The sequence below is a fragment of the Bos indicus x Bos taurus genome, chromosome 7 (assembly GCF_003369695.1).
Source record: "Bos indicus x Bos taurus breed Angus x Brahman F1 hybrid chromosome 7, Bos_hybrid_MaternalHap_v2.0, whole genome shotgun sequence".
Lineage (NCBI taxonomy): Eukaryota > Metazoa > Chordata > Mammalia > Artiodactyla > Bovidae > Bos > Bos indicus x Bos taurus.
This window is the reverse complement of record NC_040082.1, coordinates 103,636,790-103,707,677: the sequence shown is the minus strand read 5'-3', so window position 1 is coordinate 103,707,677 and position 70,888 is coordinate 103,636,790. Positions and strand designations below refer to the sequence as shown.

The 70,888-nt window shown below is 50.5% G+C and overlaps 1 protein-coding gene and 1 non-coding gene across 2 annotated transcripts; one reads left to right on the top strand and one right to left on the bottom strand.

Annotated features, from left to right (window-relative positions):
- Window positions 1–27,277: 27,277 nt before the first annotated feature.
- On the top strand, window positions 27,278–27,403 carry LOC113896747. Its single transcript, XR_003512117.1, has one exon. It is a non-coding gene; the product is annotated as a U6atac minor spliceosomal RNA (small nuclear RNA).
- Window positions 27,404–39,418: 12,015 nt separating this feature from the next.
- On the bottom strand, window positions 39,419–69,143 carry AP1M1 (adaptor related protein complex 1 subunit mu 1). Its single transcript, XM_027548096.1, has 12 exons — window positions 68,919–69,143; window positions 63,216–63,372; window positions 60,560–60,627; window positions 58,893–59,023; window positions 57,438–57,585; window positions 47,807–47,933; window positions 46,943–47,085; window positions 46,429–46,500; window positions 45,665–45,823; window positions 41,098–41,223; window positions 40,421–40,496; window positions 39,419–40,251 (listed from the first exon to the last, which is right to left on the bottom strand). The coding sequence occupies exons 1-12, from the start codon at window positions 68,958–68,960 to the stop codon at window positions 40,229–40,231; spliced, it is 1,272 nt and encodes a 423-aa protein (XP_027403897.1). The 5' UTR covers window positions 68,961–69,143; the 3' UTR covers window positions 39,419–40,228.
- Between the last annotated feature and the right edge of the window lie 1,745 nt (window positions 69,144–70,888).

Below are 70,888 nucleotides of genomic sequence, written 5' to 3'. Positions count from 1 at the left end.
CCATGCGGATTTTCCAATTCTGTCTTTCTTCCTTTCCTTTATTTATTTGGTTGCACTGGGTCTTGGTCGCACCAGGAGGGATCTTTGGCTGCAGCGCGTGTATTCTCTAGTTGTGGCTCGCAGGCTCCAGAGCTTGCTGGCTCAGCAGTCGCCAGCAATTAAGGGCTAAATTGCTCCCTGGCACATGGGATCTTACTTCCCCAACCAAAGCCTGAACCCACATCTCCTGCTTTGCAAGGCGGATCCTTAACCACTGGACCACCAGGGAAGTCCCCGAAGCTTCCATTTCTTGACGGCGTCACTGGTCCAGCTCCCTCCAGCCTGTCCCTGCTTGGCACGTCTCCCTCCAGCCCATGTCAAGTGGTGTCGCTTTATCTTCACATCACCCACATGGGGTGAGTGCTACTCACTGTGCCCAGTTCACAGATGAGAAAACCAAGGCTCAGAGACTGCAAGCTCTGGGTCCTGTTACAGAGCGGGGGCTGGGATTTGAACCTTCACCTCCCCAGCTTTAGCTCTGCAAAGTCCCCACTGCCCTTGAGATAAGGCCCAGCCTATTAACTTCAATTTGTCAAGTGGTCCTCCCCTCTAAGCTTTTGCCCATGTGGGTCCTTTTTCCTGGAGCATCCTCCCCACTTTCTGCAACTAACCCTCACTCTTTCCCCCGAGACCCCTTCCAGCATCCCTTCCCCCAGGAAACCCTCTGGAGGCCCTGGTATAGCCGTTCCCTGCCCCCTCCCCAGCCCTGAGCCCTTGGCTGTGAGACCAGGAGGCATCCGGCTGAAAATCTGAAAAATAAGTCCTGTAAACAAGTCACTGGCAGCATTAAAGGTTCTCATAGGCCGGAATCGCGATGGGGGGGCCTGATAACCCAGCTGTTTTGTGCTAGCTGCCCTGTGATGACATGGGCCAACTCTTCTCAGAAGTACGCATATGGAGAGGCCCCCAAACCGCCCTCCCCCACCCGGCGCTGATAGCAGATAACAGCGCCCGAGCTGTGGTTTTCGCAGCAGTCAGACTTGTGGTGCTAGGTCGACCGAGCCGAGTGAGATCAAAACAGTATCTGGGCCCAGCCGTGGTCAGAAGTGAAGGGCCGCGCGTGGGGCACTCAGGGATACGAGGGGGAGGCAGGGGGCCCCCAGCGTCTGATGAAAGCAGTGGGTTGGTATTATGCACAGTGGGGCTTTTTCCATCCATTTCATACTGAAGAAATTGAGGTCCGGGACTTCCCTGGTCAGGCCTGGTGGTTAAGAATCCACCCGCAAATGCGGGGGAAAGGGGTTCTATCCCTGAAGATTCCGCATGCTGCAGGGCAACTAAGCCCACGCGCCGAAATTACTAAACCAATTCTCCAGGGTCCACAAGCCACAGCTACTGAAGCCGGTGCAAAGAGAGCCTGTGCTCTGCAACAAGAGAAGCCATTGCAGTGAGGAGCTTGTACATAGTAATGAAGAATAGCTCCGCTTGCTGCAACTAGAGAAAGTCTGCACGCGGCAACGAAGACCTAGTGCAGTCAAAACTAAATAAACAAGTAAAAATGAAGTTATTAACAACAAAAGAGAAATTGAGGTCTGGTTGGTCCACAAGCCACATTCCTTGGGTCTGTCTTGGCCAAGTGGGCATCCAGATGGGTCTCAAACACTCTTGGTTCAAAGATAGGGTTCAGGAGTAGTGGAATGAGCTGCCATCAGGCCCGGAGCTATCCAGGGGGACTGTGGATTGTCATAGGGGTTGGCAGGAAGTGCCAGTAGCTTAGGAGACTATGTCTAGAATGGTGGCTTCTTTTCTGTCACATGGTCATGTCTCTGCAAAGGGGCGCTTCAGTCTTCCTGGGTTCAGGTTTGAGGCTGGCAGTTGCCAGCCAAGGACTTGGGACCTGGAGAGGCCAACTCAGCTGAACCCTGCTGGAAACAGAGCCTTGGCTCCAGAATGCATCCAAGCTATTCCACACAGTTTCGCACTGTTTCAGCTTTCTCAGGAAAACAGGCTCAAATTCCCTGCACCCTGGGGTCTCCAAGGATAGGCCTGAAAGCTCCCAAGCTCCAAAGGCAGGGCTGGGTCTGCAGTACATCCACCCATTTTGAGCAAATATTTTCAGAACAACCAGAGCATGCAGGCCCTGTCCCAGGTATATCCACAGGCACGTTTGGGAAAAAATCCAGACCCTGTGATCTGATCCCTAATGTCCTTTGACCCCATCTTCTCTCATTCCTAACTCACTAGCCTCTCTCCTGTGCTGTGATCACACTGGGTTCAGTCTGCCTCTGGGCTTTACATTAGCTGTTCCTTCTGCCAAGAATGCTGTTCCCATGGATAACTCCCTCTGGTTCACTCCCTCACTTCCTGCAGGTCTGAGCTCAAACAAGGCCTTCCTTGACCTTCTCAGCAGAAATAACCTCCCTAGTCCTGCCCACCTCCTTGCCCTGATTCGTTTTTCTGTATTACAGAGATTTTTCCTGATGTTATGTTCCTAAAGGAAATAGACCCTGAATATTCACTGCAAGGACTAATGCTGAAGCTGAAGCTCCAGTCTTTGGCCACCTGATGTGAACAGTCGACTCATTGGAAAAGACCCTGATGCTGGGAAAGATTGAAGGCAGGAGGAGAAGAGGGTGACAGAGGATGAGATGGTTGGATGGCATCACCGACTCAATGCACATGAATTTGAGCAAACTCTGGGAGATAGTGAAGGAGAAGGAAGCCTGGTGTGCTGCAGTCCATGGGGTTGCAAAGAGTTGGACATGACTTGGTGGCTGAACAACAATGTTGATGTCGTGTTTCTTGTTATACATTTTTTTTTTCTTCATGGCCAGGAATCATGGCTTTCTTGCTCGCTGTGGTACCCTAGCCGGGCATGCAGCAACTGCATAGTAAATAGCTGTGAACAAGTCTGGGGGAGAATGGATATATGTGTATATATGACCGAGTCCCTTCCCTGTTCACTCAAAACTCTCACGCCATTGTTTGTTCATTGGCTATACCCCAACACAAAATAAAAAGTAAAAAATAAAATAAAATAAATCACTGTGAACAGATGGATAAAGTCAAGCGGAGGTGTGAGGTGGGGCTGGTTTGGGTTTGGGGAGGTCTGTGGGGGACCTCTCTGACCTGACATTGGAAAGGAGGCTTGAAGAGTTTGCTCCTGGGGAAGTCGGCCCAGGTGTGACCCAGGACAGGCACAGAGCCACCGGGAACCACCAGGCGAAGGGGTTGCCGGAGTCCCCACGCTTTGCTCAGGCCCCGAGTTCTGAGATTATCTCTTTCTCTGTTCCCCACCCTTGTCCATGGGATCTGAGGGTTGATGTGTGTTCGGGTCCGGCTAACTCTTTAAATAAACTTTTTATTTTGGAATAATTTCAGGCTTCCCGGCAAGTCACACAGGAAGTGCAGGGAGCGCTGCAGCCCTCCCCTCACCCTCCTCTTTCGACATTTGACATTTTCACAGTATCTTCGCCAAATTGAAGGGACGTTCATGTTTACGTTACTATTAATGAAATGCCACGTTTTATTTGAACATCACCAGCTTTTCCACTGGCATCCAGCTTTGGTTCCGGGATCCCACACTGAATTTAGTCACTGCGCTGTTTTAAAAATATGGACACTAGGGCTTCCCTGGTGGTCCAGTGGTTGGGAACCCGCCTGCCAATACAGGGGACATGGGTTCGATTCCTGGTCTGGGAAGATCCCACATGCCACGGGACAACTAAGCCTGTGAGTCACAGCTACTGAGCCTGCATACCTAGAGCTCGTCCCCCGTAATAAGAGAAGCCACCACAATGAGAATCTCACGCACCTCAGTCCTGCTCACTGCAACTAGAGAAAGCCCTGTTGCAGCAACAAAGACCCAGCCCAGACAAAAATAAAGTTTTTAAAAAATTAAATAAAGGAATTTTCTTTTCTCCTCTCAAATAAATAAATAAAATTAAAATACGGATTCCACGTATTGGAAGGGCTTCCCTGGTAGCTCTGATGGTGAAGAATCTGCCTGTAATGTAGGAGACCAAGGTTCGATCCCTGGGTCAGGAAGATCCCCTGGAGAGGGGAATGGCAACCCACTCCAGTATTCTTGCTTGGAGAATTCCATGTACAGAGAAGCCTGGCAGGCGGCAGGCCACAGCCCACGGGGGTTGCAAAGAGTCAGACAAATCCGAGTGACAAACACACACATATATTGGAAACCCAGCTGGGAAGCTGGAGAAGGTTTAAATGAAGGGCTGGGTGGTGTCTGTGGACTTCTGTGAGGCTGTCCCTGAGCAGGAGGTCCCTAAGGTCAAAGGCATGCTTCGAGGAAGCCAGGGAAAAATTGAGGCTCCATCTGGGAAAGAATCTGCTAATTCTGGGAGCTGTCAGGGGTGAGGGTCCCACCAGGCTGCTCTGTAGGTAGTAAGTGCCCTGTCATGGGGGCATGTAAGGAAGTTCTGTTTGGGCTTCTGTTGTTCAGTCATCAGGTCATGTCTGACTCATTGAGACCCCATAGACAGCAGCACACGAGGCTTCCCTGTCCTTCACCATCTCCCGGAGTTTTCCCAAGTTCATGTCCATTGCATCAGTGATGACATCCAGCCATCTCATTGTCTGTCACCCTCCTCTCCTTTTGCCTTCAGTCTTTCCCAGCATCAGGGTCTTTTCCAATGAGTCAGCTGTTTGCATCAGGTGGCCAAAGTATTGGAGCGTCAGCTTCAGCATCAGTCCCTCCAATGAGTATTCAGGATCAATTTCCTTTAGGATTGACTGCTTTGATCTCCTTGCCATCCAAGGGTTCCTAAGGAGATCTTACGGAGTACTCTGGCAAGCACAGGGAAGCTGGATGGGATGAGCAGATGTCCAATTCCCACTTGAGAAGAATTCCCTGGAGCATTTCCATCTTGTTCTCCTTGTAATACACCCACGTTCCTCTTTGCCTTCAAGTCTGAGGAGCTGAGTTTTCATGTAGGGCAAGCGGGTCCCTCTCTCTGAGCCTCAGCTTCCCCATCTATAAAACAGAGACTTCTCACACACTGGGATGACTATCTTCAAAAAGATGAAAACGATCAAGGGTTGGCGAGGATGTAGAGAAATTGGAACATACAGAGAGTAAATTTTTTTTTTTTTTATTTAATCTTTGGACTTCCCAGTGCAGGGATCTTAATTCCCTGACCAGGGATTGTACCTGTGCCCCCTGCATTGGGAGTGCCGAGTCGTAACCACTGGACTGCCAGGGAAGTCCCCACACTGCGGATCAGAATGTAAACTGGCTTAGTAGCTTGGAGAAAAATCTGGTTGTTCTGCAGAGTTAAACATCGAGTTGCCATATGACCCAGCAATTCCACTTCTCGGTACAGACCCAGGAGAAGTGAAAACACATGTCCCCACAAACACTTGCACACACACACATCCACAGCAGCAACAGTCACAGTCTCCGAAAAGCAGAAACAACTAAATGCCCATTGATAGGTGAAGGGATAAACAGAATGCGGTCCCTCCATACAACAGAATATTATTCACCACATGCGTTTATGCTCACTGACTTGAGTGGTGTCTCTCTGTGACCCCGTGGACTGCAGCCCACCAGGCTCCTCTGCCCGTGGGATTCTCCAGGCAAGACCACTGGAGTGGGTGGCCATGCCCTCCTCCAGGGACTCTTCCCGACCCAGGGATCAAACCCACGTCTCCTGCAGTTCCTGCATCACAGGCGGATTGTTTACTGCCGAGCCATGGGGAAAACCCATTATTCAGCCATAAAAAGGAATGAAGCTCTGATACATATTACAATGTGGATGAACCTCAAAAATATGCTGAGTGGAAGAAGCCAAGCCCCAGATGCCACATACTGTGCAATTCCATTTATAAGAAATATCCAAACAGGCAAATCCGTGGAGACGGAAGGCAGATGTGTGGTTGACAGGGGTTGGGGGTGGGGCCATAAGGAGTGATTGGTAAGGGGGGCAGGAGTTCTCTGTGGGGTGATAATGTTCTGTAATTAGATAGGGGTGATGATTGCATAACACTGTGAGTATGCTAAAAAACCACTGGATTGTATACTTTAAAATGGTTAAAATGGTGCATTTTATGTTATGTAAATTTTGTCTCAATTTAAAAAAATCAGAGCTAGCCTCTAAGACCATCCCTAAAGCAGGGGGCTGGTGGCGGGGGGTGGCCACAGGTACTGTCCCTTCCCCCTTTTTTGACTCAGTGACCAGGATAGATTTGGGGTGTCTAATGACACCCCACCCGCCATGCCCAGGTGGCAGCTACTCAGGCTAGAATGGTAAAGGGGGAAGTGGGGCTTTTCGTGGTTCCAGGGCCCCTGGATTTGCATCGGCCACTTTTACATAAAAATCTTTCCAGGCTGTGCCCAGTGGGCCCTGAAGCCGGCCATGGGGTCCTCGGGCTGTGCACAAGGGGTGACCTCGTTAGTTTAGTTGCTAAGTCATGTCCAGCTCTTTTGCGACCCCATGGACTGTAGCCCGCCAGGCTCCTCTGTCCATGGGATTTCCCAGGCAAGAATACTGGAGTGGGTTGCTGTTTCCTTCTCTGAGGTGTCTTCCCAACCCAGGGATCGAACCCACAGTCTCCTTCATTGGCAGGCGGCTTCTTTACCACTGAGCCACCAGGGAAGCCCTCGCTGGAAGCTTCTGCAATACCCGGTGTGACCCGCTGGTTCCTGTTTTGGGGGAATGTTATCACTACTGTCTTCTTAGAAAGAGCTCAAAGTGGGGGAGCCTGCCAACCCCCACCAACTCCGGGCACCACCTTTGTCCTCTCTTTCCCTGGGGTGGGGTGCAGATTGCAGCTCTATCCTGGGGTCAGCATGGGATCAAGGCCAAGGGTTGGGGTGGGGGAAGGTGACAGGGCCCATTTACAGAGCACTTCCTATGTCCCTGGCTTTCTCTGTGCTGTGGGTCATCTCCTGGGACCCCCAAACGATGTGTTAGCCCCAGGCCCACAGTTCAGCTGAGAACATGGGGTTCATAGAGGTGTGATGGCCAGACCAAAGCCAGGCTAGGGTTTGAGGTGCTGGCCTGTTGCCAAGCCAAGGCTGATAAAGCCCCTGTTGAGATAAGCTGGGGAGACAGCCTGCCACCGTTTATTCAGGCAACAAATATTTACTAAGTTCCTCCTGGTGCCAGGGTCTGGGGCTGGGAGCCAGAAATTTGATGGGGAGCAAGCCAGAATGGTCTTACTCTCCAGATGACTGATGGCCTATAGCCAGGGGACAGATGAGAGAGAAACAAATGAGCAAGGTGATTCTACAGAGTATGGTGGGGTGGTAGTGGGGTCTGAGAGCTGCAACGAGGGCCTGCTCGGGGTAAACGGGCTGGCGGGGTCTTGATGGTGACCCCCTGACAAGGTACCTGACAAGGCATCTCTTTCGTCGCTCTCTTTCCTGCTTTGGTTTCACCCCCACGGGTCTGAATTTGCATCATTGGGACATTTCTTCTTTTTAAAACTTCTGCCTCCTGCCTTCTCTTGGTGCAGGCTGAGGTGGGGGGCGGTGCAGCTCCTACCACACGGTTCCCCATGAGCAGAGGAATTCCTCCTCAGCTTCAGGCTTCTCAGAAAAGCCACCTCCGCGGTCCCCGGCTTGTGAAATGACCCCTGGGCTGGCCAGGAAGACCCTGCTGGACTCGCTGCCTACCGAGCGCCCCCTGCACCTGAGGCTGGAAAGGACACCTCCTCGCCAGCCCCATTTTACAGAGGAGACCCCGAGGCCAGCGAGCTTAGACCAGGACTCGAATTCAGGGAGCCTCACCTCTTGGGTGCAGTGAGCCTGCCTACCCTCCACAAGGGCATCAGACTAGAAAGAAAGAGCCCCTGGAAGGGTCAAGGAGGCTCACATTGCATCTCCACCAGCAACATGGAGCCAAGTAGCCTGGCCTCACTGGGTCTCAGTATCCCCCTCTGGCACATGGACTGGGGACCACTTCTGCTTGCGGCTTTAGCGGCCTTTGTATGTGTCCACTCCATATCGTCAGCCTCCACTTTAACCTCTTGTTGGCATTGCATTGGTTTCAGAGTCATGTCCATGCTCTTGCTGGTGGCTTTGGAGGTTCTTCGTGGCCAGTCCCTGCCCCCACCCCAGACCTGGGTCTCTGCCAGATCCTCAAACACATCAGAATCCCCTAGGACCCCAGCACTCGCTCTTCCTGCATCCACCCATGTCTCCAAACCTCATCTAGTTGTTGTCTACTTACCTGTCAGTCTCAGCCTGATGCCAAACTCTTTCCTTCTTTTTAAATGTTTCGTTCAAGTATAGCATATAGACATCTACAGCTCAATAACTTTTCCTCAAGTGAACACACCAGTGTAACTAGCACCCAGATTAAGAAACAGAACATTCCCAGCCCTAATCCTTCCTGCCAAACCCTGGTGGGCTCAAAATTTTTGAATTGATGGTTAATGATTACATAATAGCCCTGCTGTCTGTGATGTAGCTGCCAGATAAGCTGCTGGGTCCATGGGTTGCATTAATAGAGTTATAGACTCCAGAACAAGGGAGGTGATTTCTCTCCTCATTTTGGGTTGATCAGAGCAGGCAGACGGTGGCCCCTGCCGCTTTGAAATGGGGCACAGAGACAGAGGGTTCAGTGAAGACCACCATGGTATGTGTGCTTGTGTGTGCCCTGGGAGAAGGCATTGGAGGCTTTAATGCATTTAACTTAGAGAAGGACAGGCCCAGGTCCTTGTCACCGGCTTTAGGTGGCTCAATGGCAGAGCAAGGCAGAGCAGGGGCAGAGGGTCCCCTCTGAGCAACGTGTGGATTTTTGGGCTCCTTTAATGGTAGTGATCATCCCGTTAGGAGAGGGATGGAAGCCTGATTCCCCAGGACAGCAAGCTGAGCAGGAGCTCATTACTGCAGGCTCGCCAAGACAGGGGTAGTCTAGCCTCTTACATCACACCAGGCCTGGCAGAGAGAAGGGCGTGGAGGAGGTCTGCAGGAGACGTGTGGCCATTCTGGGACCTTTCTTGGGAGGGAGACAGAAGCCCAGAACCTACCCGAACTCACGGGGCCCAAACTGGCTTTCCAGGCACGGGCTGGCCTTGGGGCTCTGGTTTTGGGTGGAGTTCAGGTCAGGTTATATCTGGCATGGCGGTTCCCTCTCGCTGGCTGCAGCTGCCCGGGGCGGGGGGCCACTGGGCACGCTCCACCACCCGCACAGTCAGGCCGCCGCAGGTGCTGGGCCGGCCGCTTTACATAGCCATGCTTGGCCTCCCCCGCCTGGCTTGCCGGCCTGCCCCCTCCACTCTCACCAGGAAAGGGCCCCGGGGTCTCAGAGCAGGAGCCGACTCTGAGCACCAGTGAGCTCTTGAGTATTTTTATTTCACTTCTGCGTTTCACTTTTACTGGTCGTGAGTGACATGTACATTTTAGTCAGGCTCCAAGCAGTAGCTGCTGCGTCTGGGCTGGTTCCCTTGTGTGTCGATCAGGGGTGGGGATGGGGGCGGGCACACAGACCCGGGTTTGAATTCTATCCTTGACATCGGCGGGCTGTGTGGCCTCTGGAGCGATCCTTAGCCCCTCTGAGCCTCCTGAGAGGGGTGTGGGGTGCAGGAGGGGACCTTGGGCCTGGGTTCTGATGCCACCCTGCTTCTGGCCTGCCGTGCAGCCTCAGGCAAGTCCCTTCTCCACTCTGGACCTCAGTTCTCTTCTCTGTAAGATGGGAATAACTGCGACCACGTCCTTGGAATGTTGCTTCTCTGACCCAGCGGTTGTTTGGGGTCTGGTTGGGTGGTTGTCCGGGGGAGGTGAGGAGTCCTGGAGACTTTGAACCAACGGTGTGTCGAACTTGAGAAGCGTGAGCTTGTATGAGGCTAGTTTAAAGTGCAGATTCCTGAGCTCCCCCCTCACCAAAATCACATATATTGACCTCCCCACTTCCAGCCTCTTTGGAAGCAGAGGTGCTGTCTCCTGGGCTGCAGTCCTCATTTTGTCCCCAATAAAACTTAACTAGCAACTCAAAAAATAAAATGCAGATTCCCAGGCACTTCCGGGGGTGTGGAGGGAGCAGGGGAGGGTTGGCCCTCAGGTGTCAGCAGATGCCATGTCAGGCCGACAAACTTCAGGAAGCGCTCTAGAACCCGTGAGTGTGGTTGGAGTCCGGTGAGTGTTTCCTGAGGGGCTTCCCTGGTGGCTCAGCCGGTGAAGAATCTGCCTGTGACACAGGAGATGCACATTCGATCCCCGGGTCGGGAAGAGCCCCTGGAGGAGGGCATGGCAACCCACTCCAGTACTCTTGCCTGGAGAATCCCATGGACAGAGGGGCCTGGTGGGCTGGAGTCCGTAGGGTAGCAAAGAACTGGACACGACTAAAGCAACGGAGCACGCACTGTTTCCTGGGACAGGACCGGGGAGGGTTATGGGGACGGAAACACCAAGGCCCGGAGAGGTGAAGCTGTTTGCCCTGGGTCGCTCAGCCAGCCAGTGGTGCACTGAGATTGAATGGGGCGGGGGAGTCGCACACGGGCCCCGGCCGCTCCAGCGAGCCTGGCGCTCTGGTTCACCCCGCTCTGAGCATCTTGCCCAGGGGCCACAGGGCTGCCGAAGAACGTGAAGCTTCGCGCTTCCCCCGGGAACAACTGGCAGCCCAGTCAGGGTTTATATAGCGGCTCCCAAAATATCAGGCCGTGGATAGGCTGAGGCGGCTGAGGGTGCGGCAGGCCAATGCCGTGGCTTCCTGTCCTGCCAAGATGTTTCCTGCTGATAGCTGGGCCCAGTGGCCTTATCTGTGACCCTGGGGCCACCAGGAGGACACCCCCCCCCAACAAGGGGACAGACTGTTCTAGGTCCCAGGGAAGGGGCTGCAGGGACCCAGGAGGGGGTCAGGGCGAGCAGCCCTCTGAGCGTGGTGGGTAGTTAGGTCCACTCTCAAGTTTTGAGATGGAGTGGAGCCCGACTGCCCCAAGTGAAACTGCAGCTCTGCGGCTACAGTGACTGTGTGACCCTCAGGAGCTGAGTCCCACTCAGAGTCACCCTCATCCATCAAATGGGGATAGTGGTGGCTTCATTTTCACTTAACATTCCCCACCCTGGCCTTCCCAGCCTGGGCATCAAGGAGCCTCCAGTCTGGGGGAGATGCCTCCTGCACACACAGCCCTACAGGCTCAGAGCTCAGCTAGAAGGAGGCTGGAAGAATCCAGGTGTCTGTCTAGGGTGACTGCCTGGAGGAATGGTGTCATAGCTAGGGTTTAGCGGATATGTAGGAGTTCATCAGGCAGAAGGCATGGAAGGGATGACCAGGCTGAGGGAACAGTGTATGTGAAGGCTTGGAGTCAAGTGACACTCTCCCTATTTCACAGAGAAGGAAGCTGAAATTCCAAGAGGGGGTGATTCCATGGCTCTGAAACCTGATTCTTCCTCCTAGATCTGCCGACCAAGACCTGAGCTCCTGGGAGAGGACTTATTCCGTCTCGGTCGAGACCCTGGGATCTGGGGGATTTTTTTTTTTAATTTCCAAATAGATTTTATTGCAACCAAAATAATAGCATTAGTTCATTCACATAATAAACTATATATATATATATAGATATATGTATGCACATTTTAAATTATAGGCAATAAAAGGAATAATATTTTCTAGGAAACAAAGTTCATTTTGGCAGCAGGTGTAAAATTAAAGTTGCCTCTAGTCATAACTCAACATCCTCAATTTTGTAAAAGTGTGACACATTTTCTTGCCTTGCTGTGTCCTGCTCAGTCACTGTGTCTACCGCTTTATCAGACTGATACACTGTGATTAAACATTACTCATTTCACTCTGATTCTCAAAACAGTCTTTCACCTCTGACTCTCGCCGGCTCCACCGTGGTCCTCTGAGCCCTGGGGCCTGAGTCTGGGGGCTCTGATGGGAGAAGCAGGGAGGGACCGGGGTCAATGATGCATCTCCAGGTTCCAGCTGAGGCCTGAGACAGGGTAGCTGGCTTTGCCGCTGTTTTGGCCTCTGGCTTCAGGGACGTGGTCCACACCTCCCTGCCCTCGGAGGCAGGGACCAAGATGTCACAGAACAGCAGGGTCCTAGGACTGTTTCTCCAGGAGGACCCAGCCCCTGCCTGCTGGGCCCATATCTCCCATACTGGCTCAAGTTTAGAGCTTTTGTGCAGAACACAAGGAGGGTCAATGGGGTGAGAGGTGAGGGAACCGCTGGCTTTCATCTCCTCTTTCATTTTTAAGAGACGTGAGTGAAATATGGAACTTCGTTCATAAATCAGTGCTACCTCTGTGGGGCCTCAGCTATTTGGGGCTCCTGGTTGGAGGACTCAAACAAACGTGTGTGTGCACTCAATCATATCCAACTGTTTGCGACCCCAAGGACTGCAGCCCGCCAGGCTCCTCTGTCCACGGAATTCTCCAGGCAGGAATACTAGAGTGGGTTGCCATTTCCTCCTTCAGGGGATCTTCCTGACCCAGGGATCGAACCCCAGTCTCTTGCATCTCCTGCATTAGCAGGTGGATTCTGTACCACTGCGCCACCTGGGAAGCCCCACTCAAACAAATACATGTACATGAATATTCACAACAGCATTTTCACAGTAGCCAGAAAGTGGAAACAAACCAAATACCTGTTGATGGGTGAAAGGTAAACAAAATGTGGTCCATCATATGAGGAAATATTACTCAGCCATAAAAATGAATGGAGCCTGATAAACACGATACAGTGTGGATCAACCTCAAGTTCATCACCCAGAGCAAAAGAAGCCAGACTCAGAAGGTCACACAGTGCGTAATTCCATTTATATGAAATGTCCAGAAGAGGCAGATTCATCAAGACAGGAAGCTGCCTAGTGGCTCCAGGGGCTGAGGGAGGGGTTACGAGAAGGGACTGCTTATGAGAACAGGGTTCCCTTTTGGGGTGATGAAAACGATCTACAATTAGATACTGCTGGTGCTTGCACAATTTTGTAAATGCAGAGTGCCCCTGAATTGTTTGTTCACTTTAAGATGGTTTGTTTCATGTCATGTGAATTTCAGCTTATTTACAAAAAAAAAAAAGATTTTTTAGCTGTGTGGCAGTGTCCTAGGGCTGGGGGAGGTGTTTAAAATTTCAAATGGTGAAGCCTTGTGCTATGATCTGATTTTCTTGGCTGAGGACGGGATGTGCCCTTAGGCAGTCAGTGCTCCATAGGAAGACCTGCTTCTAGAGCTGGGGCGAGGTGGCCCCACCCTGCTGTAATGAAATGCCTGCAAGCTTTAGCTCTGCCTGCCTGCTGGACCTTGCGCCACACACGCCCCGCCCCCCACCAGCTCCCAGTCCCCCCACAGAACCCTCCTAAGGGCCATTGTGAGCCCACTTCCCAGATGATGAGTTGAGGCTCAGATTCCCTTGGTCACCCAGACAGAAGGCAAGCAGCCGAGTCCCGGCTGCACTCAGGTCCGGCTGGCTCCAGCACGGTGTGCTTGGTATACCTCCCCAGCCCTCGCTTTCGGATCTAGGACCCCTCCCTCCCCCAGGCGGCGGGGCGGCGGGGGCTGCAATGTGACCACGCGCCCCCACCCACCCACTCACGTGGCTGGACTCCTGCTGCCCTGGGCCTTCTGGGAAGCCGTGCCAGGTGTAACCTGTTTCTCTTGGAAGGGAGCAGAGCCTGCAGTGGGATGGGAAATGCGCTCAGCATCTGATTGCAGGCGGGGTGGGGGAGGGGCTCTGCGGGAACTGCTCGGGGGAGCAGCTGGGAGCAGTCTGAGCTTCGCGGGAGGAGGGCCAGGGCAGCCCCTGCTGGGTGATCGCTAGGCACATCACTCCTGCTCTCCAACCTCAATTTTCTGCCATGAAACGGGCTTTATGAGAGCTACTGCCTCTCAGAGCAAATCTGAGGGATTACTGTTGTTGTTTAGTAGCTAGTTCACGTCCGACTCTTTGCAACCCCATGGAGCCCGCCAGCCTCCTCGGTCCATAGCATTTCCCAGGCAAGAATTTTGGATCCCCTTCTCCAGGGGATCTTCCTGATCCTGAGATCAAACCCGTGTCTCCTGCATTGGCAAGTGGATTCTTTACCACTGAGCCACCTGGGAAGCCCAGTGTGAGGGATGGATGAGACAATTAGGGGTTCAGGCAAGGGGGAGCCCTGCTTGGCAGGTGGAAGTTGGGACAGGAAGGACTGTTTGGATCCTAGATGGGACACGCGAGAAACACTCTGGGCTTCAGACGGTAAAGAATCTGCCTGAGATGCAGGAGACCTGGGTTCAATCCCTGGGTCAGGAAGATCCCCTAGAGAAGGGAATGGCAACCCACTCCAGTATTCTTGCCTGGAGAATCCCACGGACAGAGGAATCTGGTGGGCTATAGTCCATGGGGTCGCAAAGAGCTGCACACCACTGAGCAATTCACACTTTCCCCGGGGGTCTAGTGGTTAAAACTGCACTTCCACTGCAGGGGCCAGGGGTTCGATCTCTGGTCAGAGGAAGTTCCGCATGCCTCACGGTGCAGCCAAAAAGAAAAAAAAAAAGCAAACAGTATATTTTGGCAGTTCCTCAAAAAATTGAAAATAGAATTGCAACAGATGAATTGATAAACCCAATGTGGCATATATGTTTGATGAGCTATTATTCAGCCTTTAAAAGGAAGGAAATTCTGACACCTGCTGCAGGTGGAATGAACCAGGAGGATGTTACACTGGGTGGAAGAAGCCGGTCGTGGAAGGACAGATACTGTGTGATCCCACTTATGCGAGAGCCCGAAGGTAGTCACATTCGTAGAGACAGGAAGTCGAATGGGAGTTGCCAGGGAAGGAGGGAAATGAGGGGGGTTAGCATTTAATGGGGACAGAGTTTCAGTTTTGCAAGATGAAAAATTCTGGAGATGGACAGTGGTGATGGTTGCACAACAGTGTGAATGTACTTAATGTCATGACCTGTGCTCTTTAAAACGGCTAAGATGGTAGGACGGCCCCGGGGGTCCAGTGACTGTGCTCCCCATGCGGAGGCCCGGGCTTGGGCCCTGGTCAGGGAACTAGATCTCATGCGCCGCAACTAAGAGTTCCCACGCTCCTAAACCAAACGATTCTGCATGCCACAGTGAAAAATCGGAGATGCCACATGCCGCAACGAAAACCTGGCAAGCTGAGCAAATAAATAAGTGCACGTGTGCACGCGCTAGTCGCTCAGTCGTGTCTGACTCTCTGTGGCCTCATGGAACGTACCTCCTCTGTCCGTGGGATTTTCCAGTCAAGAATACCAGAGTGGGTTGCCATGCCCTCCTTCAGGGGAATCTTCCCAACCCAGGAATCGCACCCTCATCTCTTGCGTCTCCTGCATTGGCAGGTGGATTCTTTACCACTAGTGCCACCTGGGAAATTTTTACAAATTGGCTAAGCTGGTGAATTTTATGTGTCTTATCACGATTTTAAGAAAGAAGGAAAGAGCCCAATGATCCCTCCTCTTGGAGCTGCTCTGGGCTCAGACTGCACTAGAGGAAGTTACCAGGTTTGTCTCTCTGATTAGAAGACCCCCAAACCATCTGCCTGCCAAGCTCCAGCTCATCCTACAAAACCCAGCTCGAACACCCCCTCCTCCAGGCAGCCCTCTCGGATCTCCCTAGTAGATCCTGCTTTGCCACTGGGCCTCCCAGCCCTTTCCTTGTTCTGGCTCATCCCTGACCTCTCTGAGATTGGGTGTGTGTGTCTGGCTAGTCAAGGGATGAGGCTGAACTGGTGAGGAGTTGGGGAGTGGGGAATCTTGCTTTGAGTATGGGGCAACGGCATGGGAGAGAGGCTTGGGAACCAAGACCATTTGTTCAGTAGGCATTGACCGCCCCTCCCACACCTGCCCTGTGCCCTGAGGAGCTCCCACTGTGGGGGACAGAGCAGGACGCACAGCGTGTGGTCAGGATGGGGCTGGGGCTGAGCGGCAGTGGGGCCCTTTGGCTCTGCCTCAGTGACTCCAGCACCTGGCCTGGCCCTGCCAGGGGGAGCTGGAGGCCCTGGCCGGGAGATAGAGGGGCAGAAAGGATTGTCGCTTAAAGGCTGGGTTGGAGAGGGTGAATGCGTGCCTGTGTCCTGTAGGTGTGAGCTGTGTGTGTGTCCTTCTGTGTATCTGTGTTGCAGGTGTGTCTCTCTGTGTCTGTCATGTGTATATCTGTGCTTTTCATGTGTCGCTGGGTGTGATGCACCCGTGTGTGTGATGCACCCGTGTGTGTGATGCACCCGTGTGTGTGTGTGTGCAAATGCACACGTGCATATGTGGCAATTTTGAGGAAGTGAATCCCCCGCTCAGATGTGTTTGCTGCCCAGAGACTACGGGAAGTCTCTCCACGGCGTCATCCCCCCCACACCCTCCCCATCCCACAGTCCTGTGTCCCCAGGCCTTCTTGGCTCTCGGGCCACACTCCAAATCCGACCTCTTCTCTCCATCACCCAGCACTCCTGGCCTCCCCACCTCCCTTCTGCCTGGGTTCACCGCTCTCCCATCAGCCACCAGGGGAAGCTGTGAAAACCTCAACCTCTCTGGGGCTCCCCATCCCATTCTCTGGGGGCTCCTGGTCTTTGTTCTCCCTGCCACACCCAGCCTTGGCCTCTCCACTGAGTTCCCCCGGGGATGTCTCCCCACCCCCTGTCAGGCTGAGGCGTCCCTGCCCTCACACAGCCCCCCACATGCTGTGAGCATGGAGATAACTGTTGTCCCCACCCCCTACTTCATGCTTTCCAGAGTAGAGGTTTTTTGGTCTGGTACAGTTGCCTCTCTGCATTGAGAATGAGATCTGGTACACAGCAGGTGCTCAATAAATGCCCAAATGAATGAATGAATGAATGAGTGTGGGAGGAGGGGCTGGAGAGGTCAGAGGAGCCAGATCCAGCAGGTATGCACCTGAGGGCTTAGGCAAGGGACCGATGCTGAGAAGCTATCTGAACACCTAAGGGGGCCACAGGTGGTCTTAGAAGCATCACTTTGGTGTGGGTTGGACAAGAGGCAAGTGCCAGGTATGGGAGGTTGTGTCAGGAGCTGGGCTCATCCGGTGGAGATGGTAGAGATGCAGGGGCTTAGGCTAGATGGGGATGGGAGGCGAGGGGAGGAGCGGGAGAGCTGAGACTAGTGAGGTGAAAAGGGCAGGAGAGTCAGTGATACACACTCCTTGAGTTCCCGTTTGTGCCTTGAATTGGCTGGGCAATTGCTCACTCAGGCCGAGGAGGCAAAGTAGAATGCTGAGTCCTTCTGGGGAATCCCTTGACTCTGTGGCCATTTCCTGCGAGGAGGGAGGACCTGGAGACTTTGTTTCCAGATCAAGCTGAGATAGAGGATCCCCTGAGGGAATGGAGAAGAAACAGGGGTAGACAAAACACAGAAGGAGATGGTGGCCTGGAAGCCAAGGACAGAGGCCCCCCAACCTTCAAAGATGTGGGTGTGGTCTGCACTCCTGTAGTTCCCAGAGGGGAGCTTGGCATAGAATCCAGTGGGCAGGGACTTCCCTGGTGGTCCGATGGCTGAGACTCTGGGCTCCCAATGCAGGGAGCCTGGGTTTGATCCCTGGTCAGGGAACTCGATCCCACATGCCACAAGTAAAGATCGTGCATGCTACAGTGAAGATCAAAGATCCCATGTGTCTCAACCAAGACCCGGAGCAGCCAAATAAGTAAGTATATTAAAAAAAAAAAAATTCTGGAGGGCACAGAGTCCCAGTGCAGTGGAGTTGGGACATGCATGGACCACAGCCCCACCTGCAGGCATGAAATGGAGAAGACTGGCCCCTAAGTGGTGAAGACGTGGAGCAGATGGAACTCTCACTCACTGCTGTGGGAGGTAAAATGGTCCAGCCACTTTGCAAGATGGTGTGGCAGTGTCCACGGAGCGTAGGTCTCCCCCTCCTCTATAACCGAGACGTCACGCCCTTCGGTATTTACCCGCAAGAGATGAAGACATGCAGCAGCCACAAGACCTGGGCACACGTGCTCGGAGCAGCTCTGAACACAAATCAAACGCCCAGTGACAGGACTGAGCCAACAAACCGCTGAGTTGTTTGTATCCCACAGTTGTGCTGTGGGATAGTTTACAGCAAAGCAAAAAGATAGGGGGATGTGGGTGAGTCTTGAAGTTATGATGATGAGCAAAAGTGGACAGATCCCAAACAGAACACATGGTGTGAGTCTGTGCATCTGAAGTTCAAGAATAGGCAAAATGAACCAATGGTGTTGGCCAACAGGATAGTTTCTTCTGGGAGATACTGCCCAGGGGATGGAGGGCTGTTATGTGTCGATTTGAACAGCCACAGAGTTAAAAATGCATCAGGCTGTACACCTCAGATCTGAGTATTTGGCACGAATTTCTGTGTATCTCTCAATCCAAAGGTAAATATATACAGTCACTAAAAACTCAAGATGGTAAAGAATCTGCCTGCAATGCAGGAGACCCAGTTTCAATCCCTGGGTCAGGGAGATCCCCTGGAGGAGGAAACAGCAACCCACTCCAGTATTCTTGCCTGGAGAATTCCATGGACACAGGAGCCTGGCAGGCTGTAGTCCATGGGGTCGCAGAGTCAGACATGACTAAGCACACAAGGCAAAAACAATTTGGACAACACGTGAAATGCATGTGATTCGCTGGTAGGGAGGCTGGGCAGTGATTACTGGAAAGAACTTGCTGGAAATTTCCAAGCATGGTATTCCCAGTTTGGCCATGACCTTTTAGTCTTATTAAAAAATACCAGTTAAACGCCTCAAAAAAACATGGAACTACCTTATAATCCAGAAGTTTCAGTCCTAAGTACATAACCAAAATAACTGAAGGCAAGGATGCAAACAGACATTTTCACACCCGTGTTTTTAACAACACAATTCCCCTGAGCCGAAAGGGGGAAACAACTCAAGTATCCGTTGACAGATGAGTCAATCCACTCAACGGAATATTATTCTGCCATAGAAAGGGAAGCAGTGACACACACTTCCATGTGGACGTGTCTTGAAAACAGCATGCTGAGTGAAAGCAGCCAGACACAAAAGAGCACACAGAGTGCGATTCCGTCTACGGGAAATGAAGAGAACAGGCAAAAGCACAGAGGTGGGAAGCAGGCTGGTGGCTGCCAGGGCCTGAGGGCGGAGGATGGGAGTGGCTGCTCACAGGGACAGGTTTCCATGTGGGGTGGAGAAAGGTCTGGGATCCGACGGAGGTTGTGGTTGCACAAAGTTGCTTGCCTCTCATTCTTTGTTTCCTCTAGGTCCTTGTTAGCTGTGTTAGTGTCCTTCCTTACCGTTTATGATATTCTTTAAGGTCTATTTTGTCTGATACGATAATTGCTATCCAGGCTCTTTTGAGTTCCATTTGCAAGGCGTATCTTTTTCCATCCCCTCCCTTTCAGTCTGTATGGATCTCTGGTCTGAAGCGGGTCTCCTGTAGACAGCATGTATATGGGTCGTGTTTTTGTATCCAGTCAGCCAGTCTGTGTCTTTTGGTTGAAGCGTTTAACCCGTTTACATTTAAAGTAATTATTGATATATGTGTTCCTACTGGCATTTTCTTAATTGCTTTGGGTTTATTTCTGTAGGTCTTTTCCTTCTCTTATGTTTTCTGCCTACAGGAGTCCCTTCAGCATTTGTTGTAAAGCTGGCTTGGTGGTGCTGAATCCTCTTAACCTTTGCTTGTCTGTAAAGCTTTTCATTTCTCCATCAATTTTGAATGAAATCCTTGCCAGGTAGAGTAATCTTGGTTGTAGATTTTTCCCTTTCAGCACTTTGAATATATCCTGCCGTTCCCTTCTGGCCTGCAGAGATTCTGCTGAAAGCTCAGCTGTTACTCATCCAGGGTTTCCCTTTCAGGTTACTTGTTTCTGCATAGTATTCTGGATGTGCCAGATGCCATGGGATTGCCCACTTCAAAAGGGTTTTGCGAATGGTGATAGGTTATGTGAATTTCACCTCAGCTGAAAACACAGCACCGCCTGCCACTGCGGAGACTCAGGTTCAGTCCCTGGGTAGGGAAGGTCCCCTGCATGAGGAAACGGCAGCCCACTCCAGTATTCTTGCTTGGAAAATGCCAGGGACAGAGGAGCTTGGTGGGCTACAGTCCATGGGGTCGCAAAGAGTCAGACATGACTGAGCACACAGCACACACACACAGTGAACTGGTAACACCAGGGTCTTACCCCTCCTCAAAGGATCTCGACCCCTCGGAAAGGGCAACGAGTCATTCCTACTTGGTGGACAGCAACCTAGAACTCGCTTTCTTCTAACAAAATGGCATGTAGAAGCTCCATGTGGTCATGGACACAGGCCCAGAGAGGGTCGGGAGTCTGCTTGAGGTCACACAGCAAGGCTCGGCTGTGGACTGGGGCTCCCGGGTGAGCTTGAATGAGGCACAGTCCCAGTTCCCCATCTGTTGAATGGCTGGAAGAAAGCGGGCAAGGGGTCCCCTGCCTGCATGCCCCCAGGGGGAAGCTGGGTATAGGGGACATGTGCAGTCCTGGTGCCCTCGGGACTGCTCCAGCCTGTCTTTGGGCCTCAGTTTCCCCGTGTGTACAGCGGGGCTGTGAGGTTCAGGCAGGTACTGGGCCACCTACATGAGCTAAGTTCCCCTGAGTTTGGCAGAGTCAGCCTGAGCCCTTGGTGGCCCTGACTTGATCCTTCTAGCCAGGACAGGCCGCTCGGTGGGTACCACAGGCACTACCTGAGATCAGAGTCCCCAGCGACTCTGCCCACCCTCCACCCATCAGGGGCTGAGAGGGCACAACCAGGCAATCTGGGAGCAGTCAGAACCTGAGACCTTTCTAGGACGAACCCAAGCCTCGGTTTCTACATCTGTCCTGCTCAGGCTGAATGAGAATCCCCATACAGGATAACAGGTGTTTGGGGGCAGCTCTGTGCTCAGGGAGGGCCTGATCCTTCCCATCCCCAGGTCTGTACCGCTCACCTATCTCTGTGGCCTTGGACCTGCCCTATTCGAAGGTAGCCAAGCATTTACTTATGACCTGTGGGTGCCTCCTGGTGGTCACGACTGGCAGAGCCTGTGGGAGTGTCCACAGGCTTGAAACTCAGCTCAGCACTGCCCTGGACCCTGGGGACACAGCAAGGATAAGCCACACAGGGGATCCTTCCCTTCGGGGGCTTCTAGGCAGACTGGGGACACAGGAAATGTGGGACAAAGAACTTTTGTTTGTAGGAACAAGCTGGCGTGGCTGGGGGAACTTGAGATTTGAGTTAAGCAGTGTCAGGAAAGAGGCGGCTGAAAGATGGGTACACAAGGCAGAGAGAACAGCGAGTGCACGGGCTCCGAGGTGGAGACAGCCTGGGGCAGAGATGCGGGGATGGGAAGAACACAAAGCGGGAGAGGAGTGCAAGAGTGGAAATCTAGACGGAGCGGGGCCAGACACTCAGGCCAAGAGGGACAGTCTTACTCTGGGGGCACTGGGGAGCCAAGGCAGGATTTTGAGCAAGGGTGGGACATGATCTCAATTACAGTCTGTATTGAGAGTGATCTTAGGGGATATCGTTGGTGGTGCAGTGGATAAGAATCCGCCTGCCAGTGCAGAGGGTGTGGGTTCAATCCCTGGTCTGGGAAGATTCCACATGTCAAGGAGGAATGTAGCCCCTGAGCCACAACTACCGAGCCTGCTCTCTGCCTAACTAGAGAAAACCTGTGAGCAGTGAGGAAGACCCAGCACAACCAAAAGTAAATACTTTTTTTTTTTTTAAAGAGTGGTCCTAGGCTTGTCACAAAAACACTGGTGATAGTTTAACATGTATGCATCACTGACCAGAGGAAATAAAACTTGACAATTGCAATCGAGGTTCATGGTCCCCAGCTCAGCCCTGGACATTCCTCTCCCTGCCCCAGAAGGTGCTGTTATCTAGAATTTGGAGTTAGTCTTTTCTTGTGTGTGTGTGTGTGTGTGTGTGTGTGTGTGTTAGTGCTCAGTTGTGTATGACTCCTTGCGACCCCGTGGACTGTAGTCTGCCATGCTCCTCTGTCCATGGGATTTCCCAGGCAAGAATACTGAAGTAGGTTGCCATTCCCATTCCATTCCCTTCTCCAGGGGCTCTTCCTGACCCAGAGATCCAACCCGGGTCTCCAGAATTGTAGGCAGATTCTTTACCATCTGAGCCAAGGAAGCCCCAGTCTTTCCCTTATGTGATTTTGCATTTTATTATATACTATGGACGTGAGTCTGAGTGAACTCCGGGAGTTGGTGATGGACAGGGAGGCCTGGCATGCTGTGATTCATGGGGTCGCAAAGAGTGGGACACGACTGAGCGACTGAACTGAACTGAACTGATGTGACCATAAGGGCTTCCCAGGTGGTACTAGTGCTGAAGAATCTGCCTACCAATGCAGGAGACGTGGGTTCCTTCCTCGGGTTGGGAAGATCCCCTGGAGGAGGAAATGGCAACCCACTCCAGTATTCTGGCCTGGAGAATCCCATGAACAGAAGAGCCTAGCAGGCTACAGTCCACGGGGTCGCAGAGAGCCGAACGTGACTGAGCACGTGAACCAGTGAACCATGTGGCTATTAATGTTGTAGTGCTGTTCTAGGCGATTTTAAACTTTGTATGAATGGGGCGGGGTGGGGGGGGGGCGGACACATCCTCCTGCGGTTTGCTCATCTCATCAACAACGTTGCCAGATTTCTAGTTGTTAGTATTTTCCGTTGGTTTTTAAGTGTTGAAAAGCTGAGGGACAGCACGTGTGCACCAAGTGTTTAAAGTGCGTGTCTTCAGTGCACGTGAGCTGCATGCCCACGAGCGGCACCCAGCGGACTATGTAGAAATCGATCTCCCATCATTCCAGAAGGCCCCGTCCGGGCAGCAGCCTCCTGGCCCCAGCAGCTGCTGCTTTCGCGTGTGGGGTGACTCTGTGATGTTATGGGCGGGCTCTCGTGGCTTTCTCACTGCTGTAACTCTTCCGTCGCGTGGCTCATCCACTCCTTGTGTTTCTAGTCTGAAGCTCTCGTGTGTCAGGCTGCTGTGAACTTTGGAGGCCCTGTCTTTTCATGATATGTGTGCTCAGTTGTCTGGGGTGAGTGCCCAGGGGTGGAATGGCAGAATCCCAGGCTGGGCAAACGGTCAACTTTGGTAAGACTACTGGGTGGAGCTGAGAGATGTGTTAGCATTCCCAGCCCTGGGCCGTTCACTGAGTGAGCAGAATATTCGCATGGATGAATTGACAACTGCTCTGCCATCATCCCACCTGTTCCCATTTGGTTGTTTTCCACTGTTAGCTCTTACAGAGCCGTGGTGAGTGTTCTTAGACCTTTTGCGCTTGTGTGAGGGGTATAGGGGGGCCTGCGATGGAATTTGGGCCTGGGCCAGGGGAAAACAATGGCATCGTTACTTTAAGTTAATTAAAATTAATGAAAATTTGGCTTCCCAGATGGCTCAGTGGTAAAGAATCAGCTTGCCAAGCAGGAGACGTGGGTTATATCCCTGGCTCAGGATGATACCTGGAGGAGGAAATGGCAACCTGCTCCAGTATTCTTGCCTGAAAAATCCCATGGACAGAGGAGCCTCGAGGGCTATAGTGCATGTGGTCGCAAAGAGTCAGACACCACTGCACTCAGTGACTGAGCACGCAATTAAAATTCAGCATTTCTGAGCCAGGGCTATGAAATCTCAACGGGCTGGGGGTATTGATTCCTGGCCCTTCTTCCCTGCTGTGAGCTCCTGCCAGAGAAGGCCATTACTACACCTTTCCTTCTGTGATTCAAGAAGCAAAGAACCTCCAAGGACCTCCAAGACGAGCACTTTCTGCTGTGCGTGTTTAGATGCTCAGTCGTGTCTGACTCTTTGTGACCCCATGGACTGCAGCTTGCCAGGCTCCTCTGTTCTTGGGGATTCTTCAGGCAAGAATTACTGGAGTGGGTTGCCGTGCCCTCCTCCAGGGGAGCTTCCTGACCCAGGGATGGAACTCATATCTCTTCTGTGTGGAGACTCATCTCTTATGCCTGTGCTGGCAGGTGGATTCTTTACCACTAGCGCCACCTGGGAAGCACTTTCTGATGCTTGATGGTGAATGGGACTCCTTTGTGAAGGGGAAGTAGCTTCTGACTATTTCTACACCTGTTCCTGTTAGAAATGTCTGCTATATTTAAGCATTCCTTTCCCAAATTTACTGATGTGGTTCAGTTTGGTGGTGGGATGAGTTATGTGGCTCAATTAGACTCTGTGGAAAGATATTTTCCTAAGAGTAAATCCTGCTTGGTCATGTTGTAATATTGACCACCACTCAATTCTGATTGCTAATATTCTGTTTTCTGAATGTTGAACATTAAGCCAACTTTTTCACTCTCCTCTTTCACTTTCAACAAGAGGCTTTTTAGTTCCTCTTCACTTTCTGCCATAAGAGTTGTGTCATCTGCATATCTGAGGTTATTGATATTTTTCCCAGCAATCTTGATTTCAGCTTGTGCTTCTTCCAGCCCTGCGTTTCCCATGATGTACTCTGCATAGAAGTTAAATAAGCAGGGTGACAATATACAGCCTTGATGTACTCCTTTTCCTATGTGGAACCAGTCTGTTGTTCCATGTCCAGTTCTAACTGTTGCTTCCTGACCTGCATACAGATTTCTCAAGAGGCAGGTCAGGTGGTCTTGTATTCCCATCTCTTTCAGAATTTTCCACAGTTTATTGTGATCCACACAGTCAAAGGCTTTGGCATAGTCAACAAAGCAGAAATAGATGTTTTTCTGGAACTCTCTTTCTTTTTCAATGATTCAGCAGATGTTGGTAATTTGATCTCTGGTTCCTCTGCCTTTTATAAAACCAGCTTGAATGTCTGGAAGTTCATGGTTCACGTATTGCTGAAGACTAGCCTGGAAAATTTTAAGCATTACTTTACTAGCATGGAAGATGAATGCAATTGTGTGGTAGTTTGAGCATTCTTTGGCATTGCCTTTCTTTGGGATTGGAATGAAAACGGACCATTTCCAGTCCTGTGGCCACTGCTGAGTTTTCCAAATTTGCTGGCATATTGAGTGCAGCACTTTCACAGCATCATCTTTTAGGATTTGAAATAGCTCAACTGGAATTCCATCACCTCCACTAGCTTTGTTTGTAGTGATGCTTCCTAAGGCCCACTTGACTTCACATTCCACGATATCTGGCTCTAGGTGAGTGATCACACCATCGTGATTATCTGGGTTGTGAAGATCTTTTTTGTCAGTTCTTCTGTGTATTCTTGCCACCTCTTCTTAATATCTTCTGCTTCTGTTAGGTCCATACTTCCGGGAGCCACCACGGGAGATCCCACCCATGACAAAGGTCATGCGGAGAAGACCTGACAGGCAAAAGCGGATCAGGACTCGAGGGATTCCCTGGACCTGCTAGAACATCTGCCCTGAAACCAAAATCTGTCTGTCTACTGTCTACTATATTATGCCTTTCAACCACTCTTCTGATATTAGCAGGGGGCTATCCCCGACCACCTTTCTCTGGAGAAAATCAACTTAGGGCTCTAAGTTGATAAGTCTCCAGGGCATAAAAGGAATATTTCTATTCTAACCCCTCTGTTGGCATTCTAGCTTGCTTGACAGGTTTTTCCTTACTCTTACAACTAACGCACATGATTGTTCACAACTCCCCAACCATGAAAGGCACGGGAAGCCTAAGCATTCTAAAAGTCCTAATGGGCATAGAGCCCTTTAAGGGGTGAAAAATTATTAAAATAGCACTGGTAAAGGGCTTCATTATTGGGCCAATGCTTGCTGCCAAGTTCCCATATCCCTTATCCATTGTGCACCTGGGAGTGCGTTAGTTAATGTAGTTGGAATGTAAGAAAAACAAGTAGTGGCCTTGGAATTAACCACATCAAGCCTTTGAGCTAATAAGTTCTTTCTTTGTTGTGACCCACTGCACCTTTGCTCCGTGAGAATGTAACTCTGTTTAGTACTTTCTGAGACTGATACAGATTAAAAATATAAAGAAAAAACACTTCAAGGGAAAACAAGTTTTCTGGTTGATCAACCTTTATCAAAAAAGGGTCATAAAATGTCAACAGGCCTCCAGGCCAAAATATAATAAATAACATAAGACCCTTGTTTATGGAAAGGCATACAGAAAAAAATTCTGGTTTTGATAAGGATAAAACTGCTGGAGTGTTTGGGCTGACTCTACATGACCTTACATCTTTCATTTCCCTTTATGTACAAGTCAGGGTATAAAAGCTCCTTTTGAAAATAAAGTTATGGGCCTCGCTCACCGAAGCTTGGCCTCCCCATGTCATTCATTCACCAACGCCGTTCATCTTGAGGGTATCCCTGGACTCTGCTGAAGCTGGTCCCCAGCACCATACCATTTCTGTCCTTTATTGTGCCCATCTTTGCATGAAATGTTCCCTTGGTATCTCTAAATTTTCTTGAAGAGATCTCTAGTCTTTCCCATTCTATTGTTTTCCTCTATTTCTTTGCATTGATCGCTGAGGAAGGCTTTCTTATCTCTCCTTGCTATTCTTTGGAACTCTGCGTTCATGGGAAATAGATGGGGAAACAGTGGAAACAGTGTCAGACTTTATTTTGGGGGGCTCCAAAATCACTGCAGATGGTGACTGCAGCCGTGAAATTAAAAGACACTTACTCCTTGGAAGGAAACTTATGACCAACCTAGATAGCATATTAAAAAGCAAAGATATTACTTTGCCAACAAAGGTCCGTCTAGTCAAGGCTACGGTTTTTCCAGTGGTCATATATGGATATGAGAGTTGGACTGTGAAGAAAGCTGAGTGCCAAAGAATTGATGCTTTTGAACTGTGGTGTTGGAGAAGACTCTTGTGAGTCCCTTGGACTGAAAGGAGATCCAACCAGTCCATCCTAAAGGAGACCAGTCCTGGGTGTTCACTGGAAGGACTGATGCTGAGGCTGAAACTCCAGTACTTTGGCCACCTCATGCGAACAGTTTACTCATTGGAAAAGACTCTGATGCTGGGAGGGATTGGGGGCTGGAGGAGAAGGGAATGACAGAGGATGAGATGGCTGGATGGCATCACCGACTCAATGCACATGAGTTTGGGCGAACTCCGGGAGTTGGTGATGGACAGGGAGGCCTGGAGTGCTGCGATTCATGGTGTCGTAAAGAGTCGGACACGACTGAGTGACTGAACTGAACTGAATTGAATATTCTGTTTGGAAGCCCTAAACTAAGGCTCATCTACAGTTGCCTTTTTTTCCCTATCTTTAACTTGTTTTAGTATTCAAGTGCTGGATCCTTCAAAGAATGAATTCGGGAGCTTTCCACCATTTTGATTGCCTGGAATTAGAGTCATCTGATTTTAATGCATTAAATTGGGGGTATTATAATATTATACTTGTAATGTTCCTTTAAAAAAATGTACAATTTAACAGAATTATGAGGCAAACATCTGTGTCATGACCACCCACTTGAGACATAGAATATGGTGTTGTATGAAAGGAGAGAAGGTTAGCACTCCCTTTAACAAGGATGGAAGAGGCCCTTGGGCCTGACAACAGCCATATCGTTAAGGCATTGCCTCCTACTTCATGGCATCTAACCACTTTTTTATTGGACCTAATTAAACTTAAAAGTTTTTGCACAGCAAAAGAGAAGGAAATGGCAACCTACTCCAGTACTTTTGTCTGGAAAATCCCATGGAGGAGGAGCCTGGTGGGCTGCCGTCTATGGGGTCACACAGAGTCGGACACAACTGACGAGACTTAACAGCAAACTTAAAAGTTTTTGCACAGCAAAGGAAACCATAAACAAGATGAAAAGACAGCCCCCAGAAAGGGAGAAAATAACTGCAAATGAAACAACTGACAAAGGATTAATTTCCAAAATATATAAGCAGCTCATGCAGTTCAATATCAGAAAAACAAACAACCCAATCAAAGTGGGTAGAAGATCTAAACAGATTTTTCTCCAAAGAAGACATACAGATGGCTAATAAGCACATGAAAAAATGCTCAGCATCACTTATTATTCAATTCAGTTCAGTTCAGTTCAGTCACTTAGTCGTGTCCGACTCTTTACGACCCCATGAATCACAGCACGCCAGGCCTCCCTGTCCATCACCATCTCCCGGAGTTCACTCAGACTCATGTCCATCGAGTCAGTGATGCCATCCAGCCATCTCATCCTCTGTCGTCCCCTTCTCCTCCTGCCCCCAATCCCTCCCAGCATCAGAGTCTTTTCCAATGAGTCAACTCTTCGCATGAGGTGGCCAAAGTACTGGAGTTTCAGCTTTAGCATCTTTCCTTCCAAAGAAATCCCAGGGCTGATCTCCTTCAGAATGGACTAGTTGGATCTCCTTGCAGTCCAAGGGACTCTCAAGAGTCTTCTCCAACACCACAGTTCAAAAGCATCAATTCTTCGGTGCTCAGCTTTCTTCACAGTCCAACTCTCACATCCATACATGACCACTGGAAAAACCATAGCCTTGATTAGACGGACCTTTGTTGGCAAAGTAATGTCTCTGCTTTTGAATATGCTATCTAGGTTTGTCATAACTTTCCTTCCAAGGAGTAAGTGTCTTTTAATTTCATGGCTGCAATCACCATCTGCAGTGATTTTGGAGCCCCAAAAATAAAGTCTGACACTGTTTCCACTGTTTCCCCATCTATTTCCCATGAAGTGATGGGACCAGATGCCATGATCTTAGTTTTGTGAATGTTGAGCTTTAAGCCAACTTTTTCACTCTCCTCTTTCACTTTCATCAAGAGGCTTTTTAGTTCCTCTTCACTTTCTGCCATAAGGGTGGTGTCATCTGCATATCTGAGGTTATTGATATTTCTCCTGGCAATCTTGATTCCAGCTTGTGCTTCTTCCAGTCCAGCGTTTCTTATGATGTACTCTACATATAAGTTAAATAAGCAGGGTGACGATATACAGCCTTGACGTACTCCTTTCCCTATTTGGAACCAGTCTGTTGTTCCATGTCCATTTCTAACTGTTGCTTCCTGACCTGCATACAGATTTCTCAAGAAGCAGGTCAGGTGGTCTGGTATTCCCATCTCTTTCAGAATTTTCCACAGTTTATTGTGATCCACACAGTCAAAGGCTTTGGCATAGTAAATGCAAATCAAAACTACAATCAGGTATCACCTCAAACCAGTCAGAATAGCCATCATCAAAAATCTATAAACAATACATGCTGGAGAGGATGTGGGGAAAAGGGAACCCTCTTGCACTGTTGGTAGGAATGTAAGTTGATACAGCCACTATAGAGAATAGTATGGAGATTTCTTTAAAAACTAAAACGACCACATGATCCAACAATCCCACAACTGAGCAAACTCCAAGAAAACCACCACTGAAAAAGACACATGCCCAGTGTTCATTGCAGCACTACTTACTGGAGCCAGGACGTGAAGCAACCTAGATGTCTGTCTACGGATGAACGGATAAAGAAGTCATGGTGCATACACACGATGGAATATTACTCAGCCATAAAAAGGAATGAATTTGAGTCAGTTTGAGTGAGGTGGATGAACCCAGAGCCTGTTATTACGGAGTGAAGTAAATCAGAAAGAGAAAAAATAAATATTGTATATTAATGCATATATATGGAATCTAGAAAAAATAGTACTGATGAACCTATTTGTAGGGTAGGAATAGAGACTCAGATGGAGAAGAGATTATTACACAGTGGGGGCAGGAGAGGGTGGGACAAACTGAGAGAGTAGCATTGACATATATATATTACCATATGTAAAATAGAGAGCTAATGGGAAGTTGCTGTATAATACAGGGAGCTCAACCTGGGGCTCTGTGACAACCTGGAGGTGTGGAAGGTGGCAGGGAGATCCAAGAGGGAGGGGACATATGTATACCTATGGCTGATTCATGTTGATGTATGGCAGAAACCAACACAACGTTGTAAAGCAATTATCCTCCAATTAAAATAAATTTAAAAAAAGAAATAGAATACGGCCAGCATCCCAACCCACACCCTCTGGTCCTTCTCCTCTCCTCCCCACTCCCCCAGGTAGCTGTGCTCTGACTTGATCTTCATCTCACTCTTTAGAGGTTTTCCTTGACCCTAGAAACATCCCTGAAGAATATAGTTTAGGTTAAGCCTGTTTTTAAACTTCATCCCAAAAGAATCACACTGTCTATGTTGTTTTGTGTCTGAATCACTGCTCACTGAGTCGGTCTTGAGTGAGTGAGTGAAGTCGCTCAGTCGTGTCCGACTCTTTGCGACCCCGTGGACTATAACCTACCAGGCTCCTCCCCCCATGGGATTCTCCAGGCAAGAGTACTGGAGTGCATTGCCATTTCCTTCTTCAGGGGATCTTCCTGACCCAGGGATTGAACCCAGGTCTCCCACATTCCAGGCAGACACTTTAACCTCTGAGCCACCGGGGAAGCCCGAGTAGGTCTTAGTGCCCAGCTAAGAAAGCCATCCCATCTTATTCTTTTTCAAGATTCCTCTTCTTGGCCCTTTGATCTTCTATGTACATTTAATTAGTTAATTTTTGGATGCACTGGGTTTTCTCCAGTTGCCGCAAATGGGGGCTCCTCACTAGTTGCAACAAGTGGGAGCTTCTCATAGCAGTGACTTCTCTCGTTGTGGAGCACGGGCTTTACAGTGTGTGGGCTTCAGTAGCTGTGGCCCATGGACTTAGTTGCTCCAAGGAGTGTGGAATCTTCCCGGACCAGGGATTGAACCCATGTCCCCTGCACTGGCAGGTGGATACTTAACCACTGGACCACCGGAGAAGTCCTTCTATGTCCATTTCCGAATTCGTTTGTCAAGTTTCACAGAAACCTGATGGAGATTTTATTGGGAAATGCATTTAATCTATAATTCAACTTGAGGAGTGTATTAGTTCTTATTGCTGTGGTAACAAATTACCAGGTAAAAACAACACAGATGGATGAACATAACAGTTCTGGAGGTCAGAAGTCTAAAATGGGTCTTACCAGGCTAACAAGCAGGTTATCAGCAGGAAAGTATCCTTTCTGGGGTCTCTAGAGGAGAATATGTCTCCTCAGTGTTTCTAGACTCTCGAGGCTGCCTGCCTCCTTGGCCCCTGACCCCTTGGTCCATCTTCAGAGCCCAGCAGCACTAGGCAGAGTCCTCACAGTGCCACTTTCCGGCTCCTCCTCTTCTGCCACTTTCTTCCACATTTAAGGACTACTGTAATTATGTTGGGCTCACCTAGGTTATTCAAGGCAATCTCCCTACTGAGGTCAGCTGATTAGCAATCAAGCCCATTGGCAAACTTAACTCCCCTCTGCCGTATAACTTAACATATTCATAGATTTGATGGATTAGAACGTGGGCATCTTGAGTTGGGGTGGGGGGAAGCACTCTTCTGCCTTCCACAAGAAGTGTTGCTGTTGCTGTTTAGTTGGTAAGTTGAGCCCGACTCTTTGAGAACCCACAAGGAGTGTTGGCGTCTTTGATATTGCGACTCTATACTCAGGGTGTATCTAACCATGTGTGTGTGTGTTAGTCACTCAGTCGTGTCAGACTCTTGGCGACCCCAAGGACTGTGGCACACCAGGCTCCTCTGTCCCTGGAATTGTCCTTGCAAGAATACTGGAGTGGGTTGCCAGTCCCTTCTCCAGGAGGTTCCAATGACTTGCATGAAGTCCCTGCCGGGGTCCAGCCCCGGCTGATCCAGGGTATTCGAAGGAGAGACAGCCTAGGTGACTATTTATATGCTAATTAGAGATATAAAGAGTAATAGAATGAGGATAGCTCAGTAGGGAAATTCAGTGGAGAAAAGAGGCTGAGTAGCTTGGTTTACACGGAAAATCAATATAACCTGTGACACCAGGTTAGCTCTGACCACAGAGGCCGCAGGCACCCTCTCGAATAGCGGAAGGTGCCCCACCTTAGACACCTTCTCGAGTGGGTCTTAGAAGCCCAGGCAAATAAATGGTCGCAGAGGATATCCACGCTCCAGATGGAGACTTCAGCCAGAAGTTAAAGGGAAGAATGACATGGGGAGACCAAGCGTTGGTGAGCAAGGCCCGCAGCTTTATTTTCATCAGGGGTTTATATACCCTAAGTTACACATAGAGGATAATAGGAGATGCAGAGTCAGCAGTTTTTGATCCTTATCAAAAACCAGGGTTTCTTTCCTGCAAATTTATCGTATACAAATGGTTTAGGTGATTTACATCATCTTCTGGCCAGAAGGCCTACTAACATTTTATGACTCTTGACGAGGACTTATCAACAAAGACTTATTTTCTCTAAGAGTAATTATTTTAAGGTTTGGTGCCATCTTCCAAAGATAAAATTGTTCTTATAGGGCGGATGTGTAATGGGTTTACAACAAAGGAAAGAATTTATTACCGTAAGGGTCTAAAGTTACTAACACCAAGGCCACTACTTATTTTTTCTACATACCAACTATTAATTAATACATATTCAAGGATACAATTCAGGGGATGTGAAAACTCGGCAACAAGCATTGGCTCATCAATGAAATCTTTTACTAGTTTTATTCTGACAGTTTCTAACTCTCTGAGAGGCTCTAAGCTATTTGAATATCTTAAGCTTCCCGTGCCTCTTGAGGCTGGGAGACTGTAAACAATCGTATGCACAGCTGTAGGAGTCTGGGTAAACTTGTCAGGCGAGCTAGAGAGCCATCTGAGGGGTTTGGATTTAAATACTCCTAATTGCCCAGGAACTTGATTAATTGGAGCTATAAGTTAACTCTTTGACAGAGAGAGCGAGATGGTGGTGGGGGACATCCCCCAGTAAAGTCAGAGGTGAGAGCACAAAGCAATAAAGTAGGCAGACTCTGGTTTTTGGGGGGGTAGATGCTCAAGAATATCTGGGGGGACTCCTGAGGCTCGATCCTGCCTTTGCGTATGCCGAGCCTCCTTCCTCATGACCTTTGTCACGAGTGGAATGCCTCACTGGCTCCCGGCAGTCCCCATGCAGACCTTGGAGAGTTCTTTAAATTTAACCCTGGGTGCTTCATTTTTTGACACTGTGGCTTAGTTGTAGTTTGCTTCATGCCTGTGCTCACTCGTGTCAGACTCTTTGTGACCCCATGGGCTGTAGCCCACCAGGCTTCTCTGTCCATTAGATTTCCTAGGCAAGAATACTGGAGTGGGTTGCCATTTCCTCCTCCAGGGGATCTTTCCGACTCAGGGATCGAACCCACATCTCCTGTGTTTCTAGGTGAGTTCTTTACCACTGAGCCACCAGGAAAGCCCTGTAGTTTGCTTAAGGATTGTTTATTCATTTAAATCATGAATGGATGTTTAATTTTATTAAATACTTTACCTGCACCTACCTATTGAAATGATCACATATGCTTTCCTCCTTACTTTTTTTTAAGACAGTGGATGGATTTTCCAGTATGAAGCCAACTTTGCCTTCCCAGGATTTACCCTGAATTTAGTCACAATGGTATGTCCTTTCTATACAATGCCAACTCCACCACCTGCCCTGAACCCCTGGAATTTTATTTAGGATTTCCACATCTATGGTCACATCTAATCTCACTAAGAGAGATTATAATTCTCTTGTCTCATATTGCTTCAGGGACATGCTAGTCTCATAAAATGAGTGTTTCATATTTATTTATTCTTTGGGAGAGTTTGTTAAATTCTTTTTTTTTTTTTTTCCTTGAATGCTTGGTAGAACTTTCCCAATAAAGTCATTTGGATTTGGAGTTCTGACTAGCTTAATTTCTATAGTAGTTATAGGACTATTTAGATTTTAATTTCTTTTTGAGGTTATATTTTTCCCTTTCAGGAATTTATCCAAGGTATCTAAAATTTTCAAGTTTGCTTGCATAAAGTTGCTCATAATCTCTCTTTATCCAGTGCTTCTCTTGCCCGTATGGTTTAATTCAGGAGGATCAGAAAAACATACCTCTCCCCAGTGTGGATGAAGTCTGAGCCGGGCACACAACTTGGTGGACAGAAAGTGGACTGAGTGTCTTTGTGAAGTGGCACATGCCCTGCGCTCATCTTTTTAATACTTTTAAGCCGTAATAATGTTTCTCCCCCATTTCCAATAAGAGCCTTAGTGCCTTTATCTTGCTCAAAATTTCCAGAAGATCTTCAATTTTAAATAGCCAACTTGTTTTGTTGATTCTCTTTATTGAAAGCTTTCTATTTCCCTCATATCTGTTCTTTGTTATTTCCTTTCTATGCTCGTACATTTATTTTATTCTTTTTCTAACTTTTTGAGATGGATGCTAAGCTCATTCTTTTCAGTCTTTCTTTTATATTTTATATACAGTGGGCTTCCCAGGTGGCTCAGTGGTAAAGAATCTGCCTGCTAATGCAGGAGACGTGGGTTCAATCCCTGGGTCGGGAAGATCTCTGGAGAAGGAAGAGGCAACCCACTCCAGTATTCCTGCCTGGGAAGTCCCATGGACAGAGGAGCCTGGCAGGTTACAGCCCATGAGGTTGCAAAAGTCTTTCTTTTACATTTTATCCATAATGTCATAGTATATGGGACTCCCATGTGCACTAGTAGTGAAGACCCTGCCTGCCAACGCAGGAGACATAAGAGACGCCGTTCCATCCCTGGGTTGGGAAGATCCCCTGGAGGAGGGCATGGCAACCCACTCCAGCATTCTTGCCTGGAGAATCCCATGGACAGGGGAGCCTGGCAGGCTACAGTCCACAGGGGCACAAAAAGTTGGACGTGACTGAGGTGATTTGGCATGCAGCATGCATTATATGTTACATATATGCAACATACATCACATAAACATATATTGTAATATCTAGTATTTATAAACCTAAGGCCACACAAATTTCCTTCAAAGTGCTGGTTTAGCTGCATTGCACATGTTTTGAAATGCAGTATTTTCATTACTTTTCAGTTCAAAATCTATAATTTTCCTAGAATTCCTTCCTTGGTCAATGGATTATTTAGAACTGGTTCCCAAAGAATGGAGATTTTTCTCCTTACTGTTTTAAAACTAATTCCTAACTAAGCAGCATTTGGCCAAGGGACTACTTCCTTCAGGCTTGCTTTATAACAAAGAGAAATGTCTTCTGGAGTTGCTGAATACTGTGTTCCACAAATACAGGGCCATTAGGTAAGATTCACTGCCCTGTTCAAATACTCCCTTTACTTCTTCGGGGTTACTTGTTCTATCAGCTGCTGAGAGAGATGAATTTAAGGTGCTCATTTTTACTCTGGACTTAGCTACCCTTGTAGTTGTGTCGATTTCGGCTTTATGTATTTTGAGACCATGCTATTAGGGTCACACAAATTAAAAAAAAATTTATCTTCCTAATGAAGTAAATCTTTTATTATTTTTATTATGATGTCCTTTATCTCCAGCAATGATTTTGCCTTAAAGCATATGTTGTCTAATATTAACATAATTCCAGCTTTCTTTTGGTATTTCTATGGTTACTTTCCCCATGCTGTTATTTTTAAATTGCCTGCATCTTAATGGTTTTGATGCATCTCTTATAAACAACATAGAGTTGGAATTTTAAGAAATCCAGTGTGACAAACTGACCTTTAGCTGGAATATTTAGCCCGTCTATATTTAATGTAAGAACCGATCTGACACTGAAACCTAGGTTTAAATCTACTGTATTGTTTGCTGTTTCTTCCCCTTAGGTTCCTTTTTATCTTCTCTGGCCGTCTTTAAGGTTGTTTTGTGTGTGTGTGTCGGAGAAGGCAATGGCACCCCACTCCAGTACTCTTGCCTGGAAAATCCCACGGACGGAGGAGCCTGGTGGGCTGCAGTCCATGGAGTCGCTGAGGGTCGGATACGACTGAGTGACTTCACTTTCACTTTTCACTTTCATGCATTGGAGAAGGAAATGGCAACCCACTCCAGTGTTCTTGCCTGGAGAATCCAGGGACGGGGGAGCCTGATGGGCTGCCGTCTATGGGGTCGCACAGAGTCGGACACGACTGAAGCGACTTAGCAGCAGCAGCAGCAGTGTGTGTGTGTGGCCTTAAAAAAATCATTGCTTTCCCTCGGAACATTTGGAAATTGCAATTATTTTATTATTTTAGTGATTCTCTTAGCAAATATAATGTGCTCTGCTTAGTCGCTCGGTCGCAACCCCATGGACTGTGGACCACCAGGCTCCTCTGCCCATGGGATTCTCCAGGCAAGAACACTGGAGTGGTTGCCATTTCCTCCTCCAGGGGATCTTCCCAACCCAGGAGTTGAACCCAGGTCTCCCACGTTGCAGGCAGATTCTTTACCAGCTGAGCCACCAGAGGAGCCCTTAGAGACGATAATGCATGCTTATGAAAATGCAGATTCCATCCATGCTTTTCACTGTCCTCCGTCACAATCACGTACCAGGAAACTTTACCTCCATTTACTTCTTCAGGATGTGTTTTTTTTCTTGTGTATATTTTAATTCTACCATTTTTCTTAACTTCAGGAAACACTGTCTTACGCAACCTAGGTTTATGTTTTCACATGTATTTACTTTATTCCTTACTCCTTCTTGCATCTGGACTTGCCATTACTTTCCTCTTGCCTGAAGTACTATAATTTAATATTTTCTTTAGTGTGAGTCGGCTGCTGGCAAACTAACGGGTTTTGTCTGAAAAAGTTTTTATTTCAACCTCAGTCTTGAAGTGTTTTTGTTGGGTGGGCAGTTTTCTTTCAGCATGCTGAGAATGTCACTTTGCTTTCATCTGGCTTCCTTTGTTGCTGATGTAAAGTAAGCTGTTTACCTCACTGTCATGCTTTTGAACTTAATATTTCCCCCCCGGCTGCTTTAAAGGTTTTAGTTTTTTCTGTAAACATTTTACTGAAATGTTATATACAGAAGAGTGAGTAAATTGTAAGTTGTTGATGCGTTTTCAAAAGTAAGACCACTTTTGTAATCTACATACAGATTTAAAAAAATTCACTATTATTTTCTAATTTCCATTACATGTTCTTCTTTGACACATGGTAATTTAGAAGTGTCCTTTAAAAGCTAATTATATTTGGAAATTAAAAAAAAAAACTCATTTGTTGTTAATTCTAGCTCAATTCTCTTGAGAATTTCTTAGAGAATGTAGACTCTAATACTAAGAATTCTTAGAAATTTGTGAAAACTTTTTCAGGGTCTATCACATTTTTTTTTTTTTTGCCTGAGGTCTGTTTGGTCTGATATCAATGTAACTACATGAGGTTTATCTTGGTAAGTTAGCATCTTTTTACTTTTAACTGTGCTGTGTACTTATGTTTTAGGCGTGTATTTCATAAACGGGCTTCCCAGGTGGCGCTAGTGGTGAAGAACCCGCCTGCCACAGCAGGAGACAAAAGAGACATGGGTTTGACCCCTGGGTCGGGAAGATCCCCTGGAGGAGAAAATGACAACCGACTCCAGTATTCTTGCCTGGAGAATCCCATGGACAGAGGAGCCCAGCGGGCTACAGTCCATGCGGTCACAGAGTCAGACACGACTGAAGTGACTCAGCACGTATTTCATAAACAAGGTATAGCTGGATTTGGGATTTTAGTTCAGTCTCTTTAACAGTATCTTAAACTAGCAGATGTGCATCATTTACATTTATGTGTATGACTCCTAATGTTTGGACTTATTTTTACAATCTTACTTTTAGTTTCTATGGCACAAAATGAAAAGTTGTAGTGGAGTTTTTACTTTTTGGCCACGCTGGGTGGCATGTGGGATCTTAGTTCCCTGACCAGGGATAAACCCGTGCCCCCTGCATTCCTGCATTGTAAGTGTGGAATCTTAACCACTGGACCACCAGGGAAACCTCACGTGGTGCAGTTCTAAGTGCTGTTTATCATTAAAAGATTCTTAGGACACTTGCATTTATTCTGATTTTCCTATGCTTCTTTCTCCTGTTGGTTCGTTAAAATTTTTAAATCCTTTCCCAACCACTGGTTTGAGCGTTATACGTGGATACATAGCTGTTTTAGACTTTAGTCCATCTTCCTCCCAAACAGTATAAAGATGTTGGGAGCCACTGATGCCAACCTCCTATCTCCTCTATTTTGCAGGATGCTGTGCAGAATTTTAGTTGTACCTTAGATTACTACTCAGACATTACTCGTTCAATATTATGACTGCTTTATATATAGTCAACAATAGTTTAGATATTCCCAATGGCTTCCAAGCATTTTCAGCATTCCTTGTCTCTTTCCTTCCTCGTGCATTGAATCTCCTTTTTAAAAATAATTTTATAGACTTTTGGCTGTGCTGGGTCTTCGCTGCTGTGAGAGGGCTTTTCTCCAGTTTCGGAGAGTGGAGGTTACTCTGCGTTGCAGTAAGCAGGCTTCTCGTTGCGGCGGCTTTTCTCATTGCGAAGCATGGGCTCCACAGCACACCGCCTTCAGTGGTTCCGTTCCGGAGCTCTAGAGCACAGGCTCAGCAGTTGTGGTGCATGGGCTTAGTTGCTCCGCAGCATGTGGGATCTTCCCAGATCAGAGATCGAAACTGCGTCTCTTGCAATGGCAAGTGGATTCTCTACTACCGAGCCACCCGGGAAGCCTTTGAATCTCCCTGATGTACACACATTGCTTCACTGAGGGTCGTTACTGCTGAATGTTTCATCTTCTTTTGCAGCTTAGCCGGGCACAGAATTGGTTGTCAAGATTGGTCATCTTCTCTGAGCAATCTGAGCATTGTTGCCATCATGAAGCCAGCTCTCAGCCTGTTTTTTTCTTCTTTCTTTTTTGTGTTCTGTGTTTTTAATCTTCTTTGCATTGCTTTTATATGCTTCACTGAGTGTCTGATATTTTGTGTTTTGACTGTGATATTTCTTAGTTATAGACTTAGGTTTATTGATCCTGATTTGGGCTCACTGGTTTCCTGAATCTGAGAATTTAAAGATTTTCATTCATCTGGGGAAATTCTGGCCACTGTCTCTTTGTACGCTGTGGCTCCCCAGGGTCTTCTGGAGGGGGCCGCCAGGGCTTGCTGCAGATGCGGGCATGGCAGTGAGGGGTGGGGCATCAGGGGCGCCTATAAGGGCTTTGGCCTGAGCCCTGGGCCAGGGCAGTGTCCTTTCCTCCATGTGGTGGATGACCAAGACTCCACTCGGGCTGATGCCCACCAGACCTCCAAGGGGGAGCTGGGTGATATGGGAGAGGGAAAGGAAAACATAGCCCCTGGAGGCAGGAACGGGCAGGCCTGTGACTGCAGTGGGCAGACAAGCTGTCTTCTGCCCACGCCCCTGCCGAGACCCCCCTTTATGGGCCAGGCAGCAGTCCTCAGGCTCCAGGGCACGTATGAATCACATGCAGAGCCTGTGAGCCGGTCTCCTGGCCCCATCTCCAGAGACTGCCTCGGCAGGTAAAGGAGGGCGCCTGTGAACCTGCGTGTGCAGGGGGATGCTGATGCTGCTGGCAGCAGGACCACACACTCGAGGAAGCCCCGGGCTGGGGAGGGGAGCGGGCTGCTGGTGGCCCGAGAGCTGAGGGCTGTAACAGTCATCTCAGACGAGATGGAAAAGTCTGCCCGTGTGCCCTCCCCTCTGCAGCCCCTCTGGGAGGCCCCTGGGCAGTGGCTCTGCTCGCTCATTGCCTGGTCCCGTCTTCCCCAGGGGATGTAGGGGTCCCAGGAACTGGTGCCACACCCAGGTTGGTGTGAGCCCGCCCCTCTCCCGGGCACCCAGGAATCAGCACAACGCTGCACCAGAAGGGAAGCATGTTTAACCGATGGAGTTTAATGTATTCATGACACAAACACGGACCAGGTTGGGGCGGTGGTGTCCAAACACAGATGGGGATTGCCTGGGACCCCCACCCTCTGAGGCTGGGGGCCCACGCCGGACCCCTCTTCCCCTGGTGGGACAAACACTGATGTGGCTGAGTGACAGCATCATGTGGCACGGGCTGGCCCTGAGAAGGCGTCTCTATTCAAAGCTCCAGACCAGGAGCCTCCAGTCGAAGTGCCAGGCGCTGGGAGGGCGACCCGGTGTCAGCCTCACTGGGGAGGAGGGTGAGGAAGAGGAAGCCTGTCCTCGCTAAGCGCTGCCTGAGAGCTTCAGGATGGGGGAGGGAGGCGCAGACGATGAGGATCACGTACACAGCGACGGCCCGAGACAAAATCTAGGAATGCTCGATAAACCCACAACGTTCAACACAATGGCAACACGACGGCAGCCCTGCCAGCCCGGCCAAAGAGCGGTCTGGGCAGCGCTTCCCAATCTTTTTGTGACTGGGAGCTGAACAGCACAGAGGCTGTATTTGACCTCTGGAGGGAAAGATGCCTTTCGTTCCCCCCAAACTGACTTAGGGGCTGAGAGACAAGACCTCTTGAAGATGAGCCTCTTCTGGGAAAAGGGGACTTGGGAGGTGAGAGCGGCGGTGGCAGAGCAGGTGCACCTGGAGGAGGGTCCCCTGGGTGGAGCCTGGAGGGGCGCCGGGGTCCAGGGGAGCCCCTCCTTCTGGCAGGCTGGGCAGGCGCTTCCACCAGGAGCCCCCATGCTGGGAGCGCGGGCCACGACGGCCCTTCACTGGGTCCGGAGCTGGTAATCTAGAAAGAGGGAGGGGGGCGTCCATTGTCTGCTCTGACCCTAGAGGAGGGGCCGCCCCACCTGCCCTGGCCCTGGGGTTGCTCCCTGAGCACCACCCTGGGGACAGTGGCACCCCCACCAGGGGCCTTTTCAGCATCCCCCACCTGCCCATGGGCAAGTCGCGCGTACCTCCATTCTGAGTGATGTAACGAACCCACGGTAAGGCCTGGTAGCCACTCTTCTCGATGATCTTCAGGTAGCGCACCTGCGGCACAGGTATCAGGGCCCTAAGCATGCACACGCCACCCCCGCTCCTGGCTGCCCACTGAGTCATTCCTCCCGGGGCTGGGCTGAGACCGAGAGGGCCAGGGAGAGACGAAGCACCTTAGTCTGTATCACACTCAGGCTGAGGGAGGGTGCAGATGCTTCTAGAAGGTGTGGCAAAGAGCCAGATGTGCACTCGCAGGCATGACCCTCTAGCAGATTCCTAGAGAAGGGGCCAATCCCAGGGTTTTCAGCCCCATACAGGGCTTCCGTGGAGGTACCCAGGAAAATGGGCCCCACGGTGGCAAGTGTGTGAACAATAGTTTTGGGGGCTGAATGCATCTCTGAGCTTGGAGCACAGGTCAGGTCTGAGAAGACCACTGCGGGCCTCTTTCCATCAGGGCCAGGCTGCCCACGGAGATGGGCAGGGCTGGGGAGCAGCTTGGAGCCCCGGGACAAGTCAGCTAGCGCCCTTTGCTAACCGGCTGCACTGGTGTCTGTCACCTTTAACCCTCTGAACCTGGACTGATGCCTGGTCCCTGAGAGCCCCACTGGGCCGTCCATGCCTGCTTCGGGGCCCCGGCAGCCCTGGTGGCACGTACCTGGATGCCAGAGGTAGTGAAGTAGGGGATCTCGAACTTGACGCTGATCGGGGGCTTGCCCTCCTTGTCCTCTGCCTCCACGCTGGGCAGGCCAAAGTGGGCCCGCATCAGGTACTCCTTACCGCCCTGGGGGAGCAGACCACAGAGGAGATGGTCAGGCGGAGACCCTGGCAGGTTCATCCAACAGCTGCCCCTGGAGGATGCCAGGCTGCGGGCCTGGCCAATGAGTCCCTTCCTGCATGGTCTGTGGTCACTCAGGGCCTCGGCTCCTGCAACACACTCACACCCACACCAGCCCTGCTGGGGAAAATTAGTCCTCTAATTCTGAGGATGAAGAGAAACTTCTACAAGTTCCCAGGCACAGAAGCCTAGTTGTGTCAAGGAAAAGAACACTAGGCCTTGGGGAAGAAGAAGGGACAGGAAGAGCGAGCACTGGCAGGGGGCGACAGGGCTGCCTGGGACTGATGAGCTGGCCCTAGGTCTTCCCCTGGAAGGGAAAGGCTCTGGTCCGGGGAGCTGAACAATGACTCCAGAGATGGGACTTGTAGTGGGGGAAGGAATGGCTTCCCTGCTGGTGCAGTGGTAAAGAATCCACCTGCCAATGCAGGAGATGCTGGTTCGATCCCTGGATCAGGAAGATCCCCTGGAGAAGGAAATGGCCACCCACTCCAGCATTCTTGCCTGGGAAATCCCATGGACAGGGGAGCCTAGCAGGCTACAGTCCACGGGGTTGCAAAGAATCGGACACGACTCAGAGACTGAACTCTCAGCCGTGAGGGGTCAGGAGTCCTGGCCTGGTTGTCCCAGGGCCTGGTGAGTAACACAGAACTGCAGGGAGCAGTAGGAAATGCAGCTCCCATCACACCAGGACACAGAGGGTTTTGATCCTCAGGCCTTTGGCAACATGAGTCACTGCTGACCAGGGCTGCCTTTGCATGGCCTCGGCAGAGCAGCACAGAGCTCTGCCTCCCCAGTGCTCAGCCCCCCCTTCCAGGGATGAAGTGAGTGGTCAGGATCTGCTCATCAGTGCAGGCGTGTGGACTCTGCCTGACTTGGTGCTGTGTGCTCAGTGAAGATTCTGGGACAAGGGGAGAATAACGCAGTCTCAGCAACAGACAAAGCAGGGCTTCCCTGGTGGCTCAGTGGTAAAGAGCGCTTGCCAACGCAGGAGACACAGAATCGATCCCTGATCTGGGAAGATCCCACAGGCTGTGGAGCAACTAAGCCCATGCTCCACAGCTGGGGAACCTGTGCCCTACAGCCGAGGAACCGCAACTACTGAGCCCACACACCCTAGACCTGTGCTCCACGACAAGAGGAGCCACCGCAATGAGAAGCCCAGCACCACAACTGGAGAGTGGCCCCTGTTCCTGTTTACCGAAACTAGGGGAAAGTCCACGCAGCAGCAGACCCAGCACAGCCCCAAATAAATAAAATTATGTAAAAAAATAGACAAAGCAGGCAGCAAAGGAATAAAACCAGCTGCATCAGCCTGTGCATGAAACAATAACCAGACCAAAAACCTCAGCTTTATAAAAACCAAGAGGAAAATGAAAGCAAAAGAATATGCAGAGGTGGGCCCTCCCCGGCGGGCGGGTGGCAGAAGTCTGCAAGCCTACCTTTGTCAGTCATGTCCATGTAAATGGCTTTAATTTCCTCTGTTAATGAGACTTGGAGACTGGCTCACAGACCAAAACCCATCTCTCCACTGTAAAAGCAGAGTCAGAAAGACGAAACCAGTAGAAAGAATGGGTGAAGGCATGCTGGCTAAAGTCAAACAAAGCAGAGCAGGGCTGGGCTTCCCTGCAGTCCAGTGGTTCAGAATCTGCTGACCAATGCAGGAGACAGATTTGATCCCTGTTGACGATCTCACATGCTGCAAGGCAACTGAGCCAATGCGCCACAACTGCTGAGCCCACATTCTACAGCCTGCAAGCTGCAACTGAACTACTGAAGCCTGTGCTCTGCAACAGGAGAGAAGCCCCTGCAATGAGAGCCTATGCACAGCAACTAGAGGGTAGCCTTCACTCACCATAATTAAAGAAAGCCCGTGCATAGCAATGAAGACCCAGCGCAACCAAAAATGTTTTTAAAAAAGATTAAAAAAAAAAAAAAAAGCACAGCAGGACTGCTGCCACAGGGGAGAATTAAGGGCAAAGAATTCCAGGTGCAGAGGACAACTGTTCACAGCCCGAAAGGCTGCTGTCCTACAAATCCACAGGGAAGACACAGTAGTTATGAGTGTCTATGCACCAGGTAACACGCACAACTTCTGTGAAGCAGATGCTACGAGAGAGGAGACAGGAACCAGAGGAAGGCAGAGCTGGCCCAGCTCTCGGTGTGGCTGATGCCGTCACGGCATCATAGCAGACCTCACGGTGCTCGTGTCAAGTTCTCTACCCCAGTTACAGAGGCCTTGTCTTCTCAAGTACATGTGGGATATTCACAAACTTTGACCTTATATTAACACACAATGAATACTTCAATACATCTTATAAGCAGAATAGCATGAATAACCTTTTCTAACCTCAGTGCACCAAACTCAAAGTGAAGATAAAATGGAAAAGAAAAGTCCCTTTGACCAGAAAAACAGAAAACAAACAAAACGAAAAAATACTCATTCGATTACAGAATTTCTAGATAATAGTACCAAATATCACATGCCCGTTCTATGGGTTATATAGCTAAGGCAGGGTTCAGAAGAATATCTGTGGTTTAAATATTTATATCAATACAAATTTTAAAAGAAAATAATAAAATTTTTAAAACTTGAAAATCAGGACAAAGGATGAAGAAATTAAAGACTTATAAAACTGAAAAATATGACAAACAAACTAAAAAGAGAATCTGGAAAAAAAATAGACAAACCACTAGGTAACCTTATCAAGGAAAAGAAGTAACAAAAATGCAAAATAAGATATAACAAGGGAGAAGTCACTGTCATAAGAGAAGGGGAAAAAGAAACTCCTTTCTACAACTCTGTGTAGGCAAATTTGAAAACCTGGTTAGGATGGATAATTTTGTAGGAAAATAAAAATTTACCCAAACTGACTCCAACAGAAATAGAAACTTGAAATGGCCTAATTTCCACAGATGAGTTAGAAAGAGTATCAGAGAGACAGATGGCCATACACAGCCAAATCTATCAATCCCCTCAAGGCCAGATGATCTCAGGGCCACTTTAAAGCTGTTCTGCAGCATGGAAGAGGGAGACCAAAAAAACTATGAAACAGGTACAACATTGACACCTGAGATAGAGGTACCAAAAGAAAGGTCAATCTCAGTCATGAATCTCAATGTAAAAATACTACATACAATGTTAACCAACAGCATTAATGGCACATCAAAGAGAAGACGTATCATGATCAACTGGAGTTTGCCAGAATGCAAGGACGGTTCAAGACCCATCCTGTGTTAATATCTGAACTTACAGACACTGAAGAGGCATTTGGCTACATTTGTTGCCCTTTTGTGCTAAAAACACAGCAAAGCAGAACTGGAATAAATTGCAGCCCAAAGCAGCAAGACACTGAAAAAGGGAAACCCTAGCAGTTCCGGTTGGAGGCAAAGCCAGGAGGCTGCTCTCTACCACCACTTATAGGCATGGAGACAGCAATGGAAGCAGGGAGATGCCAGGAGTCATAAGGTGGCCAAGAATAGGAGAGGAAAAGGGGTAACTGCAACTGCCGCAAACATATGAAAGAATATCTAAGAACCCAAGAGAACTGAAAAAAAACTACCACAATCAGAAAAGATTACAAAGCGAAAATAGTCCAGAGGCAAGGCTGAAAGACAAGCACCAAACCAAGGAAAAGCCTCTGCAACTGCTGTCAGAGAAAAGTGCTCACCTGGCCCAGACAACCACCAAACTAAGGAAAAGCCTTTGCAACTGCATCAGAGAAAAGTACTCACCTGGCCCGTGTGCAAACAGCTTTTGGAAACCAACAAGAAAGTGACCAAACTTGACAGAAAAGTGAGCAAAAGGACAGCTACTACAGTTTCCAGAGCAAGGAACACAAACGGCCCCGAGACAAAGGGAAAAGGCACCGCGTCTTTTTACCATGAGGAACGTGCAGTCCGTGCAGCCTCATTCCTGCCTTCCAGTCCCTGGGCACTCTGCCCACAAACCCAGACTCAAGAGCTCGAAATCCTGAACACCAGCCAGGCGGCCATGCCAGCTTGTGGGTCGGGCAGCAGGTGCTCTATGTTCCTGGAGCTGGTGCTGCTCTGCCCCCAAGGCAGGCAGTCTGTGCCCCTGGAGGCAAGCTGAGTTCCAAACAGGAGCGGCAGGCAGAGAAAGAAGGGCAACGGGAGGGTGGGGCGGGGGTGCTAACCTGACTCTGGAGACAGGCGGGTGCACGCATGAGACGAAGGTGGAACACCCCCACCCCACCCGCCCCTGTTCTCCACCCACCCTCCCTTCTGAGCCTCCCTGAAGCTGCAGGCAGGGATCCCGGCTGTGGGCTTGAGGGGCCCACACTGGTCAGGCTGCCACGCTGCGTGGGACCCAGGGAGCAGGCGGGTGTGGGTGAGGGTCTGGGGGGTGCCCTGCCGAGAGGGTGCTCACCGGGAAGGACTTGATGGACCAAACGATCTCACTGTTCTCGGGCACCCACTTGACGCTCCCCACTGTCGTCTTGAACTTGGGTGAGTCGGCATCGTTGGGCACAGGGATGTGGATTTCCACATTGTTGGCTGTTGATCGCCGCTTGAACTGGCTCTTGGCCTGGAGATGAGGCAGTGGGGCCAAGGGTGAGGAGGGTGAAGGTGAGACAGCCCAGCTCACACTCAGCCTGCTCCCCAAGGGCCACAAACCCCTTAGCCTGGCCTGTGGGATTCCCCCAGCCTCTCCTGCCCTCTGAGGTTTTCTTTAAGCTCAACTTTGGAAGGTAACCTCTACCCGCCTGTCTCCTCAGCCTTTGGGGCTTCCCATCCTTCTCTGCGGTCCTGGCCTCCGGGGACAATGTCTGCGTCACCCGGACTGGCCTGGGATGGATGAAGTCACTGGGTGGCAGATGTGTGCCACCTGGACACTCAGTCACAGCCTGCTTCCACGGTGGCAGCACCTAGGACCTGGGGTGTGTGTCCCGTGTCCCAGGCCCACTCTCGGTGAGCTCACAGGGAGACAACATGGATGGCAGCCACAGGTTCAGCCCCGGGGCAGGGCTCACAAGAGCCCCCGTGTGCCCCCAGTTCTGCGTTAGGACCCTGTGTCAAAGGCGCTAGACAGGCCAGAGATTCTGGAAAGCCAGTACCATGCGGGGCCACCCACGTCCCCCTCTCTTACGCCCTGCACATCCGGCTGACGCTGCGTGCAGGATGCACACGCACCTTGATCATGTACTCGATGCGGCTGTGGGAATGCTTTTCAATCACGGACTCGATCCAGATTAAGGGCTTGACCTGTCGGGGAGAGGGAACACGGTGCTCTCGCCTAGTTGTTTTACAAAGCTCCCTTTCACAGAGGGGAAACAGGGCAAGTGACCACTGGGCCTGGTGTGAGCCCAGCACCGGGGCTCTTGGGAGAATCCAAGCCGGTGCCAGGATGGGTCAGAACAGAGAGAGAATGCAGAAAGCATCACAGAGGACACTCTGGGGCGCTGCTGGGGAAAGGGGGCAATGGCGCAAAGGGTCTGACCTCCTCAAAGTTCGGAGCCTCGTGTTGACAAGCAGGCTCCTTGGAGCCCGGCTGCCCCTGGGGCACTGTGCCCGTCCCACGGATCACCTCACAGACCCGAGACTCACCATGGAGGCGGCGGCTCCCACCCAGCAGGGAAGGGGGGCGCTGCCGGGGCGAGGCGGGGGTGGGAGCCTGGGGCCCAGGCGCTGGCGACTGTGCACTCACGTGCGTGTTGAGGCGGTAGGACATGAGCTCGAACTCGCCGTCGGGCGGGATGAAGGAGATGGTGCGGTCGTTCTCAAAGCGCGAGAGCCGCACGCACTGGTGGAACTTCACGTCCTCCAGCTCCACGGACTTGCTTTTGCCACCTGCAGGGAATGGGGGTGTGAGGGCGTGACAGGCAGACCCTGGGTCCCCAGGGCCACTCTCTCAGCAATGGTGCCCCTCTGTCTGACTCGGGGTCCCCTGAGGGCCCTGGGCCTGTAGTCCCTGGGATCCCATCTCAGTTTCTCGGCCCAGAGAGGCTGAGGGTCGGGCCCAGTCCTGCGAGGGGAGCTGCTCTGCTGGGTGGATGTCTGAGAGACCCTCACGAGCGCTACTGCTGATGTAACTATGACAACCTTCCTGTGGGTGGGAGGGGAGGCTGGAGGTCAAGCTTGGGAACACCAGAGCCCCAGCAGCCCTGGGCTTCTGAGGCCATCCCAGGCTGCCACTCCACAAAGCATTATACCCAAGCCAGGCAGGGCGAGCTTGAGCCGCTGTTGTGGTTTCTGCACAGCCCAGCCCCAACGCCAGGGGTGAGGACAGAAACTGGGCCCAGGAGGAGACGAGCCCTGCAGTCCCTGCAGGAGGGCAGGGCTGAGGACCTTCTGTGTGACCACCGAGGTGCCCATCTGCACGTGTGGCCTGAGAGGCGACACGGGGACTGGACTGGAGGATTTTTCACTCCCTCGTGTCCTCCAGGCCCAGGCGTTAGCTGACCAGTTTTCACCATTGTAAACAACGCGACAATGTTTCTAAGGCAATATGCCTAAGGTGAACTTGTTGACCACTCAGGTGGACGCTCCCGGGCCTGGGCGGGGTACTCACGGCCCGTGTTGTCGAAGAGGACCTTGTCGTTGAGCCCCAGGCGCAGCTCAGGCATGCCGGACAGGAAGACGCGCATCTTGATGGAGCCTACGATCTCACTGCGCAGGACGTTCCCGTTGGCACTGACCTGGGGGGTCCGGGGGCCGGGGGTGAGGGGAGGCCCCATTCCAGCGGCCACTGTCCCTCACCACGCTGTGTGACCCTCCCAGCCAATCCCACTAGCGAAGCCCTTCTCTGTCCCCTGGCTGAGGAGGCAGTGTCAGGGCAGACCTGGAAGGCAGACACCCGTGGGCCCTGCCCTCTAGGTCTCAGGCCACAGCAGGCTCCTCCCTCTTGGATGGGCCAGCTGATGCTGTGCCTGGAATCCTTTTGGGGGCTCTTTCACACACTGACCCCTCTGAGGTGCCCTAGGATGCCCAGGGCAGACCTGGTGGCTGGAGGCTGTGTGCTTGGCTGGCCTGGGCAGGGATTCTATCAGTGTCTGCTCATCTACTGGGCTCTGTGAGCTTTTCTCAGAGCAGAGCGGACTCACTTTCCGGAAATCTACTTCTTCATGGGCCAGGTGAGGCTACTTTATGTTCTAGGTGAGCCTAGGGCTTGTTGACGATGGAGCTGCCTGGGTCCTGCTCCCAGGGCTGCTCTGAGGTCTGATGCAAAGTAACAATTACACTTAAGCAAATACAATCCCAGCTCTAACACTGCCTGGGCAGTTCCTCCTTGACCGGGAGGGGCAGAGACTCGGGCGACTTTTAACTCCTGTGCAGACTGGAAGGCATCTGAGAGTGCAACTGAAAATCACAGCACACAGGAAACAGCCTTGTGGACACAGCCGGGGAAAGAAAGGGTGGGATGAATGAGACGGCACACAGAAGGGAAACATACACCACCGTATAGAAAATGGACAGCCGGTGGGAACCTGCTGCATGACGCAGGGAGCACAACCCAGCGCTCTGTGACAACCTAGAGGGGTGGGTCCTATGGCTGATCCACAGGTATGCACATGTATGGCAGAAACCATCACAGTACTGTAAATCAATTATCCTTCAGTTAAAAATACATACATTTTTATAAATAAATGGAATAAACATCACAGCAGGACGATGGGTAAACCCGGGGGGTGTCTGGAGGGAGCCGGGCTGCTGCAGCACATCTCCACGGCCCATTTTAGAGATGAGGACACTGAGGCACGGAGCAGCTGGCAGAGGTTCTGGGGCCGCAGCCCAGCCCGCCACCCCAGAGTGCCCTTCTGTGAGGATGCCACATCCACACCGGCAAGCAAAGCAAACTCAGAGCCCTAGGGCCACACGGGCCACTCCTTGGAGGCCCTGACTCCCTGATTTCTGCGGAGAAGCAGGAAAATCTGTTCAGTCTTTAACTCAAATATCTGGAAGTGCCGTGGACAGGCATGGGAGACCTTCACCTCTGAGGGAAGTGACTCAGAAAAAGGCACAAAACAGCACGGGAGGCCCTGCCACCTCCCGTCACTCACCACGCTCTGACCTCGCTGGCCTCCCGCTGTCCTTGCCTCAGCAGGCAGCGCGTGACCTGACCCCCATCTGCCTGCCCGTCCACCTCCGTCCACACCCTGGTGAGGAGTCGGGTCGGGCTGCTCACTGCGGGGTCCAGCGTGAGGACGGTGCCTGGGCAGCGTGCACTCGTGAGTCCGTGCAGACATGGCCCCTCACCCCTGAGCTCTGGGCAGCTGGCACGCCACCGCCTTACTCTGCGGGTTCTCAGTGCTCCCCCCAACTGTCCTGAGTTCTCCTTCTCTGGGGGGCTATCCCCCCTGGGGGAGGGGGTACTGTGCAGCCCTCTAGAGCTGAACGATGGCAAAGGAGGCTTGGGAAGTGGAGACAAAAGCCATGCAGCCTTTAAGGCCAATGCTGGCCGTGACAGGCGGCCCAAAGTCGGCGCCATCCCAGGGCAAGCGTGGAAGAGCCGAGTGTCAGCAATACGGCTGCTAATTATACCTGTAGAACCAGATTTTCAGAATCTGGAGGCCAGTGTTGATTTTGGAGGCCGCCAGCTCTGCCGTCAGACTCAGGAAGGTGTGCTCTAACATGCCTGGGATGCCCACACTGCCTCGTGTTGCCCCTTGTATGAGAGGACAGGGCTCCCTGGACGGTGCCAAGTGTGCGGACACAGGGGCTGGGGCAGCCCGGAGCTCCCAGCGCTCTCCTGGGCAGCTGCTTACAAACTGCTCCCTGGGATTTGCTTCTCCACCTCAGGACACCTGAGAACATGTCTGGGCTCAGTAAATGATCCAGATGAAGGTCCTCCGGCAGGAGGGGAGTGCAGTGAGCCACTGTCGCCTCAAGGCTTAGAAAATAAAGATGGGAGATACATTTACATGCAGTCCACTGGAAGAATTTTTTGGAAAGTGTCTCACTCAGGAATTCCACGCCTGGGCACTCAGCCCTCCAGAGATCCTGCCCAGGTAAGGGAGATGCCCAAACACACATGAGGATGAGCAATCATGCTCATTTCTGCACTGGTTGGAACAGCCAAAAATGGGCAAACCTAAGTAGCCCATGTGACGGGTTTGGCCCAGTCTGCCCTGGTTTGCCCAAGTACTGGGAGTGGAGGTCGTCTGTGTGGAGACAGGCAGGCTGCAAGTGAGATGGAATTGGCTCACATCACCCGTTCTCTGCCACCGACCACAGCTATAAAATCTGGGCAGGGCGTTTCCCTGATGGCTCAGTGGTAAAGAATCCACCTGCCAATGCAGGAGACGCAGGGTTGACCCTTGATCTAGGAAGATCCCACATCATCCCTTAGTTGCAGAGCAACTAAGCCCATACGCCACAACTGCTGAGCCTGGGAACTGTGACTATTCAAGCCCACACACCCTAGAACCTGTGCCCCACGACAAGAGAAGCCACTGCAGTGAAACGCCCGTGCGCTGCAACTAGAGAACAGCCCAAGCATTAACACAGACACAGCACGTTAATTAATTAAATAAAGTTAAAAATCAGCAACAACAAAAAACCTGGGCAGAATGCATGGGCAACTATTGGGAGACCAAAAAGGCGGATCCAGAAGAGCTGGCCGGACGGGCAGTGTCTCCCGCCCGCCGTGACGTGAAGGTGCAGCAGAGGCCTGGGAGTGGAAGTGAGCAGTGGGGTGTAGCCAGAGCTTGCAGAAGCCTCTAGTTCTGACTCCAGGGCCGGAAGGGGAACTCCTGCCGCTCAGAGGGAATACGGAAATCCCCCGTTTCTCCCCCCTTTCAGTTTTCTCACGGCTGTCTGGGGCCCAGGCAACTGAGCTGCTTTTCCAGGGGTGGGGGTGCTAAACCTAGGATTCCAGCCCAAGTGCAGACCAGCACAAGAGGAGGCATCTAGAGCCCTAAGTTTTTGGCTACAGACCCAAGAAAGGAAGGCCCAGGCAGCCAGAGAGCACAGGTATACAGCAGACAGTGAGAGGTTCAGGAGAGCAACCTCAGGAAGTTGTTTATGTCTCCAGACCTCTCTAGAACCAGGTGTGCACAGACAAGATCCTACGGCCAAAGGCCTTGAGAACCAAACTGTTCCCAGGCCCAGATGGACCGCTGGACGCTGCATATTTGGAACAGATGCAAAAGCAAAGGGCACAAAGGCTCTGAAAACTGAACTGACACTCATGGCTCATAGACTGAAACTTATGGCCTGAACCTAACCAGGTCAACTGTCAGCTAAAACAAACCAAAAAAAATCAACATTTTCAGTATAATTTAAATAAGACCTAGAATCCTACCGCAACATATAACCTAAAATTACGTAGCATACAAAGAACCATGAAAATTTCAGCTCACATGAAAATACAATCAACAGACACCAATATTGACATGGATGTTGCGATTCTATGAAGAAGACTTTAAACCACTATGGGAAAAATCGCAAATACTCTTACAACAAATGTCAAACTAGAAAGTCTCAGGAAAGAAGTAAGACTATAAGGAGAAGGATCAAATGGAAATCTTAGATCCGAAAAATACAGTAACAAACTAAAAACTCACTGGATGGGCTCAAGAGCAGAATGGAGATAACATAGTAGGAAAAGGGCCAGTGAACTTGAAAGCTGATCAACAGGAATTATTCAATCTAAACAACAGAAAGAAAGATGGAGCAGAATGAACAGAGGCTCAGAGACCCTGGGGACAATCACAAAAGGGCTATCATTTATGTTACTGGGGTCCAGAAGGAAACAAGAGTGAAACAGTAAAAACATATTTGAAGAAATGATGAATAAAAACATCTCAAGTTTGGTGAAATACATAAGTCTATAGATCCAAGGAGCTGAACAAAACCCAAACAGCAGGAACTCAAAAATATCCATACCTAGACACATCATAAACTATCTGCTGAAAACTAAAGACAAAGGAAAAATCTGAAAAGCGGCCAGAGAAAAACTACATATTATTATTACCTACAGGGGAATACTGATGTGAGTGACTGGATTTTCATCAGAAATCAGTGAGCCCAGAAGTAAGTGGTACAACGTTTTTAAGGTACTAAAGGAGAGCTGTCAACCCAGAATTTGATATCCAGTGACAGCATCCTTCTGGAAAGAAGGTGAAATGAAGACATTCTCAGAGGAAGGAAAACCAAGGGACTCTAGCCTGTTGCCCTGTTCTGAAAGAACTGCTAAAAGGAGCATTTTAGACAGAAGTAAAACTGTACCAGAAGGAAACCTGGAAAACTGGGAGTGAGGGGAGAGCAGCAGGAACAGTAAATACCTGGGAAAATAAGGTAGAGAGTCTTCTTCTCCTCCTCAGTTCTTTAAAGTATGCTTGGTAATTGAAAGCAAAAATGTTTAACACTAATACGGTTTTCAGTATAGAGAGACAATTGTATAGGACAACTCTACAATGGGGTAGTAAAGTTTCTAAATTTCAAATAAAGTTGTAAAATATTAACTCTAAGTAAATGATAAGAAAGTATGTATTTTATAGCAACCACTAAAAAAAACTATCCAAAGAAAAAATGACAAGAGTGAAGAAACAAAATGGAACACGACAAGTGTTCAAGTTTAACTGGTATTTACAGAACACTCTCTCCAAAAAGGGCAGAATGTACACTTTTTTCAAATGTACATGGACATTCACCCAGACAGATCGATCATATTTTGGATCATTAATCTTAACAAACTTTAAAGAACTGACAGTAATATAAACTATATTCTCAGACAATAACAGAATTAAATTAAAAGTCAATGACAAGATAAGAGAAAAATCTGTAAACATTTAGAAATTAAACAACACACTCATTAAGTAATCCATGGGTCAATGGAAGTCTCCAGGAAAATGTGAAAATATCTTCAACAAAAATGAAAACCCAATGTTATCAGTCTAGAATACAGCTAAAGCAGTGCTTAGAGAGAAATTTATAGCATTAAATGTTTGTATTAGAAAGAAGAAAGGCTTCAAATTAGTATCTGTTGGGGGCCAGAGTGAGGTACTCCGCCCATGGCAAAGGTCATGAGGAAGGAGGCTCGACATATGCAAAGGCGGGATCGAGCCTCAGGAGTCCCCCTGGAAATCCTCGAGCATCTACCCCCATAACCAGAGCCTGCCTACTTTACTACTTTGTGCTCTCACCTACACCTCTGACTTTATGAGGGGCTGTCCCCCACCACCTCTTTCGGAGAAGGAGTTAACCTAGAGCTCCAGTTAATAAAAACTCCTGGGCGTGACAAGAGTGTTTTAACCTACAAACTCCTCTGAAGGTTCTCTGGCCTGCCTGACAGCCTTGTCCGGCCACATGCGATTGTTCACAGCCTCCCAACCGTGAGAGGCACGAGATGCTTTAAACCTTCTAAAAACAGGTTCCTTAGAAAAGTTAGAAAACTATTAGTATAAGTATAATGGGCTGATTAGAAACTGTATTGGTGAAGGGTTTTTCATTTGTTGAGCCAATGTTTGTTGCTAAGTCTCCACATCCCCTGCCCTTACACACCTTAATGAGTATATAGAAGAAATAAGTATTAACCTTTGATATTAATCACGTTAGACCTTAGGCTAAGTAAATTCTTTCCTTAACTAAAACCCACTACACCCTCACCCTATAGGAATGTAACTTTATTTGGGTGGCGTCTGTTTTAAGGATAATCACCCCTGGAGAAATAAGTGTCCTGGTTGACTGATCGCTGTCACAAGGAGAGGGTCATAAATTGTCAGCAGGCCCCCTGGCCAGAAGATGATGTAACACCCCTAAGACCTCTGTATACATTTGTATGAAGCACCTGACTTTGATAAAAGTCAGGACTGCTGACCCCGTGTGACTTTTGCATAACATCTCAGTGTATAAAAGTAGACCATGGAAAATAAAAAATTGGGATCAGTTTCTCGAAATACTGGTCTCCCCATGTCGCTCGCTCTCTCACTCTGGTTGAGTGTCCATCTGGAGCGCGGAACCCGCCATGCTTACTAATTATGCCTGGGCTTCTAAGATCCGACTGGGGAGGCCTCAGTGTCTCCTCTCCTTCGGGAGAACGGAAGGACGCCTGCGGCCTACGTAAGTGGTGCAAACTTCTTGCCTTGAAGTTTTATTGGTCTCCCGCGTAAACCAAGCTACTCAGCCTCTTTTCTCCACTGAATTTTCCTACTGAGCTATCCTCATCCTAGTACTCTTTATATCTTTGATAAAATATTTAAATAAATAGGTCGCCGACGCCGTCCCTGCTTCGAATACCCTGGATCAGCCGGGGCAGGACCCCGGCAAGTATCTTCAGTTACCACTTTAAAAAGCTAGCAAAAGAAGAGCAAAGTGAGCCAAAATCACAAGGAAGACAAAAGCAGAAGTCAATGTAATTGAAACAGAAAGACAATAGGGGAAATCGATGAAATCAAAGCCGATTCTTTGTGTAGGTCAACGAAACAGATAAACCTCTCATAAGAGTGACAAAGAGAAAAGAAAGACAACATAAATTACCAATATCAGAAATGAAAGAGCGGTGTCAGTACAGACCTTGCACATATTAAAAAGCTAATAAGGGAATACTACAAACAACACTGCATATGAACTCTGACTTAGATGAAACAGACCAATTTCTTAAAAACCGCAAACTACCAAAACTCACTCAAGATGAAACAGAAAACCTAATCCATCCTACAGCTGTTATATAATTGAAATCTGTAGTGAAAAATACTCTGAAAAAGAAATCTCCAGGCTCAGATAGTTTTACAGGTGAATTCTAACAAATAAAATTAAAAATAAGCAATTTGCGATAGCTTCCCCAAAATGAAATACTGAGGTGTAAATCTAACATGAAAATTTGTACATGGTAAAAACTATAAAATGTTGATGAAAGAAATAAAATATTATCTAAATATATATAGAGAGACATATTTCTCATGGATTGTGAGACTTAATATACTAAAGATATCAAATCTCTCCAAATTGATTTAACAGAGTTATTTAACTCAATTCCAATCAAAACCCCAAAGCAAGTGGATTCTAAAATTCTATAAAAGGAACTAAAGAGCTAAACAATTTTGAAAAACAAGACTGTCAGGAGGATCACATTATCTGGTTTTCAGACGTACTATAAAGGTAGTTATTAAGACTGTGTGGTACTGGTGAAGAAACAGGTACGCAGATCAACGGAAAAGAACAGAAACCAGAAGCAGACTTGTACAATATAGCAAATTAATTTTTGACAGAAATGCAAAAGCAATTCAATGGAGAAAGGATAATCTTTTTAAAAAAATGATGTTAGAACAAGGAAAAAAATTGTTCAATGTGCAAAAAATGGATATAAGCCTCATACCTTACATAAAATTTAACTAAAAATTGATCATAGATCTAAATATAAAACTATAATCTTTTAGAAGAAAACTCAGGAGAAAAATCTTTGTGACCTTGGGTTTGGCAATGAGTTCTCAGACATGGCACCAAAAGCATAATCAGTTTAAAATTTTGATATTTGGGGTTTTTTTCTGAATATTTTTTTTCTGTGGACCATTTTAAAATCCTTTATTGAATTTGTTATAATACTGTTTCTGTTTTGTTTTGGTTTTTTGGCTGAGAAGTATGTGAGATCTTAGATCCTCAACTCAGGATCAAACCTGTACCCCCTTCATTGGAAGGTGAAGTGTTAACCAACGGGACTGCCAGGGAAGTCCCTAAATACTTGATACGTGGACTTTCTCAAAAACTTCTGCTCTGTGAAAGAAATGCCAACAGAATGAAAAATGACAGACTCAGGAGAAAATATTTGCAAATCACACATCACATTGGATAAAGAAAAAAAAAAAAAAGACTATCCAATACAAAGAATTTTCAAAACTCAGCAATCAGAAAACAAACTCAACTTAAAAATGATCAAAGGCATGAAAAGACATGCCTCCACAGATATATGGATGACAAAGAGGCATACAGCAAGATCATTAGCCATTAGGGAAATGTACATGAAAGCCATAACACGATAGCTAGTGGGATGACAAGAATGAAAACGCTGATCAAGGATGTGGAGCGACTGGAATTCTCATCCACTGCTGGTGAAAACGCAAACATGTTACTGGAGAACAGTTGGACAGTTGCTTATAAAGTCAAACATACACTTACCAGATGACCCAGCAATCCCACTCCTGGGTATTTGCCCTAGAGAGATGGAAACTTCTGTCTACACATAAATCTATACAGAAAATGCTCATAGCAACTCTTCACAATTGCCAAACACTGGAAACAACCCAGATGTCCTTTGATGGGTGAATGGATGAACCAACTGTGATTCACAGTATAAAATAAATGAACCAAAGAAGACATACAATTTGGATAAACAGAGCAACGTGGATGAATCTCAAGGCCATATATTGAAAGAAGTCAGATTCAAACTGACACACACTGTATGATTCCACTCACACAACAATCTCAAAAAGACACAGCTGCTGTGATCCGCAGGCGCAGCTGCTGGGGCGGGACAGGTGGGAGGGTGTGGCTACTGAGAGGCAGCAGGGGCGGGGTGTTTGAGGGGATGGAGCTGTTCTGCTGCCCGGTTATGATCATGGGTACACAAGTTTGTACATGTGCTCAAATTCACAGAAGATGTGGTCAGTTACCAACTAACAATAACTTAATAAATAAAACTAAAGAAACAAACATGCACAAAACAGTACAAACCAAACCCCAAGCAACTCCAAAAGCCAGATGTAGGAGAACTACACCTTACGCTCTCAGTTTTACACAAAACAATATCTGTCTACAAACCTACAGCAGGAGGGGCTGAAAGATGACAATGAATCCTTCTGTGATGTGGCCTTTCAGATTGCGGAGCCCTGCACTTGCCTGCTTTCTAATTATTGTTTTACTTTTGCCTGGAAGCATGCAGGATCCTAGTTCCCCAACCAAGGTCGAACCCAGGCCCCCTGAAGTGGTAGCATAGGGTCAGCCGCTGGCCCACCAGGAAGTCCTGGAGCTCTTGGCTGTCTAACCCTAGACATTTTTTTTTAAATGATATGCATGCGTTCGTTCTAAATAAGAACAAACTAATGAAGGTAAAACAAGCTCGTGTTGCAATGAGTCCCTAATGAATCCCGCTGATCTGCTATCACACAGAAACTGTTTCTCAGGGCCTTGCTAATTTTAAAAGTCAAGTTTGCTTTATTTCCAATCACGAAGAAGACACATTTTTTAAAAAAGAAAAGGAAGCCTACCAGGAGATTGACGGACTCGATGACATCCAAGAACACCTCGTTCTTCCGGTACTTGATGCCCTCCGAGCGCCAGGACACTGCATTGGTGACAGTGGCTGGGGGCCGCGGGGCCCCCGTTTCCAGCTTGTGGCCTTCTTGAGTGATGTACCTGTGGGCCCGGGCTCAGAGTTAGCTGGCTCAGGCACTGACATATTGAAAACAGCCCCTCCCTGTAGCAGGCGCCAGGAGAGGCAGGTTCTGGTTTCACCTGGGGCCATTTAACACAACAAAATCACGATTTCTAAAACCCCAACACACTCTTCAGTTACAATGAGTACAGAGTTCTCAGTCTCAGGGCAGCAAGGAGCCAGCACTGGTGAAGAAAACAAGCAGTGGGCATGAAATGCTTCCCAGCTGGGCATGCAGAGGAGACTGACCTCCCTAGGAGAGTGACCTGGTGACCCTGATTCCACTCGCTATTTAGTCAGAAGTCATGTGCCACCTGACCCTGTGGACTGCAGCCCACCAGGCTCCTCTGCCCATGGGACTTCCCAGGCAAGAACACTGGAGTGGGTTGCCATGCCCTCTTCCAGGGGATCTTCCTGACCCAGGGATGAAACCCACATCCCCTGCATTGGCAGGTGGATTCTTTACCACTGAGACACCTGGGGAACAACAGATGTGGGGTGTGCTGAAGTCACATGGCTTCTCTGAGTGCCCCTCTGCTCCCCGGTAAGATGGGAAGACAGCAGCTCTAAGTGAAATGGAAAAAAGCTCTCACAAGAGGCCTGCTTCCCAAGACGTGCTTAATCAATGGTGACCATTATTTGGTGCACAGGATTCCAAAGAAGGGAGCTTTTTCATCACAATCTCATTTATGACAGTAAAAACAAAGGCAGTGGGACTTTCCTGGTGGTCTAGTGGTTGAGAATCTGCCTTCCAACGTAGGGGACGCAGGTTCGATCCCTGGCCAGGGAACTAAGATTCCACAGGCTACGGGGCAACTAAGCCTCTGTGCCTTTACTAGAGAGCCCTCAGGCCGCAAACTACAGAGCCCACTTGCTCTGGAGCCCGCATGCCACAACTAGAGTGAAGCCTGCGTGCTGCAAGGAAGACCTCGCGTGTCCTAACTGAAACCCAAAGCCGTCAAAACTAAACAAGCATGTTAAAAACAAAAACAGAACAGCGGCAGGCGACTCCCTACAAACACAGCACCGAGCGCACGTCTGTGGACGGAAACGAAGACCCAGCAACAGGAAAAGTGCTCATGCCATGCAGTGATGCTGAGTGCAAAAGGACCCAAAGCTGCCCCAGGAACTTAGGAAACTCCTGGTGGGCTGGAGACAGGCAGGGGACCAGCGACGTGATTACACATTTGCCTCCTGCACCTCCAAACTTGCCCATGACTTCAACACATGACATAGCCCTGGCCTGACCCCCACTCACCCATCCCCGGGCCCCATCCCAGCCACTCACTCCTGTAGGATCTTGCTGTCTGTGGTCTGGGGGTAGCCGAAGTCCATGAGCTCATCCAGCAGCTCATAGATGATGACGAAGTTGTCTCGAATGCTCTCCTCCTCCAGCTCTTTGAAGTATTCTGAAAATACCTGCAGTGTTGCCGTGGGAGGCAGATCAGTGAGAGGAGAGATGAGGAGGGGATGAACGCCTACACAAGTTCATTTGCACTTCGTGCCCCGAGGCCCCTGCCAATAGCCCTTCTGTTCACAAGCTGTGTTTGCTTGGTTCCCAGGGGTGCTTGGATGAGGTCTTGGGCTCAGGGAATGTGGGCAGGCGGACAGCAGTGGCTGTCTGTGACGCGCGAGCCAGACTCGGGGTGTGCAGGGGACTGAGACCTGCTCAGAAGCCCGAGTTCCCACACCTTGCAGGCCCACTCTCCTCCTGTCCCTGACAGACACCTCCAGGCCTGGGGCCCCTTCCCAGCTTCTCTTTCACCCTGACCCTTTGCCTCTGAATCAGGAGTGATTCAGATGAGGGACAAAGGCCCCTGTGGACAGGACAAGGAGCTCTTTAGGCCTCTCGTGACCTCCCTGAACCCCAGTCTGTACAGTTGTGCCTGCAGATAAGCCTGCCCCATTTCAACAGAAAATTCACATGATGAAAGCAGGGGCACCAGGGGAGCCAAGGGGAAGAGCAACTCGACAGAAGGTCTTTCGGGAGCACAAACAAGGAAGCAGGAAGGCAACGCCAGTCACTGCTGGGAGAACCTTCCTCCTTCCCGCTTCCCCATCTCTACACCCCAGGACTGCAACTGCTGGGCTGCTCCTCAGAAATCACAAATACCGCCGACTAGCCCGCGACAGCCTGGGGATGCTGGCTGCCCCTCAGCCCGCATGTGGGGCCTCTCCTGCCCCGTGTCCTCACCGCCCCACCCCCCACTGTGGGGCAGAGGAGACTGCTAAGCAGGCTGCACACGACACCATCTGGAATATGAAAGCTTTCCTGGGCAGACCCCAAGCCTCCTGGGTCGGACTGTCCACTCTATTCAACCCCATGAAAGCCCTATGTCAGCCAGGCCCCTCCACCCCCTCCTCCCTGCTGCCTTTAGGTTCTTTTCCCACTCAGCTGCCGGAGAGGATCTTAAATCAGGTCTTGTCAGGCTCCTGCTTAAAGCCGTCCACCATCTCTCACCAGACTTGTAACAAAATCTAAACGCCTCACTAGGCCCTGTGCAGCAAGCCCTACCCTGAAGTCCAGCCCGGCCACCCTGCTGACAGCTCCACACTCTGTCCCGGAACACTGGGCACCACAGGCACTTCTGCCTCAGGGCTTTTGCACATGCTGCTCTGTCTCCCCATCTCGCTGGCAGCTGGGCCTGGCATGTGTCACCATTCTCTAAGGTGGGGCCTCAGGCCACTGTGCCTTTAGAGCTCCCCCAAGGAGATTCTGAGCAGAACTTAGCTCCACCCTCCTCCTGGTTAACCCACCTCCCTAATCCCTGACTCAGCGGGTCACTCTCCAGCCTTCCACAGCCAGCTGGGGGCACACCTGTCCTGCTCCCTCAGTCTTTTTCCTGGGGTTCCAGCTCCCCCAGGGACGCTACGGCCCTCGGGTGGCCAAGATGAGCAGGCACACCGAAGGGCAGGGCGATGGATACCCTTCACGGCCCCTGTGCCTCTACTCACCTGCACCACCTTATAGAGGAAGGAGAACACCAGCGACACGCATGCGTTCTTCTTGGAGGTGGCGACCACTGCACGGCGGCCACAGTTAAGGAGCATTCAGAGGTAGGGCTGCCACCTCCCAGACTCCCGTCCCCTGCATGTTTTGGAGCCGCCCCCAGTCACTGACTCGGCACTCAGGGTTCCCCAGCTCCTGGTCTGAGCCAGGCCTGGGCACTGTGGTCACAGACAGGGGTGGTCCCGGCTCCCAGGGGGTGCTCAGCTGACAGAGGGGCAGCAGGGGCACAGGAAACCCATCGCAGCTGCCAGGTGAGGGGCACTGCCCAGGGGAGGTGACGCCTGAGCGGAGGGCTGAAGCTCGAGGTATGGCAGAGGGCACTTCAGTAAGGTGAGCAGTCCCAGGAGAGCAGCATGACTCATCCTGGAGCGGATACCAGGAGCACAATCTGCCCTCCTCCAAAGCCCATCGCCTACAAGACCCTCCTGAGGTTCCGGGCTCCCCGGCCTGGGCCGATTCTGGCTCGCGCCTGTGTCTTTCCCCCTGAAGCAAACCTTTTGAATGAAGCCTCCATTTTCTCACCCATGGGCTTCCAGGTGGCTCAGTGGTAAAGAACCCACCTGCCAAGAAGGAGCTGTGGGTTCGATCCCTGGGTCAGGAAGATGCCCTGGAGCAGGAAATGGCAACCCACTCCAGTATTCTTGCCTGGAGAACCCCATGGACAGAGGAGCCTGGCAGGTAACGGTCCACGGGGTCACCAAGAGCCAGACATGGCTTAGCAACTGAACAATGCTAACAGCCTAACAGGGGCCCGGAAGTGGATTCACCGAGGTGAGGCGTAAACTGGCACACACTCTGGACATGGGACGTGTCCCCAGCTCCTGGGGTCAGTGCGTACTGGGAACTTCCTGTTCCTCTTTCCCTAAGGGCTTGATCACCTGGGAGAACAGCTCCTCTGCACTGCACCCTGGCCACCCCAGTGCCAAGCTGTGGAGGCAGGAGGGAGAAAGGGGCCATCTCCATCCCACTTCCAGCCTCATCCCAGCCCAGCACAGGACCTCAGGAAATGGACGCTGGGCCAATCAGGGGAGTGCTGGCTTCCCTAGTCCAGGTAACATGGGTTCCAGGTGCTTTCCAAGGAGGGGCAACGGGCACCTCCAACCCTTTGGCTGGGCTTGGAGACTGCCACCTGACAATGGAACTTGGGCTGGAGGTGAGCAGATGCCCACTCAGGCAGGGTGCGCTGAGCACTGGCATCCAGAGGGATGAGCCCTCGCCGTCTCCTCACCGGCTGCCCACGCATGGGCACCAGAGCCCCACTGGGAACTGGTCTGATGGCTCCTGCTGAGCCGGAACCGCTACTCCCCAACCCCCCACAGCTGGGCACCCATGCCCAGACCCAGGGCAGCTTCTCAGACAATTTCTTCCTGGCTCATGGGCTGCCTGCCACACTCTGCAGAGCTGCCCCCTCTAGAGAGAGGTGAAGAAACAGAGGTGCACTGCAGGGAGCCAGGCCTCAGGGCCGTGGGTAAGCGTCCCGGGCCAACACCTTCCACCCTGCAACGTGCACACACATCACGAGGGATGGCCCTGCTCTAGTGTAGCTTTGACCTGGCAAGGCTGTATGGACCCAGGATTCTGCATTCCCAGAAGGCTCCCAGGGGATGCTCTGGCCCGTGGACCACACCTTCACTAGCAAGGTCCCGTCTGTGTCCAAGAACATGGAAAAGGGGACAGAGCCCACGGTGGCTGGGCGTGTTGCACACCCACAGCTCAGCTGACACTAACAGCGCTGCAAGCAGGGGTCACTGCTTTCACTGGACTGGGGGGAGGTGAGGACCTGCCTCCACTCACATAGCGACCGGAGCACGGGGCTGTGGGCTGCGAAGCCAGGTTCTTCCTGCAGCAGTGTAGATACCAGAATGCACTTAGAAGGGTTGGCCAAAGCCACGGGATGGCCGGTCAGCCCTCCTGGATGGGAACTGGCTTAGCCAGGCCTCCCCATGGGCCTGAGCGTAGGGGGCTCTAAGATGTGGGCAGGGTGGGGAGGAACCTCTCCCCTTCTCTGTATCCCACCACCCCTCACAGTCCAGGCTTCTGCGCCCCCCCACCTCCCCATGTCCACTTCTGATCCCTGAAGTCTGCTCTCCACTCAGCAGCCAGAGAAAATGCAGAAAATGCAAATCAGACCGTGTCAGCCCTCTGCCTGAAACCCTCCCAAGACTTCCCAACACACTTCATCCAGGTGGTTTCCTACAGGGCCCTGCAGCGCACACCCTGCTGACCACGGGGCCTTGCTCCTACCATGCACCCCACTCTAGGGCTCCAGTCATCCCCACTGCAGCTGCCGAGTGAGACTTCACCCAGGCCTCGCATGCCTCGTGCCAGCAGACACCTGTGGCAGACACCTGGCCTTCCTGCAGGTCTCCACTGGGATGTTCCCTCCCCAAGCAACCTGTCCTGGCTCCTTGGACCTGTCACACTTACCCTTAGGCAGCAGGGAGCTCCAGAAGACAGGGCTGTGCCTGATGGCCCCCCGTTGGCCTGAGCCAGCCAGCCCTGCGGACAGCAGCTCTCAGTTACACGTGTGTACATGTGTGCACACACGCACACACAAGCCCATACAGGAGCCATCTCCCCCACCCCCCAACAAAGGGATACGATACAGGTTGTTGTGCTTGATCCACATGAAGCGGACTCCCCCGTGGGCCAGGATGGGTGACAGCATGCCCTCCTCCTCCTTCTCCATCAGGATGGGCATGAAGTGCTCCACCTCTGACATGTCCACGTCGCCACGGTAGTTCCGGCAGATGAGTACCTGGGTGGGTGGGAGAGAGGGAAGGCACTTTCACCTCGAGTTCCACCAGCCTCTGGCCCTCCTGGGAACCCCAGTCACGCCTGTCCATCAAAGGGCCATTTGATCTCCACGCCCCAGGAACTCCTCAAGGACAGCACATACCCACGTGAACATCTACTGGGGCTACTGAGAGTCCTTGTATGGGGGCCATGGGAGGGGGCTGTGGGGCAAGAGTCCAGCACTGAATCACGGGGAGACCAGGTTAAAGGTCCTGCAGGCTCTCAATGCAGACCTTCTCCATGCCTTTCCATGTTCATGCACCCTGCTCTTCTGGCTCTGTCAGGAGAGGGACACTGCTGAGTGTGCACACCTACTAGATCCCCCGTGGCCTGAAAAGAAACCCTTCTCCTCATCTCTCTCATGGGTCCAGATGTGCAGCATCACTGCTGATGGAAATGTAAAATGGGACAACCACTTTGGTAAAGTCTGACAGGTTCTCAGAAAGCTAAAATCAGCTTATAACCCAGCCATTCCTCTCTTAGGTATTTATTTATCCAAGAGAAAGGAGACCAGACATCCACATGAAGACACATGTGCGGATGCTCACAGCGCATTATTTTAAGTAGACTCAGGTTGCCGAGAATGCCAACATCCTTCAACAGGTGAGTGGAGACAAGAATTGTGTCCAACCACACTGCAGAAAACTGCTCAGCTATGAAAAGGAATGACTCCTGAGACCGGTGACAGCAGGAGGGAATTCCAGGATCACTGAGCAAAGGGAAAGAAACCAGACAATGGAATGTGATTCCACCTACACAAACACATGCTGGGAAATGGTAACAGAAAATACATTAGTGGCTGCTTGGGGACAGGCTGGACATGGATGGTGTGGGGAACCTTTAGGAAGTGACAGTGTGCCCACGGTTTTCTGGGAGTATACAATGACTGAACTCATCAAACGATATGCTTTATATGAGCAGTCAGTTACACGTAACTCACTGAAGGAAAGAGAAGGGAGTGTGAGCTACACCACGGTGAGCAAGGCTCTATTTGGAGGTGCTGCCCAAAGCAGCTGCTGCTCGCGTGCATCCCTGAGGACAGCCAGCTGCAGGACGCAGCAGTGTGCAAAGAATGACACCACTGCGCCAACCAGCCTGGGAACCGCCTGCCTCAGGACCTTTGTTGCTGCATGCTTGCTAAGTCGTGCCCGACTCTTTTGTGACCCCCACGGACTGTAGTCCTCCAGGTTCCTCTGTCCATGGGAAAATACTGGCGTGGGTTGCCATTTCCTTCCCACAGAATCTTCGTTTCGTAAAATACATTGTCTTACTGCTGCAAGCCAGAGAGAGAGAGTAGTCAAGTGAGTGACCGAGAAAGAACCTTCCTTTCTTAGTTTCTCCTTTGTGGCCTACGGGCAAGGGACCCTGTGCACTCATTGCTGTTCGGAAGGCCTCTTAGAGACCCAGCACCCAGTGGGTGAGCTTATGGGTACCTGGCCCAGGGACTATGACATACCCTCTCATATATTCTTTGCCAGAAGTATATACTACTTCATATAAATCCCCACTACTATGAAATGGACTGATATTTTTAAAGCGATGTCCGGAGAGGTGGCACCACCCGCCTGAGGTCACAGTGAACAAAAGAGAGCCCGGGTTCTAACCCCACTTCTCAATCCCTGCAGGGCCACTTCCACTCAATAAACATTGCTCTCCTGGGCTTCTGAAGCCCAGCTTCTACTCCAGGTTATCCAACTTTGGGGGATTCAATTGGCATGGAGCCCCTGAGGCCCCAGTATATTCCGAGGAAAGAGCAGGGAGCAATATATTTTGCTCACCTTCATCACACAGGCTGCAGAGGCCCACTCACTCATGCTCTCTGCCATACACTATGCAGGGCCTGGGGACACCAGGGAGACCAAGACAAACAGGGTCCCTGCACCGAGCTATTTGCTTGAAGGGAGATGAGAGACTCGGCAAGGGTGTGACCTTCAAACTGAGCCCTTAGGATACAGGTGGGATAGAGGCAGAGGGGCCAGTGGAGCTAAAGCCATGGGATGGGAGGCAGAGCCCACGGTGGGTACCTAGGAGCACTGGTTAAGTAGAGTGAGGGCAGCCTCGGACCCTGGCCCCATAGCAGCTATTCAGTAAATGTCTCTGCACTGAGCGTGGTGGTGAGGCAAACAAGGGCAGGATAATGCCCAGGTCTCTAAATGGGCACCTGTGTGGATAGCGGTGTCACTCCCTGAGAGGGAGAGAGACAGCAGGGCTGGGGGGTGGTGCAGACCTCATCTGAGGAAATGCCGAGTTTGTGACGGCTGTGAGACCTCCAGGGTGTCCTGACAGCCCGCGGATCTCCAGATGAGTGCTCCGGACTTTGGTACAAATTCAGGGGTCATTGGCACAGGGACAGAAATCAAAGCCTGCCCCTTGGGACTTCCCTGGCAGTCCAGTGGTTAAGACACTGTGCTTCCACTGCAGGGGATACAGGTTCAATCCCTGCTCATGAAACTAAGATCCTGCAGGTGGCGAGGCATGGCCAAAAAACAGGAATGAATGAATGAGTCAAAGCCTACCCCAAGTAGAGCAACGGTATGTGAGGCATGCCAGGCCCAAGCAAGAGGAGCCGACATCCGAGGGGCGGGCAGGAGAGAAGGGGCAGCAGTGAGAGAAACGGGGGAAACAGAGACACAGCAACCACGAGGCCAATGGAAGCCTGCTGAGGAGCAGAGCAGTGGTGCCAGAAGCTGCAGAGAGGTGAGAAAGATAAGGGCAGCGAAGCGTCCTAGAGGGCCTTCCATCAGCTCAATGTGGCCCCGCTGGTTTCCTTGGAGATCAGAGGTGCTGGCTGGCAGGTACACGTGTGGATGAGAACCTACTTGATGTCCCATTACCTTCCTTTTTTATTGAACGCAGTTTCTGCAGAAGGCAGACTTTCAAAACACGAGGCCCAAGGGGAGTGGAATAACAAATGCGGGGTGGTCAGGGGGGATGGGAGGCAAACCCACCCATGGCAGCCTCTTCTGAAAGACACATATAATCAGGCTTCTCCCAGGCTACAGTCTCCTCATGGCAGCTGTTCCTTCTTGGGATCAAAGTGGTCTCCTCCCACTCTCCCCTCTGGAGCCCCTTCACCCACGGCCCTCTGGGTCCCATCCTCCAGGCTCCAGCATTATCCACGACTACCCAGCCTCAGCGGGCTGTCCCTGACCCCGTGGGCCTAGTGTGACACCTGTGCGTCCACCTGACTGCCACCTGGTCGCCTGCCCAGCGCTGGCATCTCCCTCCTCCAGGAAGCCTTTTGTAACCACTTATCCGGCCAGCCCACACTGAGGTTGGGCAACGGGGTTACCTGAGGGCCTCGACCTTGCTGTGGTGGCTAACTGATCATCTGGACCCATGCAGCTGCTCGGATCTGTCAGTTTCCACGCACCTCGCCTACAAGACCTCAAGGGCCATGGCGACTGTGGACCATGGGTGGTGCTGCGCTTGTCTCGTGTGTGTGCTCAGCGAGTTCACACGCTGGCCCGAGGTCACGCAACTGAGCAGCAGGGGCAGGTTTTGAGCTCAGCCCCCAACCTGCGGCATGCAAGGTGCTCATGAAATGTTTGCTGGAAGAATGAGTGATCTGAGGAGGTGGCCTATGGGACCTCTGGTGACATGGTGGCCAGGGAGGAAACAAGAACACACGCTACATGGGGTGGGGGAGTTGGCGGTGGGAGGGAAGTTCAAGAGGGAACATGTGTAAACCGATGGCTGATTCATGTTGATACATGCAGAAACCAAAACAACACTGTAAAGCAACTATCCTCCAATTAAAAATAAATAAATATTAAAAAACAAACAAACACGCTACAAAAACTCAGGGAATACTGCACCCTCCCACCCCTGGGGTGTCCTGTGTCTTTCCTTGCCTCCAAGGACTCAACTTTCTCAACCTCCCGTCCTCAGAAGGGAGCCGAACACAGGGCCTCACTAGTTGTTGACTTTGGGTGGCATCCAAGGAAGGCAACCCACTTAAGGGAGGTTTGGGAAAGTACTGGGGGTGGGGAGTGAGGCAGCGAGGGCAGGCATTTCAGCTCTTCATTCCCTACTGCTTCTGGGCACACTCCTGCCCACTCCACCTGGGACTGGCACCCATGTTTCCTTCACTCACTGATGTGGGGCTGGTTAAATGTTGTTGGCCCTGTCCTATTATAGGAAGCCCTGGTGGCTCAGTGCTAAAGAATCTGCCTGTTCGTGCCTGCCAATGCAGAAGACATGGGTTCGATCCCTGCGTTGGGAAGACCCCCTGCAGGAGGGCATGGCAACCCACTCCAGTATTCTTGCCTGGAGAATCCCATGGACAGAGGAGCCTGGTGGGCTACAGTCCATGGGGTCGCAAAAAGAGTTGGATAGGACTTAGTGACTCAACAACAACAAACTGTCCTATTCTTGTTACTCCTCAATGCAAGAGACCAGGTATCACTTGCCCTCTAGCCAGGACAGACTTGAGGGAAGGCAGCAGGCCACTTCTGAAAGGCTTCAAGATCCCTCCTATAAAAAGCTTTCCTAGAAACCCCCCCAGAAAAGCCCCCTGGGAGTGGGTCCTAGGGTTCTGCTGCTCCTTCATATTTCAGCGGGGTTGTCACTCCCCCTGGGCAGTGCTTCCTTATCCCCAGTGGAGGCTGACTCTATTAGATCCTCACTGCTCCACCACAGCAATTTACCTTTATTTGTGCTTTTTAAGATGAGTGTCCCTCTCACTCACCAGATCGTGGGCTCCAGAAGGCCAAGGTTCAGGGACTGACCCTGGTTTCGCTCATCAAAGGCAGCCCAAGGCTTAGCACCCTGCTTGGCATTTAGTAAGTGCTCCTCAACTATCAGCTAAATGAACAAATGACTCTGGATTCAGCTCCTAGACCCGCCACTTTTCTGTGACCGATGTGGCCGTGAGCACTGTGTCTGTGCCTCGGTCTCTCCCTCCGCGAAAATAGCACTCCCGCCAACCACCTCCCCTAGCCCTTGTAACTCAGTGTCACAGTGAACGTTAAGAAATTGCTTCAGGGACTAATACACAAAAATCGCTGCATAAAGAAAACGGGCCGAGATCCCAGAGGGCGGTACTGGCCCGAAGGTACACTGTCCCCGACACGCTTCACCACCTCTGGTCAAGGGTCGCGCAGCCCCTTGGCTCCAGGATTGGTTTCCCAGCCGGCTGCGGCCCGCGCTCTTCACCGCCTCGGGTTGCCCCGGGCCTCCACAGAGGCCTAAAACCGCCAACCCACAGAGGTGGGGATGAGGGTCGTGCAGTCGGTTACAGAGGTGGGGATGAGGGTCGTGCAGTCGGTTATCTGGCAACTGCGGCAGCCCACCGCGTTACCTGGCAACAAGGCAGGTCTCGCGGTCCTAAGACCCGTTCCTGGATACCCAGCAAAAGGGTGGAGTCCTCCGGTGAGGACAAACGGCTTCCTTGCCTAAGACCAAGGTGGCTCCCATTGGACGGCTACCTAGCAACAGGGTGGGTCCCCACGGGGCGAGGCCCCCGCCGGTTGCCTGGCAACGCGGAGGGTTGGGAGCCCTTGGTACCTTGCCCTTCAGGTCCAGCACGTAGACGGCACTGGCGGACATGGCGGCTGTGGAAAGCCTCGGCAATGGCCGAGGGCGGCGGCAACAGCGGGGACTGCCAGGCGGTGAGCAGGGCCGGGCGCACCCCGCGACAGTTCGTCTCCACTTCCGGTCGGGGGAGCCGCGCGCGAACCGTTATGTCCGGCCGAGGGGGAACAGTCACGAATGCGCCGGCGCAGGGTGCACTGTGCACAGGCGCGGTTTGTCCGATGTGCCCTATTTCCCGCTCCTCCCTCAAGCATCCCGGAAGTAAGCCCAGAGGGGCGGGGCGGGGAGAGGCCTGGAGGCGGGGGGCGGGGCCAACTGGAGCAGGGCACTGTAAGGTGCCAGGCTGGGCGAAGCCATAGCAGCTGGAAACTCCCACTTTGCAGGCCAAGTTAGGTGAGAGATCCTGGTGGTGGAACCCACCTAGAGCCATACGGAACTCACAGTCTGGTGGGGAAGTCTAGGAAACAAATATACAGTCACCAATTGTGACACCCTTTATCAGTTCAGTCACTCAGTCGTGTCCAACTCTCTGCGACCCCATGGACTGCAGCACGCCAGGCTTCCCTGTCCATTACCAACTCCCGGAGCCTGCTCAAACTCAGGTCCATTGAGTCGGTGATGCCATCCAACCATCTCATCCTCTGTTGTCCCCTTCTCCTCCTGCCCTCAATCTGTCCCAGCATCAGGGTCTTTTCCAGTGAGTCAGCTCTTTGCATCAGGTGGCCAAAGTACTGGACCTTCAGCTTCAGCATCAGTCCTTCCAGTGAATATTCAGGACCGATTTCCTTTAGGATGGACTGGTTGGATCTCCTTGCAGGTCAAGGGACTCTCAAGAGTCTTCTCCAACACCACAGTTCAAAGGCATCAATTCTTCGGCCTTTATGGTCCACCTCTCACATCCATACATGACTACTGGAAAAACCATAGCTTTGACTATTCGGACCTTTGTTGGCAAAGAAATGTCGCTGGTTTTTAAAATGCTGTGTAGGTTTATAGGGAGCAGTAAGATGGTTGGATGGCATCACCAACTCAATGGACATGAGTTTGAGCAAACACTGGCAGACAGTGAAGGACAAGGAAGCCTGGTTTGCTGCAGTTCATGGGGTTGCAAAGAGTTGGACATAACTTAGGGACTGAACAACAGCAACAAAGCGGGTGGTTACTTGGAAAGAGGTCAGACAAACTCTTAACGGCCCTAAGTCGAGTCTTATCAACAGTGCCTGTCACCTGTCAGTGTTAACACTTGTCAAGAACAAGTGTGCCAGTTTACTGCCTGAAATGATCTCTTGAACACCAAACCCCACTGAACCTAGGCAAAAAAACGTGATAAGTTAGCGGTTACCGTGGGTAATGCAGATTGTGATTCCTGATTAATCTAACTCAATTTTATCTCTTTTGCTTTATGAACACTGGAGAAATGCCTGCATTTCATCCCAATGAACCATCACGGTGCCCTGGGCCCAGTCCAACAGTGTCAGAACCATTTACCCAGGCTGCCTGCCTCTCACTTATCTTTTTATCTTCCCCATTACCTCCATTTGGGGTTTTGAAAGAGAGTTTTTGCAACTCTGTGATTATATATACTATACTTGGGGTAGAGATGTAATTACAAGAAAATCCAGAGAAGAAAAGTAGAATTGATGCTGAGCAGGGCCCTGTGGGACTCCGGGCCATGGAGGTCCTTTTGTCCCCCATTCCTTGTAGGCAGAGCTCTTGGCCTCCATGACCTTCTCTGAGTTCCAAAGGGCAGAAGAGTTGCTAATCAAAGCAGCAGCAACAAAACCACCTGAGACAGGGACTCATCAAAATTAGAAGATGAACCACCTAGGACCCTGCAGAAGAAAAAATACACAACTGTTACTACCTTGATCCTTATCACATACTCAGCCTGACTATATTCCCTGCTCACTGGGGGTGGGTGGGTGGGGGGGGGGTGGCGGACA

Excerpts from the sequence above, each read along its gene's own strand:
- AP1M1 (XM_027548096.1), bottom strand. The coding sequence starts at position 68,960 with ATGTCCGCCAGTGCCGTCTACGTGCTGGACCTGAAGGGCAAG. Across the intron at positions 47,086-47,806 it reads CCTCTTCGACAACACGGGCC|GTGGCAAAAGCAAGTCCGTG; the intron begins GTGAGTACCCCG and ends CATTCCCTGCAG. Across the intron at positions 41,224-45,664 it reads GGTCCATCAAGTCCTTCCCG|GGCGGTAAGGAGTACCTGAT; the intron begins GTGAGCACCCTC and ends CTGCTCCCCCAG.